General features: G+C 47.2%; 1 protein-coding gene across 1 annotated transcript; it reads left to right on the forward strand.

Moving 5' to 3' along the window:
- Nucleotides 1–786: 786 nt before the first annotated feature.
- On the forward strand, nucleotides 787–54,826 carry ACSBG2 (acyl-CoA synthetase bubblegum family member 2). Its single transcript, XM_056844391.1, has 14 exons — nucleotides 787–896; nucleotides 13,031–13,101; nucleotides 13,819–14,060; nucleotides 20,792–20,880; nucleotides 23,783–23,903; nucleotides 27,354–27,434; nucleotides 28,288–28,437; nucleotides 36,881–37,057; nucleotides 37,860–38,041; nucleotides 41,060–41,293; nucleotides 44,569–44,786; nucleotides 46,219–46,358; nucleotides 49,018–49,264; nucleotides 54,697–54,826. Exons 1-14 carry the CDS (start codon nucleotides 787–789, stop codon nucleotides 54,789–54,791), a joined length of 2,157 nt encoding a protein of 718 aa, XP_056700369.1. The 3' UTR covers nucleotides 54,792–54,826.
- The last annotated feature ends 314 nt before the right edge of the window (nucleotides 54,827–55,140 follow it).

A 55,140-nucleotide genomic window follows, 5' to 3' on the forward strand; every position in this document is an offset into this window, starting at 1 on the left:
ACCCCTCAGTGATCCCTACTCCATGCCTGGAAGATGGCCAAGATGCCCTCCCTCTCATAATCTGCCTAAGGTCATAGAATCAGCATTGCTGACAGATGGCCATTTAGCCTCTTCTTGAAAACCTCCAGGGAAGGAGAGCTTACCACCTCCCAAGGAAGCCTGTTCCACTGAGGAACCGCTCTAACGGTTAGGAAATTCTTCCTAATGTCTTGATGGAAATTCTTTTGATTTAATTTCAACCCGTTGGTTCTGGTCTGACCTTCTAGGGCAACAGAAAACAACTCGGCATCCTCCTCTCTAGAGGCACCTGGTTGGCCACTGTGGGAGCAGACTGCTAGACTTGATGGGCCCTGGTCTGATCCAGCAGGGCCTTTCTTATGTTCTCATGACAGCCCTTCAAGTACTTATCATATCACCTCTCAGTCCTCTCCTCTCCAGGCTAAACATACCCAGCTCCTTCGACCTTTCCTCACAGGACTTGGTCTCCAGACCCCTCACCATCTTCATTTCCCTCCTCTGGACCCGTTCCAGCTTGTCTACATCTTTCTTAACTTGCGGTGCCCAAAACTGAACACAGTACTCTAGGTGAGATCTAACCAGAGCAGAGTAAAGTGATACCAGCACTTTGCGTGATCTGGACATTATACTTCTGTTGATAGAACAGCCATGCAAATGATGTTGATGGCATTCTAAGAAGAGCTTTGTATGCCTCAAGCAGCAGAAGGCAATGCAACCTCTTGAACTCGCCTCCCATCTAAATTAGTAATTCTTTCCACCCCTTGCAGGATGGAGGCACCGGCTGTATTCTCAGATTCCTCGGTTGAGGTCCTGAAATCTTCCCTCCCTGAACTCAACGGAGTTTCGCTCAGCGATGTGTCGGTGACTGCTTCGCCCAGGTTAGTTCTTCTTTTTGTGACCTTTCAGCTTAGCCTGCCTTGCTGGGTTGTTGTGAGGAGTTGGAGGAGGAGGGGTGAATTGTGTCTGCTCTGGCCAATGAGGCCTGGGACACTTGCTTCTCACATGAGTCATTGAATTAAGGAAAAGCTGCAGAGAAGAAGAAGAGTTGGTTTTCATATGCCGACTTTCTCTACCACTTAAGGGAGAATCAAACCGGCTTACAATCGCCTCCCCCTCCCCACAACAGGCACCCTGTGAGGTAGGTGGGGCTGAGAGAGCTCTAAGAGAGCTGTGACTAGCCCAAGGTAACCCAGCTGGCTTTATATGTAGGAGTGGGGAAGCCAACCCCGTTCACCAGATTAGTGTCCACCGCTCATATGAACGAGTGGGAGATCAAACCCCGGTTCTCCAGATCATGTAGTGGTTGAGTAACCTCATTCAGACACGCAAGCTACACACATACCCACAGAAGCCGCTTGTCAGTGGCCCCAACCCCCCTTTCCTTCAGCAAGTAGTCACACACACATATGCCAAAGGCTGGAATCTTTCCTCTCACATAAGGGAACAGCCTTCCTCCCACCTACTCCTCCTTTAAGTTTCGTTTCTCTATGCAAGGGAATAATAGAGTTCTATTCAGTAATGTAGCAATGCTCACGCTGGCGCTGTAGAAACAAATGACGTTGCAGTGACAAGCTAACATCGAATTTTGATTGGAATGTCTATAAAACCTCTTGCATTGCCCCTTCCTCGGTGTGACAGGATTGCAGAGCTCATTGTCTGTGTCTTGGATCACCCGGTTATGACTTCTTGGCCAATAAAGCAAGCCTAAAGCTCACACCAGCCTCCTTGTCCTCATTTACTCCATTGGACTCAATGTTAATGGGGGGACACATCAATCAGAGTCCATTGCTATGTTGCTCATGTAGAGGAGTGGGGAATCAAACCAGATTAAATCAACCAGATTTAACCGCTCCAAACCACCGCTCTTAGCCACTGCACCACACTGGCTCCCAGAGCTGACCCTGGAAAAAGTACAAGTTTGAAGATGAGCTCTGATAGCTCGGGTGCAAAGTGCATCTCATCCAGCCTCTGTTAATGACGCCCAGCCAAATGCCTCCTGGGAAACAAGCAGGGCCTGAAGCTGAGTCTGCCTCCACAGTTGATCCCTCTCAACTGACAGTTTGCCCCTGAACGTGGAGGTTCTGTTAGCGATCCTGATCCCCTTCTGAAGACGTGTAAGCTTTTCTGAATCTGGTCCCTCCATCTGGTGGCAGTCCGTTCCAAACGTTTTGTTACACTTTTTGCGGCCTCAGTTAACTGAAGCCTGTTAGCTGTAACCTGGGCTCCGTTTTTCTCCTAAATACCGGCAAACATTCTCGTCTCCCGTAATTATGGCCGTGCTTACGATCGGCCTGTTGAAATGTTCCCAAACCCAGTCGAGGGGAGAAAACTAAAGTTGTTACCCCTTTCTGTCCTGCCCTGCTCTTTGCTTTAGATCTTAAGTAACATTCCCTGGCTGCCCAGGATATGAGAGCCAGCGTGGTGTAGTGGTTAAGAGCAGCGGATTCCAACCTGGCAAACCGGGTTTGATTCCCCGCTCCTCCACATGGAGCCTGCTGGGTGAACTTGGACCAGTCGCAGTTCTCTCAGAACTCTCTCAGTCCACGCAGAGGCAGGCAATGGCAAACCACCTCCGAATATCTCTTGCCTTGAAAACCCTACGTGGTCGCCATAAGTCACCTGTAACTTGACGGCATGCGCACACACACATCCTGGCTGCCGGGTCCGTAAAATCCCGTACGGGCAGCTGTATTGGTCTGTTGTAGCAGCAAAACGATCTTAAAAGACCACCAATTATTCCAGCGTAACTTTATTCCAACATACTACTAGTAAAAATGGATGCTAGTCATGATGCATACCTATTATCTCCAGTGTCAGAGGGGCATGCCTAATATATTAGGTACTGTGGAACACTGGCAGGATAAATGCTGCTGCAGTCGTCTTGTTTGTGGGCTTCCTAGAGGCCCCTGGTTGGCCACTGTGTGAACAGACTGCTGGACTTGATGGACCTTGGTCTGATCCAGCAGGGCCTTTCTTATGTTCAACATAACAATTCTATTCTAGGGTAAAGTTCTGTCAGTCTAGACCCTGGCTGATTTTGAGTCATAAACGGGCTCTTGATAGCAGCTGGCAGATGGGTGAAGATTGTGCGATGTGACCCATGTGACCTGGGTCCAAAAAGCAACTTTTAAGCAGGGCTGGCGCATTCCGGGCTCCCTTTCAAAGGGAGCCGGCTTCGGAAACTCCCCCCCCCCCCGGCTATGCTTAACTAGCTCTTTTAATTTCAGGCAGGTAGCTGTGGGCCATTAATCAGACAAAGTGAGCTTTGGCTCACAAAAGCTTGTCCCCTGGAAAATGTTGTTGGTCCTGGTCTGAGTGCTGAAGAACTCAAACTTTGTCCTAGCTATTTCAGTGGCACGCAAAAACAGCTTCTCTTTCTTCTAATTGGAGCTGTGGACTCTGATCTGGAGAACCGGGCTTGATTCCCCCACTCCTCCACATCAGCAGCAGACTCTAATCCGGTGAACTGGGTTTGTTTCCCGGCTCCTACACACGAAGCCAGCTGGGTGACCTTGGGCTAGTCATAGTTCTCTCAGCCTCACCTACCTCCCAGGGTGTCTGTTGTGGGGAGGTGAAGGTGATTGTAAGCTGGTTTGATTCTTCCTTAAGTGGTAGAGAAAGTCGGCATATAACACTGTCCTTCAGTGTTACTCCTCTGAAGATGCCTGCCACAGCTGCTGGCGAAACGTCAGGAAAGAAAAGACCAAGACCACGGTTACACAGCCCGGATAACCTACAAGGACCAATGACCGTGAAAGCCTTCGACAATATTTCGGCATATAAAATCCAACTCTTCTTCCTTCTCTTCCTCCTCTTCCTTCTCTTCTGCCGCCTGGTAGGGCCAGCTTTTAAGTTCCAAGTGCCAATACTGGAGAATCTATTTTACAGTCTGGCTTCTGGCCTTGTGTCAGAGGCTGCCTGACAACAGATTCAGACTCTGACGGAGACCAGATCCAGGGACAGAGTCCTCTTTCCCCACCCACACTGACAGAGAAAACAGCTGATGACGATGTATTGCCAAGACATACCTTAAAGTCACCGGCTACAGAGCAGCCTAAAGAAGACCAGACGCCGGCCGACCCAGGAACATCAAGGAAGCTGCCCAGGGAGCCGGGAGACCATGAGGAACAGATGTCTCCTGGGACTCGTCGAAGGAAAATGGGCCGGGTCCTGGCAGAACAACGCCGGCGTTCAGCCAGGTTGGAACAACAAAGAAGGAACCGAGACAGCCATGAAGATAGTGAGTGAGTCTTTACAGAAGCTGCCTCCCCCAGACAGCTGCAAGTATTTAGGAAGGCTGAGCCAGCAGAATCTGTGGAAGCAACGCGTGGCGAACCTGCGGCACTCCACTCTGGCTGACGCTGTATTGACTCGGACTGCTTTCTCGACCCTGAATTCTTCTGGACTCCCTGCCTGACCTTGGACCGGCCTGACCCTGACTCTGCCTTTCGCTCTGATGGATTGCCTTTCACCCTGACTGACCTTGGACTGTTACTGGACTGCGTTATTACTCCCATTCCCAATTAATACAGCTGCCAGCTGTAGAAGCCTCGGCTTCAGAAACCCCAGCCTGTTGCCCCGCCTGCTGCAGGCCTCTTCAGAGCACCGTGCTGCTACAGGAGCACCCCGCCCTAGTGGGCCAGCACACCTTGCTTGGTGCAGAGGAAGCGTTTTCTAAAATAGCTGTTTTTCTTTCCTGGTCCAAACCACCAAATGTTTAACTGCCAATCCCCAGAAAGCATCCAGCCTATGCAATGACGTGCATCAGAAGTGAGAGAGAAACTAGGATTTTCTTATTGTGGGAATAAACCTGGCAGATGTGTTGGCTCTTGCTGTGGTGCGGAAGTATCTTGTAGGATCAGGCCAGTGTGGTGTCGTGGTTAAGAGCAGTGGACTCTAATCTGGAGAACAGGGTTTGATTCCCCACTCCTCCACGTGAGCTCTAATCTGGTGAACTGGGCTGGTTTCCCCTCCCCTCCCCATGAAGCCAGCTGGGTGACCTAGGCCTAGTCACGGTTCTCTTAGAGCTCTCTCAGACTCACCTACTTCACAAGGTAGGCGATTGTAAGATTTGTTAGCCGGTTGTGGGAGAGGAAGGGAAGGTGCTTGTAAGCCAGTTTGAGACTCCTTAAAAGGTAGAGAACATCGGCATATAAAAAACATCCCTTTTTCTTCTTCAGCTAGTCCTGCATCCTGTTTCTAGCTACAGCTGGCCAGAAAGCCAATATTTCCTATTCTGAAAAAGTTTCAGTGAAGCACTTTTTTTTTTTTTAAAGGACCATGGCTTGTCTGCCTTCCTTTACCCCCACCAAGCTCCTTATAATTTCGTTTTGAATCATTAAACATAGTTTTCTGTCTCAGCTGTTTTGCTTCGGCTGGCAGTTCTTCGCACCAGCCACATTGCATTTGATTAAAACAAATAGCCAAAAATTAACCCATGGAGATTCTCCCCTACCCCAGGAGGATGCTTTGTGCTAGTTGCCTGAACTGAGAAGACCCGGTTCTTGAACTCTTCAGAAGGAACAAATTGATCTTCTGCGCAAGCAGTTTGAACATTGGACAACCTGTATGTGATGGGTCACCGCTTGCTGGAAGGGAAAATTGAGGCAAACCAGGACAAGGTGTACTGGTTGCCCTGTCTTGGGTCAAGTGATCTGGGGATTGGAGTACAAAGTTAAGGATTTGGGGGCTTTTCAGGTTAAAGAAGAGGATGGGGGTTGGAAGTCATGTAAAATTATGAGGAAGAACACTTTTGCCTTCTTCTTCTCCTCCCATAATGCTAGAATTTGGGAGTCACTCACTACCCAATTGGCAGGAGGGTGAGGACAGATGTTGTTTCACAGCCCAGAATTCACTTGTGGAACTCCCCGGTGCAAGGTGAGGATCAGCTGACCTTTAAATTCCTGGAGAAGAAGAGTTGGTTTTTATATGCCAATTTAAGGAAGAATCAAACTGGCTTACAATCTCCTTCCCTTCCCCTCCCTACAGCAGACACCCTGTGAGGTAGGTGGGGCTGAGAGAGCGCTAAGAGAGCTGTGACAAGCTCAAGGTCACCCAGCTGGCTTTGCGTGTAGGAGTGAGGTAACAAATCCAGTTCACCAGATTAGCATCTGCTGCTCATTTGGTTCTCCAGATGAGAGTCCACTGCTCCAAACCACCACTCTTCAACACTACACCATGTTGGGTGTTATCCCCGTTGTCTAAATGGAACCTCTATGATCAGAGGCAGTCTACCTTAAGCAGGGTTAGGGGAGTGAACAAAGTAGCAGGGCAGATTCTCTTCTTCCCCCCCCTCCGCCAATACTGATCTTGACTTGTCAATTCAGGCATTGGACCAAATCGCTGTTAGGCTTTCTTAACCTGGGTTTGGTGCGTTGTCTGAATGGAACCACCTGCTCTCGATACGGCTGCTCTCTGCTTTAGGGCTTTGTATACTGCAAAGGGGGGTATCAACAGGGAAGAATTAACTTCTTGTCCAAACCGCTTGATCTTTAAGGAACAAGTTTTACTAAAGAAAAGAACTTCTCAAATAGAACAGCAGGCTCCTTTCTGGCAAGAGGAAGGCAGGGTTTGGTTTGCTGGAAATGTATTTTTAGCAGGCTATGCAAAACTGCCACTTTTCCTTGGGTGGATTGAAGCACGTGGCTGCTGTCTCTCAATCTGGGCCAGTAAGTAAGTAAATGTTTTCTTTGTAGATAGCCAAAGGCCATTACAAAGTAAATAAGACTATAAAACAAAAACATTATACAATGAAGATAAAAGATAAAATGCCTTATAAATTATGGTAAAATACAATATAATTAAAATATCCCCTAGCTGGCCATCCGTTCTGGCTAGTTATATTCTTTGGCGCCAGTATAGCGCTTATCTTTTTAGCTGCTAGAGCGGAAAGTGACATCCTGTACGTGATAAATGAGTCGGTATCTGACAATAAAAATACTAATTTATTGGAATCAGGGAACAAGTTTAACCCACTTAATATCATATGAAGGAATTTCCCCCTAGGTATTACCTGAACACATAAACACATGAAGCTGCCTTTTACTGAATCAGACCCTTGGTCCATCAAAGTCAGTATTGTCTACTCAGACCGGCAGCAGCTCTCCAAGGTCTCAGGCAGAGGTCTTTCACATCACCTACTTGCCTAGTCCCTTTAACTGGAGATGCTGGGGACTGAACCTGGGACCTTCTGCATGCCAAGCAGATGCTGTACCACTGAGCCATGGCCCCTCTCCAAGGCTCTCCAGGGTCTCAGGCAGAGGTCTTTTCCATCACCTACTTGCCTAGTCCTGGTGATGATTTTGGACCAGCTGCTATTCCCAAGGAGTTTTTAAAGCCAGCCTACCCTGGGAATTCCTCCAGGCAGGGTTTGCAACGGATGCACCAGGTTTGGTCCTGTGGTACTTAAGGTTGTCAAATTCCAGTTGGGAAATTCTTGGGGATCTGGGGGTAGAACCTGAGAAAAGCAGGGTTTGGGGGAAGGGAGGGACTTCAGCAGAGTATAATGCCATGGAGTCCACCCTTAGGTTTGGCAGCCTCTGAGTGGCACCTGGAACTTTACAGCTTTTACAATTTATCTCCAGACAATTGAGATCAGTTCCCTTGGAGAAAATGGCTGCTTCAGAGGGTGAACAGTATGGCATTATATCCTGGTGAGATCCCTCCCGGGAGAGCCAGCATGGTGTAGTGGTTAAGAGCGGAGGTTTGGAGCTGTGGACTCTAGTCTGGAGAACCGGGTTTGGTTCCCCACTCCTCCACATGAGTGGAGGACGCCAATCTGGTGAACCAAGTTGGTTTCCCCACTGCCCCACATGAAGCCAGCTGGGTGACCTTGGGCTAGTCACGGCTCTCTCAGCCCCACCTACCTCCCAGGGTGTCTGTTGTGGGGAGGGGAAAGGAAAGGTGATTGTTATCCGGTTCGGTTCTCCCTTAAGTGGTAGAGAAAGTCAGCATATAAAAGCCAACTCTTCTTCTTCTCTCCTCCCCAAACCCTGCCCTCCTCCAGTCCCGTCCCCCAAATCTCCAGGTATTTCCCGACCCAGAGCTGGCAACCCTATCCCCCCTTCCGAAGTAGCCATTTCCTCCAGGGAAATGGGTCTCTGTAGTTTGGAGATCCGATGTAATTCCCGGAGTTCTCCTGGCCCCACCTGGAGGTTGGCGATTTTAATGGTACTGCTGGCTGCAACTGTTAGCAGACCTGGGTCCAGAAACACACCCAAACATTAGGCCTGGGGCCCGGGCGGGGAGGGGATCTCAGCCCCATCTTGTACGGGCTGAACCCCAACCGCCAGCATTTGGCGCTTCTGCCCTCTTTTGGGGCGCCAGTTCAGCAAACCCACAACCTCCCCGGGCTCCCTCGGCCAAAACCTCCACCGCTACTCTGCCCGGAGGAGACCTTTGGCTTGGCTGGCATCGCCAAACCTTAATTTCTTCTCCTGGGAGCAGAGTCTTCTGGCTGCGTTCTTTCGGAACGAGATCCCAGAGCTGATAATGGGGCTCCCGGTTGTCACGGAGCAACCTTGCGTGGTTTGTAAACTCCTTGCTCGACTGAACGTGCCCCAGTCCCGGTGAGTTGCCTCATACCTTTTGTCAAGGAAAAAAGGGATTTAGGATTGAGGATGGCAGACACATCTGGCTGGTGCGATCTTCATGCCGTAAAGTTTAGTCTCCCTAATGACTACGTCCTACTATATATATATAGTATATTTAACAGTGGATTCGATCCCGACAGAAGTCGGTTTCAGGTAGCCGGCTCAAGGTCGACTCAGCCTTCCATCCTTCTGAGGTCGGTAAAATGAGTACCCGGCTTGCTGGGGGTAAAGGGAAGACGACTGGGGAAAGCACTGGCAAACCAACCCCATAAACAAAAGTCTGCCTAGTAAATGTCGGGATGTGATGTCACCCCATGGGTCAGGAATGACCCGGTGCTTGCACAGGGGACATTTACCTTACAGTTTACAATGCATCATTTAATTCATAATAAACCACAACAATATTGAACGAGTTATATATAACATACAAAAATCCCGACTATCTATAGACTACCAAGCATACAATAAATCACCCCGACAAGTTTTTAACATCCGACATCTGTGGTCGCATATTTGGTTTTTAAAGTGACAGTCGCCATCCCATAATCCGTTTATTGCTCCAGATTGTGGGGATGTGGACTGTCGCTTTAAACACTAAATATGCGACCGCAAAAGTCGGATGTTACAAAACTTGTCGGGATTTTTGTTCAATATTGTTGCGGTTTTATTATGAATTATACTGTAGGTATACTGTACCCACACTGTTAAATATACTGTATAGATAGTAGGACATAGTCATTAGGGTAAGGCCAGTGCTGTTTATTTCTGATCACTTACAGGCTTTCACAGCACGACTGCAGTTTGCATATTTTGCTAACTTATTGGTAAAGTTTAGTCTCGGCTGTGCGGCATTTTTGTGTGTGTGGGGGGGTTGCCTTAATCTGGGGTGGTGCGGTATAATTGGGGAGGTGCGATTAGTTCCGGCCGATGGCACCTGGTTTACAAGCGGCTAAGAAGAACAACTTTAAATCGGCTCGCGCGTTCCAAAAGGACGCCGGCGTAGAACGAGGCCTGTAATTAGGGTTGCCAACTCCGGGTTGGGACATTCCTGGAGATCTGGGTGGAGGGGAAATAAACGCAGGGAAATTCCTGCCCAGCTCACATCATATCCTTCAGGGATTCTTTCAGCACTTGGAGGGGGCCCCTGAGGAGGCCAGTTTCTCCTTCTCCCCCCCCCTTCTTTTCAACGGACTCTCAGCATTGTGCAGGGGGTTGGACTAGGTGACCCTGGTGGTCCCTTCCAACTCTATGATTCTTGGGACGTTACCCCGTGGTCACCCCTGCCGACTGCTTCGGGGCTTCTTTTTTGAGTATGCGTGTCTTTTCCGCCCTTCAGAGGTTGCCTTGCTCTCCCCACACATTTTGCCTATACGGGAGGATCTTCTGCACTCCTTGGAAGAAAGGCAGGATAAAAATGGAGCAAATGAGGAGGACCCTGTTATAATTTATTTATTTTTTATTTACTTCATGTATCCATGCCTTTCTCCCCAGCAGGGACCCAAAGTGGTGTACAACCTTCTGTCTCCCATTGTATCCTCACAGCAACCCTGTGAGGTAGGTTAGGCCGAGAGTGTGACTGGCTCAAGGCCCCCCCCTGAGCTTCCATGGCAGAGCGGGGATTCGAACCTGGGTCTCCCACGTCATAGTTCAACACACTACCCACTACAAAACACTGGCTGATAATATGAATAAGTGTCTCAACTGATAGCTGCATCGAGTCTATGCGCGGTGGGTTTGTCCTTTGAAGAAGAGCTGGTGTTTAAATGCCGACTTTCTCTCCCACTTAAGGAAGACTCAAACTGGCTTACAATCACCTTCCCCTCCCCTCCCCACAACAGGCACCCTTTGAGGTAGGTGGGGCTGTGAGAGCTGTAACTTGCCCAAGGTCACCCAGCTGGCTTCAGGTGGGGAAACCAACCCGGTTCACCAGATTAGTGTCTGCTGCTCATGTGGAGAAGTGGGGGAATCAAACCCGGTTCTCCAGATCAGACTCCGCTGTTCCAAACCACCGCTCTTAACCACTACACCACGCTGGCTCTCCAGGATCCGTTTTGCTCCAGAAATGAATCCTTGAGGAATAGGGTTGCCAGGTCCCTCTTTGCCACTGGCGGGAGGTTTTTGGGGCAGAGCATGAGGAGGGTGGGGTTTGGGGAGGGGTCAGGGGAAGGACTTCAATGCCACAGAGTCCAATTGCCAAAGCGGCCATTTTCTCCAGGTGAACTGATCTCTATCGGCTGGAGATCAGTTGTAATAGCAGGAGATCTCCAGCTAGTACCTGCAGGTTGGCAACCCTATTGAAGAACCCTGGGGGCAGTTTCCTATATTTGTGATGCTTATCCTTCCTGATAAGCATGGAAATAACGTCTGTGCTCTCTGCGAAGAGTAGTTTGCAGAGATTTCCTGCCTTGCCCTGCTAGGCCTGGAACCCCTGGGAGATTCTCTTGATGTCACAACGCCGGGGTTCTAGAAGGCAGCCTGCTTTGGCCGGCAGTGGCGGCAGGAAGACCCCGCTGCAGGATCCCCCTCCTGTTGCAAAGGGTGGGGAGGAAACCCTCCTTTCCCCAACCCCGGTACCCTCGTAGAACAGGAGGAGCGAATTGCGTCCACCGCACTGGTTTCCTCCCCAGCCCGGACGCGTTAAGAGCCTCCGTTGAAATGGAATGAAGTCCACTCCCGAGAGAAGCCTTTTGCACTGACGGTAACTGCAGGCCGGGGCCTCGGGGGGTGAGGGCTAGCCCGTATGAGACCCGGGAACCTCTCCTAAGTCCCCTGCTGCGTGCGTTGCTTACAAAAGGGTTGGCTGGCTGGCTTGCTTTGCAGAGGGGTGCCAGCATCTGTCTCTTTCCTAGGGTTGCCAACCTGCAGGTACTAGCTGGAGATCTCCTGCTGTTACCACTGATCTCCAGCCAGTATAGATCAGTTCCTCTGGAGAAAATGGCTCCTTTGCCAATTGGACAGTATGGCATTGAAGTCCCTCCCCTCCCCAGACCCCGCCCTCCTTAGGCTCCACCCCCAAAACCTCCTGCCGGTGGCGAAGAGGGATCTGGCAACCTACTCTTGCCTGTTGGATTTGGGGGGCTGGTTCTGCGCTACAAAATAATCAAGGCCCAGAATCATATGAGTAATATCTCTGAGATTCATCCCCAAGTGCCTCTAACTTCAGAGGGGACAGAAAGCGTTGCGATCATGGACAAGGAGCTTCTTGGTGCGGTGACCCCGTAGGGTTTTCAAAACGAGAGATAAACAGAGGCGGTTGTCGTTGCCTGTCTCTTCGTAGCAACCCTGGACTTTCTTAGTGGTCTCCCATCCCAGTGCTGTGGTCTATTGAGATAGACTTAGCCTGGGCTACACCTTTCCCCAGACTTTGCGCTGCACCTTGTTGGTAACAGATTCCTGGTTAAGCAGCCTTCTAACTATTACTACTTCTGGGGAATCTTTTAACTGCTAGGCCATTTATGCAGGGTCGATTCTGCTCCTCGCTCAATGCTGATTTTTTAAAAATCCAACCTTTAAAATGACTGTTCACAGTCCTGATGCAAGAGAAGAAAGTAAAAAAAAAATCCACCCCCACTTGCCCGTTCCGTTGTTTACATAGCCATTAGCAATCGTCATTTGCAAAGCTAAGCTGCAGCTGGGATTCTGCATGCTTCCTTCAGTGAATGCTTCGATGCAGCGGCGGAGGGCGTTAAAGGGGCTCTTAAGAAATGCGAAGCGGGTATGCACCGGCTTTGCAGTGACATCTGGAATGACAGTTCAGCTTGAAAAAATCAGAAAAATATGCGGGGCACTTCAGCCTGGAACGCGCTGCTAATTACCAAGCGTAAACGGCCCTAGTGTCCTCCCGCAGGGTGTGTGTATGTGAAATTTACTTTTGATTGCTGAATTGCAATATAGCGTATCTTTGATGGTAGTACAATTATGTGGTAGTTGCTTGGCTGCTTGTTATGCTTTTGAAATCTCAATCCCAAAGCGAGGATTGGTGTTCCAATTGCCATTGCTAGCTTCTTTGGAGCATACTGGGAAATGTTTAAACCTGCGGTCGCCTCTGTGGGAACGAAATCCTTTTCTGCCTCTGACCTTATTATTGCTGAAATCCTATTGTCGAAATCCATAGTACCCAGGTGGTTGACTCTTCCCCACCCCCAGTTGGTGGCTGGAATAGCAAGCTCTTCTCTTTCCAACCGAAGCCGGGTCGGAATCAGTAATTGGAGGCTCTTGCATTGGATGGTAATCCTGTTTTTTATTTCCTTTTTTTAAGTGAAGAGAGTAAAACGAGCTGCAGCGCTATGGAGATATTGGGGGGGTGGGGGGCTCTGTGACAGAATGAGGAACCCATTTAATCCACTGCGTGTCAAGTCAGTGCAGAGCTCAAAGACCTGATTTATTTATTTTTCTGTTTTGTTCTGTTTGTGTCTTGGCAGTATCAAAAACCATCTTCCCAAGGTAGCAGAAAAATCTGAGGAGTCCAAAGCGGAGATGTTCAAATCCAAAGGTAGGCAAGCCCCCTTCTGCTTAAGGAGGATCTATGGCAGAGAGGTGGCCAGTTGATGTTTGCAGTTCCCTGAATTTCTGCTTTTGACTGAGCCTTGCGACTGCTAGGTGTCCACCTGCAGGAAGCATTTGAATGCCTGCCTCTGGACATGCTTCTTTGTAATTGGCTGTGAGCGAAACAAAGCTTGCGTATCCCGCACTTTGCCTTATGCACGGAGATTTCACCCAGGCTCAGCTCAGGGAAGAGGGAAGAACCGGGTTAACAGAGGAACGGGAAAGTCTGGGGTTTGTGAGGGCTGGCAGCAAGGTCATCTCTAATGGAGGGAAAACTCATGCATAACTCCAAGGAACAACCAAGACAGACGGGGGCGTGGTGGTGGTGGTGGTGAACGTGAGTGAAAGTATCCATGCATAAACAACCTAAGAGACTTTTAAAACCCTAAAACAACACTGAAGAATGATGAAAAACCTGCAGCGGTTTCAGATGGGGGGAAGTGACTATTGCTCAACAGCCTTTTTAAGGGGGGTTAGAATTATCCCCATTTTACAGATGGAGGAGGGAAGACTGAGGAAGTGGCTTCCCAGTGAGGCTCTGGCAGAGGCAAGATTTGAACTGGGGGCCTTCCCAATCTCAGGATATTCGACACCCTCTCCCAACATAGAGGACCAGCACTGAATGCTTTCTGTCTCCACCCCCCCCCCCCCCGTGGCTCTCCAGGACCACCCCCCTCTTCCATAGGGCTCTGGACCTCCAAGCGCGATGGGGAAGTCAATCTGAGAATGGACGAGAGCGGCATCGGCTGCGAGCCCCCTGTCAGGATTAACGAGCTGCTCCTCGAGGCCGTCCGGAAATACGGGGACTTCTACGCGCTGGCCTCGAAGAAAGGGGGGACGTGGACCAAGCTGACTTACAAGGAGTACTACGCGCAGAGCCGGAAGGTGGCCAAAAGCTTTCTCAAGGTGCGAGGTGTTTTTTTTTTTTTAAGGGTGCCGGGGGAGGGGTTTTTCTGTCTTGGTGGTTACGGTTGCCAACCTCCAGGGGGCACCTGGAGATCTCCCACTATTATGGCGGATCTCCAGGTGACCAAGATCAAATCCCCTGGGGAAAAATGGCTGCTTTGGAGGGTTGACTCTATGGCAGTATACCCTGCTGAGGCCCCTCCCCGAACCCCGCCTCCCCCAGCCTTCACCCCCAAAATCTCCCACAGCTGGCACCCCTATCGGTAGTGGACAAGCGCACGCTTTCCACATGCAGTGGGCCGCTGCCTCTTCCATTGGTAGAGGAGGCCCAGAGAGAACAAGGAAGGGGGTCCCTTTTGTTTACTTCAGTTATACCCCATCTTTCCCCTCAGTGGGGGCCCCTGAAGCAGCTTACATTATTCTCTCCCCCTCCATCTTATCCTCTCCCCCTCTGTCTTATCCTCACAACAACCTTGCGAGGTAGGTTAGGCTGAGGCTCATGACTGGCCCAAGGCCACCCAACAAGCTTCTGTGGCACAGCTGGGATTCGAATCTGGGTCTCCCAGTCTGACGCTCTAACCACCGCAATTCACTGGGCACCTAACAGCTTGGGAGACCTGGACTTTTCTTATATTCTTACTAAATTGTCGAACTCCCTGCCCCAGGATGTGGGGATGGCTGCCAACTTGGAAGGCTTTAAGAGGCGAGTGGACATGTTCATGGAGGAGAGGGCGGGATATCCATGGCTACTAGTCGAAATGGATACTAGTCATGATGCATACCTATTCTCTCCAGGATCAGAGGAGCATGCCCATTATCTTGGGTGCTGTGGAACACAGGCAGGATAAATGCTGCTGCAGTCGTCTTGTTTGGGGGCTTCCGGGAGGCACCTGGTTGGCCACTGTGTGACCAGACTGCTGGACTTGATGGGCCTTGGCCTGATCCAGCATGGCCTTTCTTACGTTCCTATAATGAACAAATTCTTCCCTGTAGGTGGAGGTTGTACTTGGAGTGGAAAGAGACGTTGAGGACTTCTGCCAATGCTGGCTGTAGAGACCTGTGGGACCTGAGCTGGAGGGGGGGAGTGTGTGGGAGGGGCTGTGGCTCAGTGGTAGGGCATCTGCTTGGCATGCAGAAGGTCCCAGGTTCAATCCCCGGCACCTCCAGTTAAAGGGACTCGGCAAATAGATGATGTGAATAGACCCCTGCCTGAGACCCTGGAGAGCCGCAGCTGGTCTGAGTAGACAATACTGACTTTGATGGACCAAGGGACTGATTCAGTAGAAGGCAGCTTCATGTGCTCATGAGTATCTCCAAATGGCCCGTTCATCCTCCGCTCAGCCCTTAACATGCTCTTGCCCATGAATGGCGGTGGCGCTGGGCACTTTCCTAGCGGATTGTGCCCTGTGGCACAGGTAGTTGTCTCACTCTGAAATCCAGGTGTCTCTTCCCTTTGGGAGGGCTGCTTCTTCCTTTGCCATCAATACTTTCTGGAGGGTTTCTTTCTACCCCCCTCCCTTTCTGGGAACAGCCTTTGGGGAGGGCATGGGAACTTAGGCAGATCGTGAGAGGGAGGGCAGGAAAGGATGAGTCCAGGCTCGGCTCTCGTGGTCCTTACGCACCCAGAGTAATGCCAGTCTTGGGGTCAGGAAGGAATTTTCCTCCTGGCCAGATTGGCCAGGGACCTTGGAGATTTTTTTTTTTTGCCTTTTTCTGGGCATAGAGCAGGGGTCACTGGGGGTGGTGGTTGGGGGAACATAACATAAGAAAGCTGGAACGTGTCCAGAGGAGGGCAACAAAGATGGTGAGGGGTCTGGAGACCAAGTCCTGTGAGGAAAGGTTGAAGGAGCTGGGTATGTTTAGCCTGGAGAGGAGAGGACTGAGAAGTGATTTGATAACCATCTTCAAGTACTTGAAGGGCTATCATAGAGAGGAGGGTGCCGAGTTGTTGTCTGTTGCCCCAGAAGGTCGGACCAGAACCAACGTGTTGAAATTAAATCAGAAGAGTTTCTGTCTAGACATTAGGAAGAATTTTCTAACAGTTCGAGCGGTTCCTCGGTGGAACAGGCTTCCTTGGGAGGTGGTGAGCTCTCCTTCCCTGGAGGTTTTTAAGCAGAGGCTTCGTGGCCATCTGTCAGCAACGCTGATTTTATGACCTTAGGCCAGGTATGGGGAACCTCAGGCCCAGGGGCCGTATGCGGCCCCTGAGGACATTTTTTGTGGCCCTCGGGAGCTCTGGGACCCTGCTGCGGAGGCGGGACTCAGGGTGGCCCTCCCCGAGGGTGTTCCTGGGGCCGCAGCTTACAGGGACGCTGCAGCGCCCTTTGGACCTTCTCTCGCCGACTGTCAGCTGTTGGTCGGCAAGAGGAGAGGGGAGGGGGAGGGACTCTTCCCCCAAGGCTGCCCCCTACAGCAGCGGCGTGCAGGAACGCCACGGCACATTGTAAGCCCCTCACGCTGCCTGTCAGCTGTTGAATAGCGGGAGGGGGGGGAAGAGGCCGGCGGCTCCCGGCGGCAGAGCATGCATGCGGGAGCCAATCGGGCTTCAGGGGGGCCTTTTTTGGACTCTGGGGGGGGAGGGCATGGAGACTGGGGCCCGGTCGCACGGGGCTCCGTGCACCGCTGTGTGTGTGTGGGCCGGGGAGGCTGGAGCCTGGTCGTGCAGGGCCGGTGTGCACGGGTGTGTGTTTGGGGGGGGGGGAAGGCTTTTCTCTCTTCCTCTTTTTCTGTCACTCTCCTTTCTCTCCCTTTCTTTCACCCTCTTTTTCTGTCTCTTTCCTTCCGTCCTTTTCTTTCTTTCCCTCTGTCCTTTACTTTTCTTTCTCCCCCTCTCTCCATTTCTTTATCCCTTTCTCTCTCTTTCTCCCTCCCTCCTGTTTCCTCTTTCTCTGTTTTCTTTCCTCCCTTCCTCCCTTGCCGATCGACTGCAGGCTGCACCCGCCTGGCGCCTCGTTTGCTCGGGCCCACCGCTGGCTGCCCTCCCGCCTGGGAGGGGGGAGTGAAGGCGCCCTGCAGGCCTTCTCTGTGTGGCCTCCCCTGGGGTTGCCAACCTCCAGGTGGTGGCTGGAGACCTGGCAACCCTAGCCTCCCCCCCCCCACTGGGAGATCTACACCTGGTATGGCCCCCGAATGATGTTATGAATGTGCAAATGGCCCTTGGCAGGAAAAAGGTTCCCCACCCCTGCCTTAGGCAGATGATGCATTTTGACCATCTTCTGGGCATGGAGTAGGGGTCACTGGGGGTGTGGGGTGGAGGTAGTTGTGAATTTCCTGCATTGTGCAGGGGGTTGGACTAGATGACCCTGGTGGTTCCTTTCAGCTGTATGATTCTATAAAAAGCCTCCTGTATCAGACCAAGGCCCATCAAGTCCAGCAGTCTGTTCACACAGTGGCCACCAGGTGCCTCTAGGAAACCCACAAACAAGACGACTGCAGCAGCACCATCCTGCCTGTGCTCCACAGCACCTAACATAATAGGGGGGGAAGGTAGTGTGAATTTCCTGCATTGTGCAGGAGGTGTGACCGGATGACCCTTGAGGTTCCTTCCAGCACTGTTTCTATGTATGCTTGACACAGGGAGTTGGTCTTGCGGGGCTCTGTTTTGAGCTGCGCATCCATGGGGTGCGTTTCCCCTTTGGCCAAGTTCTGTGTCTGTCTGGAAGACGAAGCCCTGCCCCACTCGATCTGTTTTAAAATTACACAGATGGGCCAGAATGAGACCTCTGGGCTGCAGACGGCTCTTTCTCCATCTCCCGATTGCCTCGCCCCAACATTACCTTTTTGTTCTGGTTTCCAAACAAATGCTGAAATACTGAAAGCCCTCTTAAGGAGATTAAAGCATTTGACGTGGATTATCCTGGGGTTGTGGTCTATCCAGGGGGCGGAACAAGGGCCCAGAAGGTTGGATAGAGCATCCCGTTTCAGGCTGAAGGTGGGAGAGATTCACATCCTTGGATTTTCTGCTTCTGCCATGCCTGGGTCAGATCCGGGGAGGGAAGGCAGCTCCAACTTTCCTGGTCATTCCTACCCTAAGCCAGCAAAAGCAACGTACATGCCCAGAGCCCGGGCACACTGGGGAGGGGGGTAGCATGCTGCTCCCTGCCCTGTAGGGAGTCTTGCTAGCGGAGCCTGACAGACTCAGCTCTGCCCCCTTGGTCACAATGTGCCCCCCCAAACCAGTCTCTAGTTACGGGCAGTGGACGAGCGATCAAAGGCAGTCAGAACTTGGGAGGAAAGCAAGAGGTGGTTGGGTGAGGAAGAGAGTGAATTAGGGTTTCCAGGTCCTTCTTTGCCACCGGTGGGAGGTTTGGGGGGTACAGAACCTGAGGAGGGTGGAATTTGGAAAGGGGAGGGGCTTCAGTGCCATAGAGTCCAATGGCCAAAGCAGCCATTTTTCTCCAGGGGAACTGATCTCTATCGGCTGGAGATCAGTTGTAATAGCAGGAGATCGCCAGCTAGTGCCTGGAGGTTGGCAACCTTGGAGTGAATTGCTTGTTCTTTTTATGCGAAAACCAAAAAGGCTGAGCTAAACACTATCGTCTGTAACAAAAAAATGCATTTGTTTACTTATATATTGTGCACAATTGTGTTTCAAAACACAGGGCCTAAAAGAAGGCTACCGAAAAAGCACAGAAATGTTTACAAATATTACCAGCGCATAAACAGTTGATGTTAGTGCATACAATGGCCAAAATAAGACCAGATGCGTTTTGGCTCTTTAAAGGCCTTCTTCAGTGGTCATCCATGCATAATTTTACAATACACATCCTGACATTTACACAGACGTAACACAAGGTTAAAAAAATAACATAAAATCCTTTTGGAAGGAGAAAAAAAGAGGGGTGAAAAATCCAATTAGTATTACCTTAATAGAAGAGCCCCGTGGCGCAGAGCGATAAGCTGCGGTACTGCAGTCCAAGCTTCTCACAACCTGAGTTCGATCCCAACGGAAGTTGCTTCAGGTAGCCGGCTCGAGGTCGTCTCCGCCTTCCATCCTTCCGAGGTCGGTAAAATGAGCACCCGGCTTGCTGGGGGTAAAGGGAAGACGACTGGGGAAGGCAATGGCAAACCACCCCGTAAACAAAGTCTGCCTAGGAAACGTTGGGATGCAACATCACCCCATGGGTCAGGAATGACCCGGTGCTTGCACAGGGGACCTTTACCTTTTTTATTACCTTAATAAATAATATGACCCTATTGTTTTTTTTAAATTTGAAATTGCATTGTCGAAGGCTTTCACGGTCAGAGTTCATTGGTTCTTGTAGGTTATCCGGGTTGTGTAACCGTGGTCTTGGTATTTTCTTTCCTGACGTTTCGCCAGCAGCTGTGGCAGGCATCTTCAGAGGAGTAACACTGAAGGACAGTGTCTCTCAGTGTCAAGTGTGTAGGAAGAGTAATATATAGTCAGACAGGGGTTGGGTTTGAGCTGAATCATTGTCCTGCAAAAAGTAACAAAGGTAATGTGCTAACCATTGTCCTGTAAGTATCAAGATAATGTGCTGATGAGGGTGTGGTATGTTAATATGGAACCATTGTATCCTGAAGTGATCTGTTAATGTGTGAAATCCAAAGCTAATCTGCATGGCTATTGTTGACTGTAGTCTTTGTTAGTCTGGAGGTTTTCAAGACAGGAAGCCAAGCCTTATTCATTCTTAAACTCTCTTCTTTTCTGTTAAAGTTGTGCTGATGTTTATGAATTTCAATGGCTTCTCTGTGCAATCTGACAAAATAGTTGGTAGAATTGTCCAGTCTTTCAGTGTCTTGGAATAAGACCCTGTGTCCTGTTTGTGTCAGTCCATGTTCAGCCACTGCTGATTTCTCAGGTATCTGCAGTATCTTTCATGTTCTTTTATCCTTGTTTGTATGCTGCGTTTTGTTGTCCCGATGTAAACTTGTCCACAGCTGCAAGGTATACGATATACTCCTGCAGAGGTGAGGGGGTCTCTTTTGTCTTTAGCTGATCGTAGCATTTGTTGTATTTTCTTGGTGGGTTTAAACACTGTTAAAAGAACATGAAAGAACATGAAAGATTATTTTAGAACATGAAAGATTATTAACATACCACACCCTCGCCCCAGATCCAGAAGGAAATATGAACGTGGCGAACTGTAAGCTTTGGGGTTAACTGTTCCTCCATGGTAGGGTTTGCCAGGTCCCTCTTCCCCACTGGTGGGAGGTTTTTGGGGTGGAGCCCAAGGAGGGCGGGGTTTGGGGAGGGGAGGGACTTCAATGCCATAGAATCCAATTGCAAAAGTGGCCTTTTTCTACAGGGGATCTGATTTCTATTGCCTGGAGATCAGTTGTAATAGCAGTAGATCTCCAGCTAGTACCTGGAGGTTATATACAAGAAATATACAAATCTTATGGTGTAACAGGCTTGATATTGTACTTGTATATTTTGCACCTTGTTTTTGTGGTGCTACTTTGATTATTACAATATTACATTGTTATATATTCTTCGCATCAACATTAGTTGTTTCTTTGGTTATTGTAAGCCTGTACTGCTGTTTATTTCTTATATAGTTTCCCTTTTACAGCAGGCTGATATTTTTGTTGTGTGTGTAGTACCTGGAGGTTGGCAACCCTACTCCATGGACATGTTTAAACTGTATAGATTGGAGGGGGAGGTAAAGAATACATTGGGTTGGCTGCCGGTTGTGCAAAATTGGGGGTTTGCCTGAAGACTTCTGGGAGGAGACGAAGCCTGACTCGTTTCTCGACTCTGTCCGCAGCTGGGCTTGGAGCGTTTCCACGGCGTGTGCATCCTGGGATTCAATTCCGTCGAGTGGTTCCTGGCTGACATCGGAGCTATTCTTGCTGGGTAAGAGGCCTTCTGGCCACTCCGTCTCCAAGGTCGCTTATGCACGGGAGTTTTACCTGAGGTTCGTCGCTCGCTGGACCCACGCTTTCCTTTTGGGAGTCTACGCCCCAGCAGTCTCCAAGCTCAAATCCCCGCCCCTTGAAATGCTGCTTCGTAATTGGCTGTAGTGAGAGAAAAGTTTCCTCCCCACCCCAAACCCAATTGCCGCATAAAAAAAGAATTTTAAGAATATAAAACAAAAAATGGAGCAATCTGAAAAGAAGGGGGGAGAAATCCAATCATCGGTTTTAAAAAGTCTTTCTTCTGCTCAGAAAGAGCTCCCAGGAATGAATCCCCGCCTCTGGACATGCTGCTTTGTAATTGGCTGTGAGCGAAATGAAGCTTGCGTGTCCCGCACACCTTATGCACAGGGATTTTACCCAGGCTCAGCTCAGGGGAGAGGGAAGAATCGGGTTAACAGAGGAACGGGAAGGTCCGGGATTTGCGAGGGCTGGCAGCAAGGTCATCTCTAATGGAGGGAAAACTCATGCATAACTCCAAAGAACAACCAAGACAGACAGGGTGGGGGGTGAACGTGAGTGAAAGCACCCATGCACAAACCACCCAAGTGTTTCCACCTTCAAAGGTGACAGAGGCTGGTAAGACCCTGAAAGGGAGTTTCTTGGAGCCGACCCCATAGGGTTTTAAAGGCGAGAGAGGTTCAAAGGTGGTTTGCCATTTCCTGTCTCTGCATAGCAGCCCTGGACTTCCTAGGTAGTCTCTCATCCAAGTACTAGCCAGGGCTGACCCTGCTTAGCTTCTGAGATCTGATGAGATCAAGCTAGCCTGGGCCATTCCAGGTCAGGGTATCTTCAAGGTACATTTTGCTAATTTTGTTTTTAATTTTATGCATTTTATGCATCCCTCCCCCTCACTGGGGAAGAAGAGTTGGTTATTATACGCCGGCTCTCTCTACCACTAAAGGGAGAATCAAACTGGCTTACAATCACTTTCCCTCCCCCTCCCTACAACAGATACCCTGTGAGGTAGGTGGGGCTGAGAAAGCTCTAAGAGAGCTGTGAGTAGCCGGACTCAAAGGAGCTTACATCTTTCTCCGCTCTTTTTATCCTCACAGCAACCTTGTGAGGTAGGCTAGGCTGAGTATGTGAGACTGGTCACCCATGTAGTTCGACAGAAGTGTGGGGATTCGAACCTGTGTCTCCCAGATCCTAGTCTTTTAAAAAAAATTATCATTATTCATTTATTTGAAGCATTTTTATCCTGCCCCTCTATAGATTGTAATCAAGATGACTCACACAACTATGTATATAAAAAAAATTTAGATCTCTAAAACCACAATCAATACCGTCTATTGGTGCTGAAGAATATGTCATTCTTAAAAACTAGAACCGTTAGCAAATACACATATCACACCAAAAGGAAAAGATCATAAAACTCCTGAGAGTAACGTTAAAATGAGCCTTAAAGCTCAGAATACTTCCATTTCAGCCACGTTTATTGGCATGATAACCCAGAATAGAAATACAGATTGAGTATAGCTTATCCAGACATCTGATATCCGGACTGATCCAAAAATTGGACCTTTTGAGCCGGCATGCAGGCCTTACTCAGAGGCCCTCAGCAGCTCCATTGATGGTTCAATGACCACAAAATTATTTAAAATATTGTTTAAAATTATATTCACGCTATGTGTATAAAGTATATAGAAAACATATATAAGCCATAAATGAATTTCGTGTTCAGACTTGGGTCCCATCCCCAAGATAGCTCATTATGTATATGCAAAAATTCCAAAAATATTCCAAATATACGGAAATACCCAAAATACGGACCACTTCTGGTCCCAAGCAGTCTGGATAAGAAGAAGAGTTGGTTTTTATATGCCAACTTTCTGTACTACTTAAGGGTGAATCAAACCAGCTTACCATCACCTTCCCTTCCCCTCCCCACAACAGACACCCTATGAGGTAGGTGGGGCTGAGAGAGCTCTAAGAGAGCTTTGACTAGCCCAAGGTCACCCAGCTGGCTTCATGTGTAGGAGCGGGGAAACCAACCCGGTTCACCAGATTAGCCTCCGCTGCTCATGTGGAGGAGTGGGGAATCAAACCCGGATAAGGGATACTCAACCTGTTTATAGCAACCAGATCCTAGTCTTACGCTCTAGCCACTGCTAGCAGGGGTATACGTTCTAAGTGGAGCCTGGAAGGGTTTTCTTGTGGAGTAGGAGCTGCCTGCTCTTTGGGGAGCTGTTCCTTGTATTTCTTTATGAGTCTGAGTCCTGAACACTCTGCCTCCGCTGTGTCTCTGCACGTGCAATCGAAGGAGCCAGCTACAGCCAAAAGATGTGGCGGTTTCCCAGCCAGTGGCTGACGGGAGAGATTTTTTTTTGCCAGCGTAGTTTAAGATGTACAGGCAGATACTTCGCAAGGCTGTAGGTCTTTTCTCCCATTGCTCCCACGGGTGGGGCTGCTTCCCACTCGAAATGGCCCTCAAGCACTGGAACCTCCTCCCTGAGAAGAATATTTGCAAAGACGCCAACCGTTTCTTTGTTTGCCGGTTGCTGCGGTTCCGATGCTGCGTTGTGTTAATGGGTCTGTTTCCAACGGCCAGTGATGCGGCTCATGAGCGCCAGATGAATGGGCAGCACCAGGCTGGGGCTCAGGGAAGCCGCTATGGCTCAGTGGCAGAGCCTCTGTTTTGCAGGCAAAAGGTCCCGGGTTCAATCCCCGACATCTCCAGTTAAAGGGACTGGGCAAGTAGGTGACGTGAAAGACCTCTGCCTGAGACCCTGGAGAGCCACTGATGGTCTGGGCAGACAATACTGACTTTGATGGACCAAGGGTCTGATTCAGTAGAAGGCAGCTTCATGTGTTCATGTGACAGCTCTGTTTCTTCCTTACAGTGGCTTTGCCGTTGGTATTTACACCACCAACTCCCCCGAGGCCTGCCAGTATGTGGCGGAGAACTGTGGGGCCAACATCATCGTGGTGGAGAACGACAAGCAGCTCCAGAAGATCTTGGAGGTGAGCCCTGGATCTGGGGCCACTCAGAGCTGGGCCTGGATTACCCTCGGCACAGTCCGGCTTTTCAGCATCCTTCCCCTCCCTTCTCACCTCCGTCCCCACTTCAAGGACACCTCTCTCTCCCCACCACCATCTCTGCCTTTAAGGTGGCTTGAAAGTAGAGTGACTCTTCATACCAAATAGGTGTCTTAGGTTTTTGTAGCTTTCCTCTAAAAACCTGCTTGACCAGAAACAGCATTAGGCAGGTTCCTCTGCGGGAAGTTCTGCCTCTCTCAAAGGGAGAGACCCAAGTCCAGTCTAACATAGCATCTGGCTTTCTACAGTGGCCAATCATATGCTCCCAGGATGCCCACAGGCAGGGCATGGTAACCAGCCTTCTTTGTTCAGAGGTACACTGCTTCTGAACATGGAGGTTGCTTTTTGCCCTAGGTGGACGTCTCTGCCTTTAATTTGGTGAATCTGTCTTTTGCAGCCATGTAAATGAGTAATTGCCACTACTTCCTGTGATGGTAGGGTTGCCAACCTCCAGGTACTAGCTGGAGGTCTCCTGCTATTACAACTGATCTCCAGCCGATAGAGGTCAGTTCACCTGAAGAAATTGGCTGCTTTGGCAGTTTATGGCATTGGAATCATAGAATCATACAGTTGGAAGGGATCACCAGGGCCATCAAGTCCAACCCCCTGCACAATGCAGGAAATTCACAACTACCTCCCACCTCCACACCCCTAGTGACCAGAAGATGGCCAAGATGCCCTCCCTCTCATCATCTGCCTAAGGTCACAAAATCAGCATTGCTGACAGATGGCCATCCAACCTCTTCTTAAAAACCTCCAGGGAAGGAGAGCTTACCACCTCCCGAGGAAGCCTGTTCCACTGAGGAATCACTCTAACAGTTAGAAAATTCTTCCTAATGTCTAGACGGAAACTCTTTTGATTTAATTTCAACCCGTTGGTTCTGGTCCGACCTTCTTGAGCAACAGAGAACAACTCGTCACCCTCCTCTATATGACAGCCCTTCAAGTACTTGAACATGGTTATCATATCCCCTCTCAGTCTTCTCCTCTTCAGGCTAAACATACCCTCCCCAAACCACGCCCTCCTCAGGCTCCGCCCCCAAAACCTCTCGCCAGTGATGAAGAGGGACCTGGCAACCCTATGCGACGAAGAACTCCGCAAGCTAATTACACTGTGTATGAATAAGTACTCTGTTATTCATCTTACATTTACTGCCAGCTTCCTCAGTGGCTGTCCTCCTGTTCCCCACCGCACCCCAAGTTATAGGAGAAAAAGCTGGCCAGTGTTACAAAGGGGCAGCTTTTGCTTCACTTAGTTAGGAAGACGTTTATTTTCTAGCATAGACACGGCTGTGGCTCAGTGGTAGAGCCTCTGCTTGGCATGCAGAAGGTCCCAGGTTCAAACCCCGGCATCTCCAGTTAAAGGGGATGTGAAAGGCCTCTGCCTGAGACCCTGGAGAGCTGCTGCTGCTCTGAGTAGACAATACTGACTTTGATGGACCAGGGGTCTGATTCAGTAGAAGCCAGCTTCATGTGTTCATGTGGTAGGACAAAACTGGCTTTTATCCCCAAGCCTGAAGAGCAGGGAGCTGCAATTGGTTCGCAGCTCCACTAAGCTGTGTTTTCCAGCTTTGGTTTGGACTACAGGTTGAGTAACCGTTATCCGGACTGCTTGGGACCAGAAGTGTTTTCTGTATTTCGGATCTTCCCGTATTTTGGAATACTTGCATATAATAAAGAGGTATCTTGGGGATAGTACCCAAGTCTAAACACAAAATTCATTTTTGTTTCATATATGTTTTATATACATTTTATACACATAGCCTGAATGTAATTTTAAAAAATATTTTAAATAATTGTGTGTACATTGAACCATCAGAAAGCAAACTGGCGCGCAGCTGAGGGCCTGTGAGTAATGCCTACATGCCAGCTCAAAATGTCCATATTTTTGGATCTTTCCATATTTTGGATATCCAGATAAAGGCTACTCAACCTGAAGTAGTTTGGGTGCCTATATGGGTGCCACAACCCATATTTTCCTGGATATTTTGAGTTTCCGAGTTATCTAAAATATATACCAGAGTGGAACTCGTAATGTCTGGATCCATGGTCTGTCCACAATCTTCCAAAAAGCATGCATGCCCCAAAAGGAATAAAGATGTCTTTCTGTATGCTGAAAACAAACATGGATGTCAAATGCTTTCCATCTTAGAGAGTTAGTTTTGAAGGGGAATCCTCGTGGTACAAAGGAGTGGACTTCAGGGGGGTGGACAGCATCATTTTTTATGTGATATTGAGAATATATAAGTTTGAAAAGAATTTCTTTAATTCTTGCACAAAATCTGTCTACGTCCTGTCATTCCCCTGGGTGCCTGCAAAGAGGCCCCAGAGTCATTGCAGAACAGACTGGAGGGGATCTGATTGCCTGCTTGGCCATTTCTGGCCCACAGGTACCCAAGAGGTTCAGGGGCTTTCAGCCTGTAGATGCTGTAATGGGCATAGTTGAGAAAGTGGGCTGGCGGGTTTATCTGCGGGTGCTTTCACACATCCTGAATAATGCACTTTCAGTCCGCTTTCAATGCACTTTAACGATCTTTCGCAAGTGGATTTTCCTGTTTCACACAGGTCATTTATGCATGGGAACTTTCACTCACGTTCACCCCAGGTCTGTAATAGGTTGTTCCTTGGAGTTATGCATGAGTTTTCCGTCCATTAGAGAGGACCTCGTGCCCAGCCCTCGCAATGTCCGGGTCTTCCCATTTCTCTGCTAACCTGACTCTTCCCTCTCCCCTGAGCAAAGCCCGGAGTGAAATCCCCATGCATAAGGCAAAGTGCAGGACACGCAAGCTTAGTTTCGCTCACAGCCAATTACAAAGCAGCATGTCCAGAGGCTGGGATTCAAATACTTCCCGCTTTCTTGCTCTTTCTGAGCAGAAGAAAAACTTTTTAAAACGAGGCTTGGATTTCTCCCCCCACCCCTTTTCAGATTGCTCCGTTGTTGTTCTTAAAATGCTTTTTTATGCAGCAGTTGGGTTTGGGGGGTGGGAGTTTCTCTCATAGTAAGCACTGCAAGTAAGCCAATTACAAAGCAGCATTTAAAGGGGCGGGGACTTGATTTGAGCTTGAAGACTGCTGGTGCAGAGATTTCCAATAGGAAGGTGTGGGTCCAGCAAGTAACGAACCTCAGGTGAATCTCCCATTCATATACAACCACAGTAAAATCCAGCTGCAAAGTGGACTGAAAGCGCGTTATGTGTGAAAGCGCCCATTTGCATCTTTTTATGTGGCCATATTATGCACTTTAAAGATCCGAGTTTCCAGGGCAAGGATAGGAGATCTTCCTAGAAGAGAAGCGATCCATCTTTTCTTTTGAGCGAGGAGTCCTGTTGATAACCAGCTTGGACTCATTCTCTGTTTCCAAATTCTCTGTTTCAGGTTCAGAAGAAGCTCCCTTTCTTGAAAGCGATCATCCAGTACGCTGAACCTATCAAGGAGAAGCTACCAAATCTCTATGACGTGAGTGTTTCCCTCTCCTGGTCGGAGCTTTGCACATGTTCAGAGTTGCTTCTTCCAAACCCTCTCAACCCTAGAATTGCCAACTCTGGGCTGGAAAATTCTTGGAGATTTGGGAGTGGAGGCTGGGGTTTGGGGAGTGGAGGGGCCTCAGCAGGATATAATACTGTAGAGTCTACCCTGCAAAGCATTTTCTCAAGGGGAGCTGATCTCTGTAGTCTGCTGATCAGTTGTAATGCTGGGAGATCTCCAGGGGAGGGGCTGTGTCTCAGTGGTAGAGCATCTGCTTGGCACGCAGAAGGTCCAAGGTTCAATCCCTGGCATCTCCAGTTAAGGGGACTAGGCGAGTAGGTAATGTGAAAGACCTCCACCTGAGACCCTGGAGAGCCACTGCCGGTCTGAGTTCATGTGTTCATGTGACATTTTGGGGAGGGGCCATGGCTCAGTAGTAGAGCATCTGCTTGGCATGCAGAAGGTCCCAGGTTCAATCTCCGGCATCTCCAGTTAAAGGGACCAGGCAAGTAGGTGATGTGAAAGACCTCTACCTGAGATCCTGGAGAGCCGCTGCCAGTCTGAGTGGACAGTACTGACTTTGATGGACCAAGGGTCTGATTCAGTATAAGGCAGCTTCGTGTGTTCACCTGGAGGTTGGCAACCCAACCCTGAGCCTTTCCCCTGAGCCTTTCCCATGTCCCTCCTTTCTCCACGAGGCCTAGAAACGTGCTGCAACTTTTTCGAGACTCTCAAAGCCAGCAGCGTTGCCAGCGTCTCAGCACGTCTCTGTGCAGATGCCGTGTCAAAACAGAACTGCGTAACCAAACGATGTGGCTTTCTTTCCTCTCCCACCCCAACGCAGTGGAATGAATTTATGACTCTTGGCGACGCTGTCCCAGATGAACAGTTAGATAAAGTCATCGAGGCCCAGAAGCCGAACCAGTGTTGTACTCTCATCTATACCTCCGGGACGACGGGCCAGCCAAAGGGAGTAATGCTGAGCCATGACAACGTGAGTAACTGCCCACTGTTACGATCCTCGGGGAGGCGTCTCTGGCTCTCTGCATCCTGAATAGTTGCTATGCAGGGAATTTGACTCTGGCTCTGCAGGGGGGCTGAAACGTGACCTCCCCACACTCCACCCCCGTCTCTGAATGCCAGCCAGCAAATTGGGCAAGGCTGGCACATGACGAAAAGGAGTTCAGCCTGTTATCTCTAATCGGGCGTTGCCCAGGAGATCCGCGAGGCAAAATTTAATAGAGGTAGATTGCTTCAAAAAGGAGAGCTTGGTTTTTTTTTAAGGCAGCAAGGTGGGGCAGGATCACGCTGTTCCCAGAACACAAACTTTCCCCCTGTGTTTTAATATATAATTCTCCTTCCTATAATGTCAAGCGGTGTATGTGCCCAGACGGAATATTTTTAAAAGTAAAATGTTCTTTGGCTCCTAATCTTTTCCCACACCATTTATTTTTTAACGTTCCAAAAACTCACCCTGCAGCTTCCTGGTGTTCTTTCATCCAAACCACCTCCCTGAGGGTGCCGTGGGCACTCTAGCTTGGTCCGCTTTGGTAGGTCTGGTTCTATTGGGGCCGTGGTGGTCCCTTCCAACTCTGATTCTATGATCTAGTCCAACCCCCTCCACAATGTAGGAAATTCACAACTATCTCCCCACCCCCACCCCAATGACCCCTACTCCATGCCCAGAAGATGGCCAAGATACCCTCCCTCTCATGATCTGCCTAGGGTCATAGAATCAGCATTGCTGACAGATGGCCGTCTAAGCCACTGCTTAAAAGCCTCCAGGGAAGGAGAGTTCACCACCTCCCGAGGAAGCCTGTTACACTGAGGAACCGCTGTAACTGTTAGAAAATTCTCTCTAATGTCTAGACAGAAACCTTTTAAATTTAATTTCAACCCGTTGGTTCTGGTCCGACCTTCTGGGGCCACAGAAAACAACTTGGCACCCTCCTGTATATGACAGCCCTTCAAGTCCTTGAAGATGGCTATCACAAGGACTTCCAGTAGAGAGCTGACGGATGCGCTACGTCTCCCTGGAAGCTCCCAGGGGGAACCAAGAAACGTCCTTAATTAGGGGGTTAATACACCCACCCCCCGATTCCTAAATAGTGGATCGGGTGCCAGGAATTCTCCTGCCGCCGACAAGAGCGGTGTTGACTCCTGAGATCTCCGAGAGTGCTTTTTTAAGACTCCCGGAGGCTCAGACGCTGTCCCGCTGGCTTGAGAGAATTAAATTCGCCGTGGACGTCTCTTTGGATTCAGGCTTCGTTCTCCTCTATCTATTACCATCTAACTAACTACATGAAAAGAAAAAAACCTCACCCTCCGAAATCTGAGTGAGTCTAAAAGAACCCTTTTGTTTTCATCCGGCAGTAAAAAAAACTGAGACTTTAAAAACAGCTATAGAATCCGTGCCTCCCACCCCAACATAAAAATGAATTGGATTTTATAAAAACAATTGATTTAACCGGCAGGAAACTTATCAAGTCTATCTGGAGATAGACTAAACAACCAATTAGATCCAATTGTTTTTGAAGGCAACCCATTAATACTTCTTAAAGACATTCCAAGGCATCTGATGGCCAAAAGAAATATCTTTAAAGATTTCACAATGACATTGAGGAAAAGTGGAATAAGATACAGATGGCTGTTACCACAAGGACTTGCATTCACCTATAAAGAAGTAAAATGTGTTATCACCACGATGGAAGATGTTGGGAAATTTTTGAGAAAGTACAGGAAGGAACTCACAGGCCTTACACCAGACCAGGGACAAGATCAAGCTCAAGAAGATGAAGCAGATGATTCGACAAAAGGAGCAACAGGTGGATTATAAAATTTATATTTTTAAAAAACCCTGACAACATGGCTAAAGTAATTTCGTGGAATGTAAATGGTTTAAATGAAAAGGTGAAAAGAGGAAGAATTTTTAAATTTCTACAAAAACAAAAATACTCTTTAATATATCTGCAGGAAACTCATATCTCCAAGAAAGATAAAAAGTACTTAGAAAGAAACTCTTTGGGGCAAACCATCTCCTCATCTAATACAAAAACCAAAGGAGTAGTCATATATGCACAAGCCTCATTTGCTCCTGAACATATAGAGATGGGGAGGGCAGAATGCTTATGATTAGAGCTAAAATATTAGGCCAAAAGACATTGGTGGTAGAGATCTATGCACCTAATGATGGAAAAGCACAATTCTTTAAACAACTTCACGATACCTTATTGCAATATGCTGAAGAACAGATTTTGATAATGGGTGATTTTAATGGAGTTATAGACTGTGCGATTGACAAAAAATCAAAAGCCAAAGATGATAAGGAAGGATGTCTTCCTAAAATATTCTTTCAACTTATTGAGGAGTTTAAAATACAAGACATTTGGAGGACGATTAATTTGTTGTCTAGAGAATACGCTATTTTCTCCGCAAGACATGAATCACATTCACGTATAGATATGATATGGGCGAGCAAGTCTATTTTTACTCAACTACGCAAAGTACATGTAATACCAAGAACTTTTTCTGATCATAATCCGGTTTCCTTTGACTGGAAAAGCAGACAAGCATTCAGATGGCGATTAAATGACAGACTTTTGAGAGATGATAAAATAAAAAAAGAACTACACACACTTATCAAAGACATTTTTGAGATTAATATGAATGGAGAAACCAATCTAAATACCATTTGGGATGCTTTTAAGGCAGTACTGAGAGGATTTTTGATTCAGAAGAATACTGCATGGAGGAAAAAACAATTACAGCAAACAAATGACATACTCTGGGAACTACAAAACTTAGAACTACAACTTATTCTAGAATCTAAACAACCCCAGATAAAAGATATTTTATTAAAGATTAAAATTGCTAAACATCAACTTAATTTGGTCGTCATGGAAGAAATGAATAAAAATATGAAATATGTGAAGCAAAGGTATTTTGAACATGCAAACCGCCCTGGTAAACTTTTGGCCAGCCAATTAAGAAACTCTATGCAGAAGAAGATAATTAGTACAGTTCAGACGGAAAAGGGACCGGTACACACAACAACTGATGTACAGAAAGAATTTGTATCTTTTTATACTAAATTGTATCAGAAAGATCTTATTTCTGAGAAGAAGATGGATAAATATCTGAAAAAGGTAAACATTACTAAATTAACCTCCGAACAACAAAAATCTATAGATGCCCCAATAACAACAACAGAATCAGAAGAAGCAATAACAAGACAAAAACCGGATAAAACACCCGGCCCAGATGGAATTACAGCTTTATTTTTTAAATTGTTTAAAGACTATTTGAAGAGCCCATTTACGATGGTATGTAATACCATATTAAATATGGGACTTTCTCCTGAGACGTGGTCCCATGCTTTTATATTGTTAATTCACAAACCTGGGAGAGATTCAGAAAGAGTAACTAATTATAGTCCTATTTCTTTATTGAACGTAGATTATAAAATATATGCTTCTATATTATCGAACCGACTTAAGCGATTTATTACAACCTTGATTCATGAAGATCAGGCGGGTTTTATCCCTGGAAGACAGATTAAAGACAATTTGAGGGTCTTATTAGATGCAATGGAATATTATGAGCATAACAACCAACATAAAGCTGCTTTCATTTTCTTAGATGCGGAGAAGGCCTTTGATATGGTTTCATGGGAATATATGAAAAAAGTGTTGGAAAAAATGAATTTTGGTGACAGATTTCGGACTGGAATTGATGCTATATATACAACTCAGAAAGCCAAAATATTAGTGAATGAATCAATTTCCGATAATTGTGAAATACAAAAAGGAACTAGACAAGGTTGTCCGCTTTCTCCTCTGCTTTTTATCCTAGTCCTAGAAACTTTATGTTGTAAGATACGGGATAGAGATGCAATCCATGGCCTCAAGATAAATGAGTTTAAAATGAGAGCTTTTGTAGATGACTTACTACTCATTTTGAATGACCCGAACCAATCTATAAATTTTTTGTTGGATTTATTGAAACAATATGGTGAGGTTGCGGGATTTAAGATCAATCAAGATAAGACTCAGATATTGTTTAAAAATCTCTCAAGGGGAGAACAAAAAGACTTTGTAGATATTTCAGGATGGGAGAAAACAAACAAAGAAAAGTACTTAGGTACTTGGATTACAAATAAAAGTAAAGATCTAATTGTTAATAATTATGTTAAACTGTGGGGAGTAATCAAAAAAGATATGATAACGTGGTCTAATAAAAATATTTCCTTTCTGGGACGGATTTCAGTAGTTCAAATGGACATATTGCCAAGACTGTTGTTTTTATTTCAGAACCTACCAATAATTACACATGCAAAATATTTTGACATGTGGAGGAAGGACTTATTGAATTTTGTTTGGCAAGGGAAAAAACCTAGAATTACCTATAAATATTTGGTGGACTCTAAAGAAAGAGGAGGATTTGCTCTTCCTAATTTTAAACTATATGTGGAGACTTCGGCCTTTGTGTGGCTAAAGGACTGGACACAATTGAAGAATACTTGTTTATTGGATTTAGAAGGCTTTGACAATAGATTTGCGTGGCATGGTTACATGTGGCATGATAAACTTAAAATACATACTGCATTTCAGCATCATATTGTTAAATCTTCTTTAATAAAAACTTGGCAAAGGTATAAACATCTTTTAGAAACTAAAATGCCATTGTGGATTTCATCACGAGATGTTGACATTACGACCATTGAAACCTTCCCAATTTGTTATATACCAGGACCTTTTAAAATGGGATTACAACAGATGTGCCCTAAAAGAACATGAAGAATTAAAAGAACACCTGACCTGGTTTCAATATCATCAAATAAAGTCTGTTTATACCCAGGGTATAAAGCTAGATTTTACCAAAGAAAAATCAATTCTACAACAAACGCTGTTGGATACAAATGATCATCTAATTTCAAAGATGTATAAACTGTTGTTAACTATATATACAGAGCAAGACCAGATTAAACCTACGATGATTTCCTGGGCACAGACGCTGGGTCACAACATTCCTTTGAATAGATGTGAAAGACTCTGGTCACGAGATATGAAATCCATACTTTCACAATCATTGAGAGAGAACATATACAAGATGATTTACAGATGGTACTTGACACCGAAAAAACTAGCTACAATGTATAAAACAATGTCACCAAACTGTTGGAAATGTAAGGACGAGATTGGCTCTTTTCATCATGTTTGGTGGTTATGTGAAAAAGCAAAGAATTTCTGGGACATGATCTACAACGAAGTAAGATTGATACTACAACAAAATATTCCTAAAACACCGGAAATGATGTTGTTAAGTATCCTACCAGATTCTATTTCAAATCAGAGATCATGTTTGATATATGCCACCACGGCTGCACGACTGGTATATGCAGCAAAATGGAAATTATCAGAGACACCAGATAAGAGTGACTGGATACAAAAAATGTTAGAACTGGCAGAAATGGCTAAACTAATTGCATTAATAAATCAAAAAGAGAATACGGAATTTGTGGGAGAATGGGAAGCATGGACGACTTACTGTGTAAATGAACTGTATACAGGAGAAATTAAAGGATATGTATTGCTCTAATCCTGATTACTACATATTAGTATTAATGTTAAAGTTTATATTTTAAGATAATTGAAAGTATATTTAATTTAAATCTATATTACTATAACGGATTAGAAATTAAATACAAAGGGAAGAACAAGTATATCAAAAAGATAGAGGAGGTGGGAGGGGAAGTCAATATTGTTTGGATTATATATAATGATTGAAAAGGTAATGATTAGATTATCAACGTATGACATTGGATGACTGATTGATGAATATGTTGTAACTAGAAAACAATAAAAAAATCTATACAAAAAAAAAGATGGCTATCACATCACCTCTCAGTCTTCTCCTCTCCAGGGTAAACATACCCAGCTCCTTCAGCCTTTCCTCATAGGACCTTGCCTCCAGACCCCTCACATGAATGTGGGGTTTCCCTTTGAGCTCACGTTGAGAAATGCAGCTCCTGAAAAACCCCTATTTCAGTGGTTCCCAAACTTTTCGGGCCACCGCCCCCTTGGTTCCACAAACTCAACCCCAGCGCTCCCTACCCTATCCTATAAAAAGCATTATTCAAAATACCTACGAAAACCGGCGACTCCCTGCCCAGCGTAACGAGACTTTTTAAATAAACAAATGCCATTAAATGAACTGACTAAGACCTTATCAACTTGATCAGTGAGTAGACGCAATAAAAGGGACTTTTGAATGACTTTACAACTACCAATTAAATGCTTTGAGGGGAGGGAGGGAGACGAAAACCTTCCCCCCCACTTCCGGATCTCTTTGATTCAATGTCCAGCCACGTCGCCTCTTAAGACCGGAAGATAATAAGAAGGGCTTTGTTACCATCGAAAAGACAGGGCAGACTGGAAGACTTGAAGTGAATCTCCCCGGTGTACCCATCAAATCGTTCCTATCACTTAACCACCGAGAGGAGACGACGCAGGGTCTATGATACTGCAGTTTCCTGTCTACTTTCTTTTCTTTATCTGTGCCGCTTTGAAGCGTAATTGAGGATATCTTGAAAATTACAAAGCCTGCTTCTATATAAGAATACAAGCAGATATGTCAAACAAGAGGATGGAAGAGATGTTACTCAAACAAATGGACATGTTTGCAGTGCAACAAGATTTAGTCTTTGAAAAACAAGCGCTCTCACATCAAGTATTTCAACTAGCTGAGGTGATGAATATCCTATTTAAATCAATTAATGGAAAACTGGACACTATTATTGAGGAGATCCACGATATGAAGACCCAAGATAACGACAACAATTATGTCAATGGAAAAAAAAGATTCTACTAAGGAGATGATGATTGAATGCTATGTGGAAATGGTGATAAAACCTGGAAAAAATGACAATGAATTAGAACAATCTATTTTTAAAGAGGTAGCTGCAAGTGACCAGCTGGCAATGAGAGAGAGCAACATGAGAGAATTCAATATCTCTACAATCTACTTGTCTGAGTTACTGCTGACAGGAGGAACATTATTATCCCAAGAAAACACTTCCTGGCAGCCAGCGATGGAGGGAGACATGACGAAGGATTTTACCAAGAAGCTGCTGGAAATTTTAACAAGAAGCCAATGGATACAATCACTGGGATCTTCTTTTACATTTTCAGAGGCCAGAATTGCAGCTACTATACTGAAAAACGGGGGGTGGGGATTGGGAAATAAAGAAGGACTGGCAGATCCCCTCCCAAAACAAGATAATGGCTAAGATGATGCTTATTTTTAGGGTGTAAGGGAGACACGGTGGATTTACTTTGATGAATTTCTAATGGGAAAATATGTATTGATCTAATCCCTTTATTATAGAATAATAGAATGTTATATAGAGACAATGATGATAATATTATAACTAGGCAGGACTTGAAATTGTTTATAGAAGTAGTATAGATAGCTTAAAGCAAGTCTGTATGAGAAAATAAGGATTAGAAATTAATTTGAAATGCAAAAGTGTTAACCAGTAGAATTAGTGACTGAAGAAGATGCGGGGAAGTCATATATAGCAGATAGCATTGAATACTATAGATAACATATTCTCAGTAATAGCAATGAGCTTTTTTTGTTACAAGTAGTTACAACTGAATATATTGTTGAGATATGTTTATTTTTGTTGAATTGTAGAAAATAAAAAAAATAAAAAAAAGCATTATTCAAAATAGGGGTTTGCATGACTCATTAAAGAAGATAATAACAATAAAATTTCAAAATAGTAACAATTAATTGCACATCTATTCAAAATGAAATTACAACTTTTTAGTTGGAATGTATTCAACAAAACGGCTGAACTTGATCCAGTGGTACCAGCTCTTCAAAGTCTGGAAAAAAATTCTGATAGCTTCCACCCAATTTGCCAGCATGGTGCATTAGCTGGATCTATTGTAAATTATTGAACAACACAGTTGAAGGGGCCCACCTCTTGCGCCCCCCCTGCTGCCCTCTTGCCTCTTAGTACCCCCTTAGGTAATCCCACTGCCCCCCAGGGGGTGGTACTGCCCACTTTGGAAACCGCTGCCCTATTTGGACATGAAGCTTGGTCCTTTGGGTCATGCCGATCCCTGAAAGTGGATACAGCCAAAAAGACTGAAAAAACGGACATTGTACCTATAATTTTGTGCTCCTTGTAATTTATGGTTAAGTTTGTCAACCAAGTTCATTATATATAGTGTATATGATATTTGAATAACACTATCAAAAGGACATACTGTTGATTTATTCAATTGTTTTTGCAACCGTTGCTGTTTTGGTTTGCTTAAGTAACTGTACAGCACGCTAACGTTCGTTTGCTAGATCCCTGAAAGTGGGCAAGGGCAGCCTGGTAAGGACAGTGTGTTTCAGGGCTAACCCTGTGTCTTGGCTTCCAGATAACGTGGACTGCCCGGGCAGGAGGGCAGTATGTCGGCCTGTCTTGTGCCCTGGAGCGCCAGGAGCTGGTGGTCAGCTATCTGCCACTCAGCCACGTTGCCGCGCAGATGATTGACATCTGGCTACCGATGACCTTTGGGATGCAGACCTTTTTTGCCCAGCCGGACGCTCTAAAGGTGATGCGCGTTCCCTTTTTTGGGAATGGGTGCATATGCTGGTTCTCCAGCAGTGGCCCTGATGGTTCTAGTGTGGCGTAGTGGTTAAGAGCGCTGGACTCTAATCTCGGGAACCTGGTTTGATTCCTCCTCCACATGAGCGGCGGACTCTAATCTGGAGAACCAGGTTTGATTCCTTGCTCGTCTACATGAGCAGTAGACACTAATTTTGGAAACCAGGTTTGATTCCCCACTCCTCCACATGAGCAGCAAACTCTAATCTGGGGAACCGGGTTTGATTCCCCACTCCTCCACATAAGCGTTGGACTCTAATCTGGGAAACCAGGTTTGGTTCCAGCGTGGTGCAATGGTTAAGAGTGGCGGACTCTAATTTGGGGGACCAGGTTTGATTCCTCCACATGAGCGGCATACTCTAATCTGGGGAACCGGGTTGTATACCCCACTCCTCCACATGAGCGGCAGACTCTAATCTGGGGAACTGGGTTTGATTCCCCACTCCTCCACATGAGCAGTGGACTCTAATCTGGGGGACCGGGTTTGATTCCAGTGTGGTGAAGTGGTTAAGAGTGGCGGACTCTAATTTGGGGAACCAGGTTTGATTCCCCTGTCCTCCATGTGAAGCCTGCTGGGTGACCTTGGGCCAGTCACAGTTCTCTTAGAGCTCTCTCAGCCCCACCTACCTCACAAGGTGTCTGTTGTGGGGAGGGGCAGGGAAGGTGATTGTAAGCTGGTTTGAGTCTTCCTTAAGTGGTAGAGAAAGGCTGGGTATAAAACCCAACTCTTCTTCTTGTGTGCCTCACAGGGAAGTTTGGTGGAAACCTTGAAGGAAGTGAGGCCCACGGCATTCATGGGGGTCCCTCGGGTGTGGGAGAAGATGCAAGAGAAGATGAAATCGGTTGGTGCCAAGTCATCGGCCTTGAAGAAGAAGATTGCAGCCTGGGCAAAGGCGGTTGGGCTAGAAACCAACATCAAGCGGATGAACGGGTAAGCAGGAAAATCCGAGGGTTGGCATGGTGCGCTGACCCTGCGAGGAAGGGTTGGAGAGCATGTGGGGCTCTTGAGCTGAGAAAAAGGATGACTAGCAGGGTGAGGGGAGAAGACAGAGATGCCAGCCTCCAGGTGGGACCTGGGGATCCCCCGGAATTACAGGACATCTCCAGACCACAGAGATCATTTTCCCTAGAGAAAATGGATGCTTTGGAGGGTGTCTCTATTTTTATTTTATTTTTTATTATATTTCTAACCCACCCTCTATGGCATTGTATCCCACTGAGGTCCCTGTGCTCTCCAGGCTCCATCCCCAAATCTCCAGGAGTTTCCCAGCCTGGATCTGGCAACCCAGAGCCGGTGTGGTGTAGTGGTTAAGAGCAGTGGTTTGGAGTGGTGGAATCTGATCTGGAGAACCGGGTTTGATTCCCCACTCCTCCACGTGAGCGGCGGAGGCTAATCTGGTGAACTGGGTTGGTTTCCCCACTCCTCCGCATGAAGCCAGCGGGGTGACCTTGGGCTAGTCCCAGCTCTCTTGGAGCTCTCTCAGCCCCACCTACCTCACAGGGTGTCTGTTGTGGGGAAGGGAAGGTGATTGTAAGCCGCTTTGATTCTTCCTTAAGTGGTAGAGAAAGTCGGCATATAAAAACCAACTCTTCAACTCAACTCTTCTACCCCTCCATCCCCTGCTGGTGGCCAGGGGGGGGATCTAGCAACCCTAGGAGAGGCCCCGACAGAGGGCCTCTCCTAAAATTATGAGGTGGAGAAAGCTGGGAGAGGGTTGTATGCTGTGGGAACACTGAACAAGAACCGCATGAAGCAGTTGGGCAGTAGACTGGCCAGGGTTTCATACAAGGCTTGTGGAACTCACTGCCACAGGATGTCGTGGTGACCACCGGCCTCGGTTGCTTTAAAAGGGGTTTCCCACGATTGTGAGAAGAGAGGACCACCCATGGTGGCTGAGACATTACAGCTTAAATAGAGCCTCCGTGTTAAAAGACAGTGTACCTGGGGGGGCAGGCAGAAGGGGGAGGCTTGGCACCTGTGCCCCAAATTATGGGCCTTCTGGTTGGCTAGTGGGTAGAGAAATGGGATGCTGGACTTGATGGACCATGGCTCTGGTCCTGTATGGCTGCTGCAACAACAGCAAAGGAGAAAAAGACTTAACCCTAAAAAAAAACAGAAGTACCCAAAAGTCAAGAAAAAACATTCAAGGCCAAAAGTTATACAATATAAAGGTTATGTCGATACAAAATATGTATATATTTATTACAGGCTAAAATCAATAACATATATAAAGCTCTGCAATAGCCTACCAAAACCAGCATGCTTATGTGAACCTACAACACAAATCGTTTAATTGTGCAATGTTATGTCTATTTGTGTTGTAGGTTTACATAGAATAGAATCATAGAGTTGGAAGGGACCACCAGGGTCATCTAGTCCAACCCCCTGTACAATGCAGGAAATTCACAACTACCTCCCACCCCCCACCCCCCACACACTCAGTGACCAGAAGAGGGCCAAGATGCCCTCCCTCTCATTATCTGCCTAAGGTCACAGAATCAGCATTCCTGACAGATGGCCATCTAACCTCTTCTTTAAAACCTCCAGGGAAGGAGGGCTCACCACCTCCCGAGGAAGACTGTTCCACTGAGGAACCGCTCTAACTGTTAGGAAATTCTTCCTAATGTCTAGACGGAAACTCTTCTGATTTAATTTCAACCCGTTGGTTCTGGTCCGACCTTCCGGGGCAACAGAAAACAACTTGGCACCCTCCGCTATATGACAGCCCTTTAAGTATTTGAAGATGGTTATCATATCCCCTCTCAGTCTTCTCTTCAGGCTAATAAGCATGCTGGTTTTGGTAGGCTACTGCAGGGCCTTATATATGTTATTGATTTTAGCCTGTAATAAATACATACGTATTTTGTATCGACATAACCTTTATATTGTCTATCTTTTGACCTTGGATGGTGGCATTTTTTTCTTAACCTTTGGGTGCTTAATCCTGTATGGCTGTTCTTCGGTTTGAAAGGAGCCCTACAAGCAGAGTCAAGGAGGCCCAAGCCCTCCCCTGTTCTCCCCATCCCCAGCAACGGATGAAGGGAGGTAGACAGAAGCCTCCCTTTCCAGGAGCATTTAGCTCCTGTGTCTGGCTGATAATTATGATCCTCCTCTGCCTCTGGGTCCCATCATTTTTCGAAACCAGTTTAGGTGAGTGCTTATTGCCACATCTTGTGGCAGCGAGTTCCGTAAGCTAAGTCCATGATGGTCTTCTGTTTTGGGGGCACTTGTGTTTTTCGGCATCTCGACGAAGGATATGGGGCGTGCCCAGCATTTTCTGTGGGTCTCATGCAAGAGAGCCCCCCCCCCCATGTATATGCATTAGGACCTTTCCTGCTTGGGAACACCCACATGAAGCTGCCTTCTACTGAATCAGATCCTGGGTCCATCAAAGTCAGTATTGCCTACTCAGACCGGCAGCTGCTCTCCAAGGTCTCAGGCTGAGGTCTTTCCCATCATCTACTTGCCTAGTCCCTGCCAGAAATTTTGTTAGTCTTTAAGGTGCTACTGGACTCCTACTCTTTTCTATGCCTAGTCCCCTTAACTGGAGATGCCAGGGATTGAACCTGGGACCTTCTGCATGCCAAGCAGATGTTCCACCACTGGGCCTTATACTGAATCAGACCCTTGGTCCATCAAAGTCAGTATTGTCTACTCAGACCGGCAGTGGCTCTCCAGGGTCTCAGGGAGAAGTCTTTCCACATCACCTACTTGCCTGGTCCCTTTTAACCGGAGATGCTGGGGATTGAACCCGGGACCTTCTGCATGCCAAGCAGATGCTCTACCACTGAGCCATGGCCCCTCTCCAAGGCTCTCCAGGGTCTCAGGCAGAGGTCTTTCACATCACCTACTTGCCAAATCCCTTTAACTGGAGATGCCGGGGATTGAACCGGGGACCTTCTGCAGGCCCCTCCTCAGATCTTTCCATCCTTTCATCCCCTTCCATAGATCTGCTGAGCTCCCGATGAGCTACCGTTTCGCCAAGGCGCTGGTATACAAGAAAGTCCGGAAGGCGCTGGGCTTGGACCACTGCACCAAATGCTTCACGGGGGCGGCCCCCATCACGAAGGAAACCTTGGAGTACTTCCTGAGCCTCGACATCCCCGTCTACGAGCTCTACGGCATGAGCGAAAGTTCGGGCCCTCACACACTCTCTCACGTGGACTGCTACAAGTTGATGAGGTAGGGCAAGAGGTGTAGGTTGCGATCCCGGCCCAGAATAGAAAAACCCAGCACTCGTAATGTCTCTAGTCCCTAAGAAGAGTTGGTTTTTATATGCCAACTTTCCCTACCACCTAAGGAAGAATCAAACCGGCTTACCATCACCTTCCCTTCCCCTCCCCACAACAGACACCCTGCGAGGTAGGTGGGGCTGAGAGAGTGTGACTAGCTCAAGGCTACCCAGCTGGCTTCGTGTGTAGGAGTGGGGAGTCAAACCCGGTTGTCCAGATTGGAGTCCGCTGCTCCAAACCACCGCTCTTAACCACTACACCATGCTGGCATGGCTACGGGATCTGTCACCTAAGCTGGTGTCCCCAACATGGTGCCTGGGGGAGCCATGGCCCCCGCAGACACTTTTGTTGCCCACCAAGTGTTTTTAGGAAGTGGACGGGGCCAAACAGGGCTCTTGCCCAGCGGGACTTCTGATTGGCCACTGGACATCTGACTGACGGTGCAGATTTAAAAGCTGCCACTAGATTTGATTATCTCACATGTTTCTCTTTCCCTGTGTATTTTTCTAAAATTATTAGATTTTTCTACAATCTCCCCCACTTGGGCTTTCAGGCTAGGGTTGCCAACTGCCAGGTAGTGCAGGAAAAGCTGGCAATAAACAACTGACAGAACTAGTGATATGACAAAGTGTATTCAGTGCAACAAATAGGACTAACAAAGCTATGTACAATATATACACAAAACTCTTTCAAAAGTCCAGAGCAGGTACAATTGTCCAAGAAATGCTATGATAAGGATGCAACAAGAGACATCTTCATGCAGAAGTGGATAGGAAGACGATCGTTTCTTTTTCTTTTTCAGTTCCGTTCAATTAGAATTTTTCAATAATGTTCCCGTTGGGAACAGTCAAACTAGCAGAAACGTCTGTACAACTATGTACCTTATATGACGCATCCTGTATTGGAACCCCACTATTTTCAGTCTACATAGTTTTTTACTCATCCTCAGAGGAGAATTGAATGAAAGTTGGATGTTCTTATGTGCATTATTGAAAAATTCTAATTGAACGGAACTGAAGAAGAAAAAGAAACGATCGACTTCCTATCCACTTCTGCATGAAGATGTCTCTTGTTGCATCCTTATCATAGCATTTGGACAATTGTACCTGCTTTGGACTTTTGAAAGAGTTTTGTGTATATTTTGTACATAGCTTTGTTAGTCCTATTTGTTGCACTGAATACACTTTGTCATATCACTAGTTCTGTCAGTTGTTTATTGCCAGCTTTTCCTGCACTATCTTCCTTACCTTCGGTATCAGTGCAGAGGTGTTTATTTTGGTTGCTCAACTGCCAGGTAGTAGCAGGAGATCTCCTGCTAATTCAACTGATCTCCAGCCGATAGAGATCAGATCACCTGGAGAAAAATGGCTGCTTTGGCAATTGGATTCTATGGCATTGAAGTCCCACCCCTCCCCAAACCCCGCCCTCTTCAGGCTCCGCCCCCAAAATATCCCGCTGGTTGCAAAGAGGGACCTGGCAACCCTATTTCAGGCAGTAGGTGTCTGTGGCAGCCATTTTGTGGCTGCCCTCACCATAGGGTTGCCAGGTCATTCTGCGCCACTGGCGGGAGGTTTATTTATATATATTTTTTTAATTTATTTTTCATATTTGTAGTCCACCCTCCCCAGCAAGCTGGCTCAGGGTGGAGCCTGAGAAGCGGAGTGCGGAGCCTGAGGAGGGCTGGATTTGGGGAGGGGAGGGACTTCAGTGTCATAGAGTCCAGGGGCGAAAGTGGGCATTTTCTCCAGGGGAACTGATCTTTGTCGGCTTGAGATCAGTTGTAATAGCAGGAGATCTCCGGCTAGTACCTGGAGGTTGGCAACCCTAAGTTCAATGCCATAGAGTCCAATTGCCAAAGCGGCCATTTTCTCCAGGTGATCTGATCTCTATTGGCTCGAGATCAGTTGTAATAGCAGATCTCCAGCTAGTACCTGGAGGTTAATACAAAATAAGAAATTCAGCTGATACAGTGTAAGTAGTCAAAAAATAATCAGCTTCTGGCAGTCAAATAAATCTAATATATAACAAATGAACAAGGTTATACTTTCAACTATTCAACTATATTTGAACAAGTAAATTTCAACTCAATAGCAGTTTACATCAGTGATGATTTCAATGGTAGTGTTACTTTCACACATAAGAAAAGCCGTGTAAAAAAACTTTTTTATAGCTCATAAATACTTGGAGGTTGGCAACCCTACCTCAACACCTTGTGTCAGAATTTCCACAGGTGCCCACAGGTTCAAAAGGGTTGGGGACCCCTGGCCTAAGCAGTTGTAGATGCTGTCCAAGGCTGGGGCTAGGGTTGGGGAAGCTATTGGTGTCTTGCTTCTCCCCTTAACCACCAGCAGCGGAATAATATTCCAGAAGGATGGTTTCAGAAGGAAATGCAGAACTACGGACGACTTACAAAATAAAAGCCTGTTTTTGTTCAGGCTGCGGAAATGAGCTGCCACGGCTACCTCAACTGGGAATTCTCTCTAGCCCAAAAGATGAACTGCACTTTTTTTTTTTAAAAAAAAGGGAGGGGGCTGAACCTTGCGGAAAAGAGGCTTCAGCGCCGAACCCTGACTTTAAAGCCTCCGTGGGCTGTGAAAATCTTACACGCTAATTTATTTTTGAGAGCCAGCTGTGAGGGTTCCCAACCTCCCTGTGCAAACTCCATAAAATCACTTGCTCAGACGGTCATGCAGAAACAAGAAACTTTATTGGAAGCTTCAGAGAAGTACAGGCCTTACACTGGTAAAGTTGCAATTGAATTCAGATTCACAAAAACAGAATTATAACCCCTACAGGGAAGCAGATGTCAAACGTGTGTTATGGGAATCTACGAGATAATTGTGCATGGTACAAAACATCAAAGAACTCAGAGCTTGTTAGTACTATCTACCCACCAAGGCCACAGTGGTGGAAGGGAGTCAGTGAGAGCAAAGGAGGGACGTGGGAAGAGGGAATCGACATTCCAACCTGGGGCCCGTCAGACGCTGCGCCTGAACCAAGGAAAGTCAAGAGACCTGGACTGCTTTTACGAGTCCGGGGGGGGGGGGGGAGAAAGCATACAAGGCAAAGGCCTACCCAAGGCCAGGCATACAGACCCTTACACCAGCATGGTGTAGTGGTTAAGAGTGGCGGGTTGTTGTGAGATGAAGATGTTGGTTTTCATATGCCGACTTCCTCTACCATTTAAAGAAGACTCAAACTGGCTCACAATCTTCTTCTTCCCAGTTGCGGCAAAGAAATCACGGGTTGCAAGACGATGATCTTCAAACCGGACGGTGACGGCAACGGGGAGATCTGTTTTGCGGGCCGCCACGTCTTCATGGGCTACTTGAACATGGAAGACAAGACCAAAGAAGCCATTGACAACGAAGGCTGGCTGCATTCAGGGGACCTCGGGAAACACGATCCAGATGGCTTCCTTTACATCACGGGGCGGATCAAAGGTAAGACGCTTCTTCCCCTCCAGGACATGGGTCTGTGCAGTGGTTACTTTGGACAGCTTTAGAATGTTGAGTGTCATCTCCCCCACACCCATGGTCAAAGATGCCTTCCCCGCAAATGGAAAAGTATCACCGCAGCAAGAGAGGTTCTAATGCAGTCCTTCCCTTCAAGCAGACAGGTAGCTCGCCAGGCTGGACTCTTTCATGAAATGCTTTGAGGACACTGTTCGAGGAGCTCGTTGCTCCAGGGTGTATTGACTGCTGGCTTCGACAGCCTTCAGGGAGAGAGAACCAGCATGGTGTGAGAGCCAGCGTGGTGTAGTGGTTAAGAGCGGTGGTTTGGAGGGGTGGACTCGTGATAAATGCTCACCGATCCGTGTACTCAGGGATCGATTGGGTTTGCCTATGTACATAAATTGGCATGGGCAGAGAATGGCGTAAATAGTATTCTCTGAGCTACAGTCAGTTTAAGTTTTGAGTTCAAATTTCAGACCCGTTCTCACACATGTGAAGCATTTAACAGGGAGAGCATACTGACACATATTACAAGTTCCACAACGAAAGTGGCCTTTCCTATGAGTGCTGATAGGGTGATCGATTATATCAGTATGGACCAGTCTATCCTTAAATGACATGGTCCGTCATTCTCTAATATGGAGAACCGGGTTCGATGCCCCACTCCTCCACATGAGCAGCAGACTCTAATCTGGTGAACTGGGTTTGTTTCCCCACTCCTCCACATGAAGCCAGCTGGGTGACCTTGGGCTAGTCACAGTTCTGAACCCATGAGCACATGAAGTTGCCTTATACTGAATCAGACCCTTGGTCCATCAAAGTCAGCATTGTCTACTCAGACCGGCAGTGGCTCTCCAGGGTCTCAGGCGGAGGTTTTTCACATCACCTACTTGCCTGCTCCCTTTAACAGGTGGTGCAGGGGATTGAATCTGGGAGCTTCTGCATGCCAAGCAGATGCTCTACCGCTGAGCCACCACTCCCCGTCTCTCTGAACTCTCTCAGCCCCACCTACCTCACAAGGTGCCTCTTGTGGGGAGAGGAAGGGAAGGAGATTGTAAACCGGTTTTATTCTCACTTAAGTGATAGAGAAAAGCGGTGTATAAAAAACCAGTTCTTCCTCCTCTTCTCCCTCTTCTTCCTTCTCCCTCTTCTCCCACTCCTCCTTCTCCCTCTCCCTCTTCTCCTTCTCCCCCTCCCCCTCCTCCTCCTTCTTCTCCCTCCCCCCTCTCCCTCCCCACCAGATTTCAAAAACCAGGACTGATTTTCAGCATGAGAGAAACTTTGGTGTCTAAACTCATGTGTGTGTGTGGGGGGGGGGCTGTTTGAGATGCCTGCAGGGATCACTGAGTTTCATGTACTGTGCTTGTAGTTTTTTGGGGAGAGAGATTGCAATGCTCAAATCTGTGCCCTTCCCTTCCAGAGCTCATTATCACCGCAGGAGGTGAGAACATCCCGCCAGTCCCTATCGAGGACGCCGTCAAAGAGGCCGTGCCCATTTTGAGCAACGCCATGCTGTTGGGGGACAAGGCCAAGTTCCTCTCGATGCTGCTGACTCTGAAGGCAAGTGCCGGCTTTCATTTCTGCCAAACGGGGCCGCCCGGAACCTGACGCTGGGGAGTAGACTGCCTCTGAACGTGATGACCCCGCTTTCTGGTATTATGAGAGATAGAGAGAAAAGCTTCTCCTTGTCCGCTCTCTCCAAACCATGCATAATTTTATAGACCTCTATCATCTCTCCCCTTAACCCCCTTCTTTCCAAGTTAAACAGCCCTAAGTGTTTTAAGTCCCATTGACTCTGGGCTTGTATTGTAGTGCCTTTCTAGATTAGATACTGTGGGGGTCCAGTTCTGGTTTACCCTTCTCAAAAAATAATTGAGTTTGAAAAGGCAGCCCGTACAATTGGGGATGGGGCACCTTCCCCATGAGAGGGGGCTGAAGTTTGGGGTTTTTCAGTTGAGAGAGGTGACTAGGGGGAGGGGACATAAGAGAGTTTTCTAGCTTGCCTACCCCATACATCCTTATAACTTTTAATGGGGAGTCAGTGTGGTGTAGTGGTTAAGAGCAGCAGACTCTAATCTGGAGAACCGGGTTGGTCTCCCCACTCCTCCACATGAAGCCTGCTGGGTGACCTTGGGCTAATCACAGTTCTCGCTGAACTCTCTCAGCCCCACCTACCTTACAAGGTGCCTGTTGTGGGGAGAGGAAGGGAAGGCAATTGTAAGCTGCTTTAAGACTCCTTAAAAGGTAGAGAAAAGTGGGTTACAAAAATAAACTCTTCCTCTTCTTCCTCCTCCTTTTAAAATTCATTTATTTAAAACATTTTTATGCTGCCTTGGCACCCAAATAGGGTTCCCGCTGTAGCAAACATTGAAAACATTCAAACGTGACCACGGCATTTAAAATAAAATATAAAATAATTCAATTAAAAAACATAAACATGCAATACCAAAACCAGGGAGGAGGGCCAATAACAGTTATTGTCAAGTGAAACAAAGACTCCACCTGCTGGTGGAAAACAACAAAAAAAGGGATGCAAACGAATCCCCCAGGGGGAGGGAGTCCTGAAGTTTGGGCACCACCCCCAAAAAGGCCCTTTCTCGGGTTGCTACCCGTCTAGCTCCAGATGGTTGGGGGCACCGGAAGCAGTATTACTGAATATCAGTATGGATGGACAGGTTGATATGGGAGAAGGTCCTTCAGGTATGCTGACCCCAAGCTGTACAGAGCTTTAAAGCAGGGGTGGGGGACCTTTTTTCCGCCAAGGGCCATTTGGATATTTATAACATCATTCGCGAGCCATACAAAATTATCAACTTAAAAATTAGACGACCAAGCCCCAAACAGGCAGCTGCCCCATATGACCCCCCCGGGGGTGGGCAAGCAGGCAGGCATCCAACCGGTGGCGCACTTGCCCACCTGGTGGCACAGGATGGTCTGTTGCACCAACCAGGTGTAGCCATCCAGCCACACGCTGGAGTTGCTCCTGCTTCTCATGGTCGGGGCCAGATTCTACAGCCAGCTCCTGCTACCTCCACCTGCAGGGATGAAATGAGGACACACTGGCTAAGAACTCCCCCCTCTTGCATTCTGGCCCTGCCCCCTTTAACCCCTCCATTGTCGCCACTTCCGCCCCCAGCCCTCTTGTAGTACAGAGGGAATATGTTTCTCCACAGCCTGGGTAGGAAAGGGTTAACACAGTTTCTTGGGCCGTCCTAGCAGCTCCATAGCTAACGACTCTTCTGCAAGGGGGGAAAAAGGTTCCTTTTCTCGGCAAAACAAACTCACATCTGCCTTGAATAAAGGCTATTCCTGTTCGTGGGAGGGGGTGAATCACCAGTCTTAGACCCTTCTGAGCTAGAGATCTGCCAGGACCCATGAAGGGCCAAACCAAATGATTTTGCGGGCCTTTAAACGGCCCCCGTGCCTGCATTCCCCACCCCTGCTTTAAAGGGTCCAGTACCAACACCTTGAACTGAGCCTGAAAGCAAAGTGGGAGGCAGTGTAGCTAGATGAAGACTGGGGTGGTATGGTCCCTACAACCCACTGTACTCAACGTTCTGGCCATAGCATTCCGTATCAGCATTCTTTCCCTGGAATACTGGAAATAGGCATCTCCCCCTGCGATGAATTGGCTGGGAAGATAAAAGACTGAACTTCACACAGTGTATCACTAAACTGTGGAAATCACTGCCACAAGGTTCATTGACAGCCACATGCTCAGAAGGCTGTGAAAAGGGATTGTTCAGATTCATGGGGAGCGTTATTTCCCCAAATTTCCGGGGAGACATTTAGCTGTCACTGCAGGAAAGAAAACGGGGACATGGATGGACCTTGGCTTAAATCCATTCAGGAGGATGTTGAATAGAGGCTTATGGCAAAACATAGAACCTCCATGTTCAAAGGCAGCCTACTTTTGGTTAGGAAGGGCAGGATATAATCGGTTGGATGTTTTTAGAAGCATCTGACTGGGCACTGTGGAAAATGGATTGCTGGACGATAGGTGTTCAGGGTATGAAACCAAGAGCCCCTCCCTCATGTGCCTGCAGCATCCAGTATCTGGAGGTAGACTGCCTCTGCACATGGTGGTTCATAGTGGCAATAGTTCTGTCTGGTTTGGGGCCAGCGTCAGCTGCGGAGGCCAGCCCCGCTGGGCGTCACTGAAACAGTCTCTTTGCAAAGCCACTCACCATAACGGTTTTTTGTACATTCTGGCTCACAGTGCAACGTGAACATGGAAACTGGGGATCCAGAGGATGACCTGACGCCCGACGCCATCGAATTCTGCCGCAAGCTGGGCAGCAAAGCCTCCAAAGTCTCACAGATCATAGCGAGCAAAGACCCAGCCGTGTACGGCGCCATCCAGAAGGGGATCACGGCCGTCAACGACCAGGCCGTTTCCAATGCCCAGAAGGTCCAGAAGTGGGTGATCCTTGACAAAGACTTCTCTATCAACGGCGGGGAGTTGGGTGAGTGGCACCGGGTGGGTTCCTGTGGGAAGCCGCCGAGCTCCAGGGAGTCGCGGAAGGGCTACGAAAGCAGAGAACCCGGGCGTGGTGGAGATCAAGCCACGGTTTCTGCCTGCCGAAATCTCTCAGTTACTGGTTGGAGTTGACGGCGCAGAGTTGGGCCGTCTGCCTCCCACCTGAGCTGTTCTCCCTCTCTCATAATACTAGAACGCAGGGTCATCAGCTGAAGCTGGAGGGTGAGAGATTCAAAACAGATAAAAGGAAGTATTTCTTCACACAACGCATAGTTAAATTGTGGAACTCCCTGCCCCAGGATGTGGTGGTGGCTGCCAACTTGGAAGGCTTGAAGAGGGTAATGGACATGTTCATGGAGGAGAGGGGTATACATGGCTACTTGTTAAAATGGCTGCTAGTCATGATGCATACCTATTCTCTCCAGGATCAGAGGACCATGCCGAATATACTGTATTAGGTGCTGTGGAACACAGGCAGGATAAATGCTGCTGCAGTCGTCTTGTTTGTGGGCTTCCTAGAGGCCCCTGGTTGGCCACTGTGTGAACAGACTGCTGGGCCTTGGTCTGATCCAGAATGGCCTTTCTTATGTTCTTATGCCTGAGCAGAAGGCAGCTTTGTGCTGTTTCAATCAATCAAAGTATTTATTACGGCCCACAACCAGCAAATGCAGCAAAAGTACAGAATGAGAACATTATAAAAATAAGCATAGAACACATCAACTACAAATACAGATTAAACGCAGCATACAAACAAGGATAAAAGAACATGAAAGATACTGCAGACTTGGCCAACCTGAGAAATCAGCAGTGGCTGAACATGGACTGACACAAACAGGACACAGGGTCTTATTCCAAGACACTGAAAGACTGGACAATTCTACCAACTATTTTGTCAGATTGCACAGAGAAGCCATTGAAATTCACAAACATCAGCACAACTTTAACAGAAAAGAGGAGAGTTTAAGAATGAATAAGGCTTGGCTTCCTGCCCTGAAACACCTCCAGACAAAGACAACATTCAACAATAGCCATACAGATTAGTTTTGGATTACACACATTAACAGATCACTTCAGGATACAATGGTTCCATATTAACATACCATACCCTCATTAGCACATTATCTTGATACTTACAGGACAATACTTTTGCAGGACAATACTCAGCTCAAACCCAACCCCTTTCTGACTATATATTACTCTTTCTACACCCTTGACACTGAGAGACACTGTCCTTCAGTGTTACTACTCTGAAGATGCCTGCCACAGTTGCTGGCGAAACGTCAGGAAAGAAAATTCCAAGACCACGGTTACACAGCCCGGATAACCTACAAGAACCAATGAACTCTGACCGTGAAAGCCTTCGACAATATTTTTTAAACGTAACGTGTTTAACATATTAACACTCCTTAACGAAAACTAAAAATAAAGTCACCTCAAGGACTTAAAATCTATGGGTGTGTGTTAAGTGCTGTCAAGTCACTTCCTACTCATGGTGACCCTATGAATGAGTCCTCCAAAATGTCCTATCTTTGACAGCCTTGCTCAGATCTTGCAAACTGAGGGCTGTGGCTTCCTTTATTGAGTCAATCCATCTTTTGTTGGGTCTTCCTCTTTTCCTGCTACCCTCAACTTTTCCTAGCATGACTAGAGGCTAGGAAAAGAGGCTGACTTTGAGAATCGTGTAATTCTCATTTTTACTGCACATGCTCAGTGGCCTCCCATTGTATTGCCAAATAAGGACTTCCTCTTTCAGGAGGCTATTTTACTAAACTATAAACAATCAGTTTTGAGCTTTGTGATCACTCTATATAGTCAATTTTAACATCATTCTCCTCTCCAGAAAAATATGCTGAGATTGAACCCATTCATTAATTTATAGAATCTTGTTTTCATGTTTAAATCATAAACTACAATTATTGTTTACATTACATCATTACAGCATAGTCAGCATTATATACCCTTGGCATGAATAACATTTCTGCATTGGAAAAGCGAGAATCAAGCACTCAGTTCTGTAACTCAAGAATTAGTTTCTCATGAGAATTAGTTTCTCATTAGCCATTAGAAAGGTCATAGGAAAAGCCAGAATGTGTTTCTAGTTACTTACTGAAACCTTTAATAATGTAATAGAAGCATAAGCCTCTGCATAGAATATTCAGGCTCTCTTTCCTTTTAAAAGGACATATACGCCTCTGCTATATAGTTTGTAGTTTATATGTGTAATTAAGTTTTATATTAAATAATTTGGCATATGTACAAAACCAATATCATAGTTCATGTGCTCTAATATGTCAAAGCCTGTAACAGTCTTTTCCAGGGACCCTTGTCTTCTCATAATGTGACCAAAATACGATATCCTCAGTTTAGTCATTTTAGCTTCTAGGGTCAATTCAGGCTTGATTTGATCGATAACCCACTGATTTGGGTTTTTTTGGCAGTCCACGGTATCCGCAACACTCTCTTCCAACACCACATTTCAAAGGAATCTACTTTCTTCCTAAAATCTATACTACTCTTCAATTTCAGATCACTTCTGAGTTTTTTTTAAGGTTATAAACCTGGGTATAAAACCTGGCAACCCTTCGTGCTGTTTGATGGTTTTTATCCGAGAGCAGATATTCAATTTTGATTTTATTAGATCTCCCTGGAAACCCTTCCAACGATGGCCCAGTGATTTCACTGCGGATTTTGTCATATAAAGCACGCTCCAACAATATGTGCTCAGTTGATTTCAGTCTCTCTTTGTGGGCAGGCACATAGTCTCTGTTCATAGGGTGTTTTCTTATATTTCCCTTCCGGTACAGCAGAAGGTAAGGTATGGCTTCTGCTGTTTTATTTTTCATTTTGGAGTTGCCATGATTATCCCTGTTCTGCATGCAGAAGGTCCTGGGTTCAATTCCCCCATTTAAAAAACAAAATCTCTGGTCCTGGAGCTTAGAAAAGCACTACCTTGTTTTTTAAGGTAAAGGTCCCCTGTGAGAGCACCGGGTCATTCCTGACCCATGGGGTGACGTCACATCCCGATGTTTCCTAGGCAGACTTTATGGGGTGGTTTGCCATTGCCTTCCCCAGTCATCTTCCCTTTACCCCCAGCAAGCTGGGTACTCATTTCACCTACCTCGGAAGGATGGAAGGCTGAGTCGACCTTGAGCCGGCTACCTGAAACCGACTTCCGTCGGGATCGAACTCAGGTCGTGAGCAGAGTTTGGACTGCAGTACTGCAGCTTACCACTCTGCGCCACGGGGCTCCTGACCTTTTTTTTTTTTTTGGCATAGGTCAATTCAAGGTGCAGGCAATTGACCTTTAAAGCCCTATATGGCCTGGGAGTTGCATACCTTAAGAACCACCTGTTCCCTCCTGAGCCTACCTGACCACTAAGGTCATCTTTCAGGGGCCCTGCTTTGAACCACAAACTGAACATGAGTCAACAGTGTGATATGGCGGCTAAGAAGGCCGATGCAATTCTGGGCTGCATCAATAGGAGTATTATAGAGGAAAAGCCAGTTGCCTCTGCTCCCGGTTCCTCATTTGGGGCAAATGCAAAAGACACGTTACAAAATAAGAGCATAGGGAAACCCCCTACGCTCCGCAGTAGGCTGCCACGAGCTTTTATAAACCAGCTCACGCCCTGGCAGGAAATAAGAGCCACTTCTGCCTGCTGGTATCGAATTAACAACCAGCGCCCTCCCTGCAGAGTAGGACTCTCAGCACGGAGTAGCGAAACAAAAGGGTACGTGGTTGGTAAGCAGACCACAGCTTGTCAAGGCAATTGGACTTAGAGCTTGAAGCCAGGAAGCCAGTCACCAAGTTATCTTTAGGAGAGTTTATTCAGGAAAACTTGTGCTTGTTACAGAAACAAGAGGTTATTCGTGAAGCAAAAGCAAATCAAAATAACAAAGCTTTTAAGCAGCTAACTACACAGTAGGATTCTTAGGTTCAAGAGTTTGGCAAAAGCTTAGCCAGTTACAAAGACATAACCTGTCCCAAAAGCGATGATGCACATCAGTTCAGCATTCAATGAGTGTTCCAAGAGTTCCGTTCGGCATCTCCCTGCCCAAGGAATCAGATGGATTGATGATGGCGTCCGACATGCTATCCGCATGCCCAGACCACCACACCCTATATAGCTCAGGGTGGGCTATATTTATCCTCAGAGGTCTCGATGGGGTGAGCTCAAGGCCCAATGAGATCCCCAGGATGCTAAGACCCAGTTGACTAATGATATGTCAAAACTTTGACCAAACAGAGCATCAGAGAGTTCCAGAGGTGAGAAATGCCTGCAGTAACGTATCTTATCTGGGGCCTCTCTGTGACAGGATAAGGGCCTAATTGAAAGCAGTTTATTGCCTTGGTGGAAGGATGTTGTAAAATGCGTGGCAGCTGGGTTATCTCTTTAGAGGTGAGAATGTCCCCACAGCTGCAAATCAAGCTTACATCCCAAAATGCCCACAGTTTGATATCACAGAATAAGCAGGCCAGAAGCCTGAACCAGGAAAACGGGCTGCAAGGGACACTGGGAAGCACATTCCCTTGACAAGTATTGTGTCTAGATCAAGGGAAGTAATACTAGTACCACTGTATTCTGCATTGGTCAGACCTCACTTGGGATACTGTGTCCAGTTTTGGGCTCAGCAATTTAAGAAGGATGTTGACAAGTTGGAGCGTGTCCAGAGGAGGGCGACCAGAACAGTCAAAGGTCTGGAATCCATGCCCTATGAGGAGAGACTTAAGGAGCTGGGTTTGTTTAGTCTGGAGAAGAGAAGGTTAAGGGGTGACATGATAGCCATGTTTAAATATCTGAAGGGATGCCATGTGAATGAGGGAACTAGCTTGTTCTCTGTTGCTCCAGAGACTAGGACATGGAGTAATGGATTTAAACTAAGAGAAAAACGATTCCACCTAAACATTAGGAAGAACTTTCTGACGGTGAGGGCGGTTCAACGGTGGAATGCGCTGCCTCGGAGGAGGGGGGTGGAGTCCCCGTCTTTGGAGGTCTTTAAGCAGGGGCTGGATGGCCATCTGTCGGGAGTGCTTTGATTGTGGGATCCTGCATGGCAGGGGGGTGGACTGGATGGCCCTTGTGGTCTCTTCCAACCTTGTGTGATTTTGTGATGCCCCACCGTCCGAGGCTATATAGGTGGCAACCCAAGAAAAGGGCCTTCTTGGTCGTGGCACCAAAATTGCGGCTATTTCCTCCCCAGGGAGATTTGTGTCTCCCCGCTCGATCGCAGTCTTCTGCCAGCAGGCAAAGACTTTTCATCTGGAACAGCCTTGCCGATCCGCGGCGTAGTGGTTAAGAGTGGCGGCCTCTAACCTGGAGAACCGCTGGACTTCATTGACCTTGGTCTGATCCAGCATGGCCTTTCTTACGTTCTTATCTCCATCTCTTTTTTTCCCCTCCCTCTTCTTTCAAATAGGTCCCACAATGAAGCTGAAGAGACCCGTGGTGGTCAAAATGTACAAACAGCAAATAGACCAGTTATACTCTGCAGAAACACCGGATGCCAAATAACCAGCAAACGAGCCTATACCTCCACCCTGTCTTTATTAGAAGTCGAGTCCTTCGCTTCTCTCCCTTGCTGCTGTCCTTTGGTGAACGCGACCCTGTTTTTTGGCACGGACTCGTCTCCTTTGGGGGTTTTTTTGGGGGGGGTGCGGAAAAAAGTAACACGCTCTTTCCTCAATGTGTTTTTGAAAAACGAGGTTTCAATAAAGGCAGCTCTCTGACCCGTGGCCGCTTGGGAAGTCTCTGGTTACAAAACGTTCGTGCTGTCGGTGGCCGTCCCGTTGTTGTTGTTTTTGGTCCCTGAACTGTTTAGGATGGTCCATCGGGACGGCGCCGAGGCTCGCCGTCTTGGCGA

This window comes from Euleptes europaea, chromosome 2, assembly GCF_029931775.1.
Source record: "Euleptes europaea isolate rEulEur1 chromosome 2, rEulEur1.hap1, whole genome shotgun sequence".
Taxonomy (NCBI): Eukaryota; Metazoa; Chordata; class Lepidosauria; order Squamata; family Sphaerodactylidae; genus Euleptes; species Euleptes europaea.

Excerpts from the sequence above, each read along its gene's own strand:
- ACSBG2 (XM_056844391.1), top strand. The coding sequence starts at position 787 with ATGGAGGCACCGGCTGTATTCTCAGATTCCTCGGTTGAGGTCCTGAAA. Across the intron at positions 14,061-20,791 it reads TGGCCAAAAGCTTTCTCAAG|CTGGGCTTGGAGCGTTTCCA; the intron begins GTGCGAGGTGTT and ends CTCTGTCCGCAG. Across the intron at positions 38,042-41,059 it reads AACATCAAGCGGATGAACGG|ATCTGCTGAGCTCCCGATGA; the intron begins GTAAGCAGGAAA and ends CCCCTTCCATAG.